The sequence below is a fragment of the Camellia sinensis genome, chromosome 11 (assembly GCF_055761805.1).
Source record: "Camellia sinensis isolate YWXY chromosome 11, ASM5576180v1, whole genome shotgun sequence".
NCBI lineage: Eukaryota > Viridiplantae > Streptophyta > Magnoliopsida > Ericales > Theaceae > Camellia > Camellia sinensis.
The window spans coordinates 97,063,067-97,135,155 of record NC_138971.1 but is presented as its reverse complement, the minus strand read 5'-3'; the positions used below and the strand labels follow the sequence as shown (position 1 = coordinate 97,135,155).

The window sequence follows — 72,089 nt, the reverse complement described above, 5'->3', positions numbered from 1 at the left end:
CTTGAAGTGTTTTCTTATGACCACATCTCAAAGATGCAAAAATGGTCAAAGGGCAGCCTTGTCTACAAATTGCTCTAACTTTGCAGCCCTTATTCTTTTTAAATCTATTGTCTTTACCATTCAATATGGCATGATGTCTAACAACCCCAAAAAAACTGTGCTCTACTCTTAAAAATCATTCCCAACTCAAAAATAGGATTTTGTTTACCAGACACAGGTTTGAACTCTTTTACTTAGGCATTTTCCATCCATCATCCTCATCTGATTCTTCAAGGCTAGCAAAGCCATCTGAGGAGTCCCCATCCTCACTTTCTATTTCAGACAAATTTCCTGGTTGAGTGATTTGTGATGGCTTACTAGTGTGTTGGTTCATCCCTAGCACTGGTTCCTCATTCAAACTATAATCACTATCAACAAACACCTCATATTGAGCCTCAGAATCAGAACTACTACCCCTTTGCTCACCAACATTACCTTCATAAGTGATACCCCCTTGCCCATCCATATTGACTTCATGACTAGTACCTCCCTGTCCCTCAGCACCGCCTTCATAAGTTCTACTACCTTGCCCATCAACATTAACTTCAAAAGTATTGCCTTTTTTATTAGTGTTGCAGTCCCATTCCCAAGCATGAACATTTAGGCCATGTTTGTTTGGGCGGATTGGATTAGCATTCCCATGACTAATAGTCCTAGGACTACGAATTCGTTGGATTATGTATCCTATCTTAATTAATAGTTAAGTTTAAAATAATTAGTCCGTACTTCAATTGTTTAACCAAACATCGGATTAATAATTTTATTGGATTATTAGTCCAATCCCAAACTCATGTCCACCCAAACAAACATGGCCTTACATTATGGAAATAGTTTTCAAACCTATGTTCCACAAAGTCAACAACCTCAACATTAGTGTCCGCATGAGACCAAGAAACAGAAACAATTTACACATGTATGGGACCACTTAGACCATCTCCAACGGTGAACCAAACTTGGCATCAAATTTAAAATTTGGTGAAAAAGTCACTTTTTTAAGCTCCAACGGTTTCATCAGATCGATATCAAATCCAGAATTCAGCAAAAATGGTACCAAACTGAGTGCAGGCGAAGCGTTTAACCAAATCACTGTTCCTAACCGTTGGGATGAGACGAACAGGTCGACCATCCGGTTGACCAACCGGTTAACCAACCGGTCGCCCCGGAAAAAGTTCAGACCGTTCACAAAAAGGTTCAAACGACTCAAAAAAAAAAAAAATTTGCCTAGGTGGTCGACCACCCGGTCGACCGGCCGGTTGACCACCCGGTCGACCACCAAAAGTTGAAAAAGTTCAAAAAAAAAGGTTCAAACCGGTAAAAAAAAAAAAAAAAAAAAAAATTTTTTTGCCATTACCGGTTGACCGGCCGGTCGACCGGCCGGTCAACCAACCGGTTGCCCAGTGCAAATTTGATTAAACGGATTTGATGTTGAACTGTTGGAGCGCGAAGTATCAAATTAAGGAAATGACTCATTTTTCACTCAGATTTGGTGAAAAATTTGGTACACCGTTGGAGATGCTCTAAGCATCAAAATTACTACCCACAATCTATAAATGCATGGGACAAAAAATCATCAAATTCACAGAGACATTACATAAATGCATGGGGACCACAATGGAATAAAAAAAGAAAAATGCTTGGGAGCACTAATTAGTGCTCCCACTAATTAGGTGGCAGTGGGTCCCGCCATTAATGATGTGATATTTTGATCTTGGAGTTGTATTTTTTTTTATTTTTTTTTTTACTTTTTTAATACATTAGTGCTATTAGTGGTGATGTTTTTAGTGGGATGAATCATTGCTGATAAAAAAATACAATGTCTTTTAACAATTCCACTGACAGAATAATCTGTTCCAAAGCAGAACTTTCATGACTTCTATTCCAAAAACAAACAAGAAAAAATACATAAAAAGTCATGTGGCGTCAAAATACACTTTCTTTTATTATTATTATTATTATTATTATATAAAACTACAACACTTTTCTGTTAAGTATTTGACAGAAACAAACAAAAAAACAAACAGCAAAAAAATTCTTAAAAGCATCACTTTGAAGACTTTGATACAATAGAATACTATTTTATATAAAACATACAACACTTTCTTAATTGTTGTTTCAAAAACAAACAGAAAATAATGCTTAAAAAAACATAGAATGCTTAAACAATGATTTACTTGTAGTTACAGAAACATCGAATACGCAAGCTGAAAAGAGAGAGAGAGAGAGAGAGAGAGAGAGAAGTATACTTGTAGGTTTGGAGTTCACCATGTTCGTGCTCATCTTCATTATATTGATCCATCTGAAATCAAACTCAATAGATACATGGTGCAGAACCCTTCCAATGTTGTTGATTCACACAAATCCAAACCTAAATCGAATTAATTTGGGTGAAATTTTGAAACTCTAGATAAATTCCAATTGTTATCTCCTAATTGTATCAGATACGTATGACGTATAAGTTTCCTCATATTTTTTTTTTTTATAGGGTAAATTACACTAACAATCCTGAGATTTATGTTTATTATAGTTCTCCCTCACCTTTTGGAAATTACATCTCCCTGAGGTTTAAAGTTTCATTACAGATTTTTCTTAGCAATTTAATTTTTTTAAATACCAATTTTACCTTCATTGGGTAAATTACATTGACACCTCTCACATTTTAAAAATTACAATCCCCTCCATAAGGTTTAAAGTAGCATTACCAATTGTCCCATCGATTAGTATTAGTTGGAAAAAAAATTAATTGAAAAAAAATTTTGTTAGTAAAATTTTTTAATTTTTTGTTTAAAAACCAACGTAAACTCATTTTTTGAATTTACGTTTTTTCCTCAAATTTACAAACTCATTTATAAATAAAAAAAAATTATCAAATAAATTTTTATGATAGTTTTTAAAATTTTTATAAATATAAATTGAAAACTGAAAACGAAATGGTTATCAAATAAGCCTCAGATGGTAAAAATGTCGTAAAATTAACAAATAATTAAATAATTTATCAACGTAATAAATAACTTATCAAAAGATTCTTAGTCTATGAATGGTTTGGTTTCTAGAAATGTTTTTAAAAATTAAAAATTAATTTGGTTAAGAAATAAAAAATAAAAAATAATTATCATTTAAGGTAAAAAATAATTATCATTTTAACTTTTGTAAAAAATTAAGAATCTTAACCAGATTAATAACTGTAGGTTATATACAGTTTCAATTTAGTTTGTAAAAAATTATTTCTAACTACTCGAAAGATAAAAATTATATAAAAATGATAATTATTTTTTATTTTTTATTTCTTAACCAGATTAATTTTTAATTTTTAAATTTTTTTTCTAAAAATCAAATCATACATAGCTTAAGAATCTTTTGATAAGTCATTTCTTATGTTGGTAACTTATTCAATTGTTTGTTAATTTTATGACATTTTTACCATCTGAAGCCTATTTGATAACCATTTCGTTTTCAGTTTTCAATTTATATTTATAAAAATTTTAAAAACTGTCATAAACACTTGTTTGATAATTTTTTTGATTTATAAATGGTTGTCTCAGTTTGTAAATTTGAGAAAAAAATGTAAATTCAAAAAATGAGTTTACGTTGATTTTTAACCAGAAATTTAAAAATTTTACTAACAATTTTTTTTTTCAATTTATATTTTTTTCAAATAATTTTTTTTCCAATTAATTTTTTTTTCAGTGAATTTTTTTTTCAACTAATACTAACTGAAGGGACAATTGGTAATGCTACTTTAAACCTTAGGAAGGGGATTATAATTTCTAAAATGTGAGGGGTGTCAATATAATTTACCCAGTGAGGGGCAAAATTGGTATTCAAAAAATTAAATTGCTGATGGGAGAATCTGTAATGAAACTTTAAACCTCGGGAGAGATGTAATTTTCAAAAGATGAGGGGAAAACTGTAATAAATATAAATCTCAGGGGCGTCAGTATAATTTATCCTTTTTTTTTAATTAATGAAGATGGAGGTGAAAAGCCTGTTTTACCCCCGGCCACGTTTTCACCTTTGCGTTAACAATTTGGATACCATCTACCATTTGGACTAAACAGAACCAAAACGTGACAGTTTGGACTAAACAAAGCCAAAACATGACAGTTTAGAGACTAAAAAGATAAAATTAATATAATTTAAGAATTACATCAACAAAATGGTGGTAGTTTAAGAGGTAAAGGTATAATTAACCTTACAAAATATTATTTAAAAAGAAAAAAATTAACCCCGTACATCGCAGGTCAATTACTATTATATATCTATATATTAAGGGGCATTTCCCTAAATAAGCCAAAATAATAAGGGAATTCCCAAACTAAGCCTAGTTTTGAAAGAATTCCCAAAATGAGCTAACTCGCGGTTCACAATCGCAAGTTCAACACTTTTCCACCCCTGTCGCCTGAAACTTGCCAAAATTGAAACTCGTTGTTACCAAAAGCGAGTTTAATTAAGAACTTGCTGTTAGAAAACGCGAGTTTAATTAATTTTTTTTTCTTTGTTTGATTAATTTTTTTTTCTTTTGAACTCGCTTTTCACAAGAACGATTTTATCCCAGGCTGAACTCGCTTTTTGAAAGCACGAGTTTAGCAGAAAGGATTTTTGTTCTGAACTCGCTGTTTGTAAGCACGAGTTTATCAAAAAAAAATTTCTAATGAACTCGCTCTTTGTAACCACGAGTTCACCAAAACCCACGTTTTATGAAAAAAAAATTTAACCTCACTCTTTAGAACCACGGTTTTTTGCCAAATTTTTTTATGAACCGCGCTTTTAGCGTAATTTTTTTTTTAATTTCAATTTTACTGAACTTTAAAGAAAAAAATTTCGTTCTTTTGTTTATGTTGTCATTGTTTTAGTGATAATATATTTCAGAATAATTTTTTTGGTTAAAATTCTTTTACTAAAACCGTTCTCATATTAATTTTTTTTTCTTTCCTTTTGTCTTTATTTTGGGTTAGAATGTGTAATTCAGCATTTTTTTATTTTGTTTGACTAAAGTAAATTTAATTTGTTTTTTCTTGTGTTTGTTTTGGGTTAGAAGGTAATAATGTAATTCATAAATTTTTTGAGCTTTAGTAAAGCCGTTTTGATGTCAATTTTTTTTTAATTATTATTTCTTTGTTTTGTGTTAGAAGGTGTTATTCAGTAATTTGTTTGGGCTTTAATAAATCTGTTTTCATTTAAATATATATATTTTTTCTTTTGTCTTTATTTTGGGTTAGGAGGTGATAATGTATTAATTCATAAATTTCTTTTCACTTTACTAAAGTCATTTTCATGTAAAGTTTTTTATTTTTTTCTCTTGTCTTTGTTTTGGGTTAGAATGTGTTATTCAGAATTTTGTTTTGGCTTTACTAAAGCCGTTTTCATGTAAATAATATATATTTTTTTCTGTTGTCTTTGTTTTGGGTTAGAAGCTGATAATGTAATTCATAAATTTCTTCTCGCTTCACCAAAGCCGTTTTCATGTAAACTTTGTTATTTTTTATTTTTTTCTCTTGTCTTTGTTTTGGGTTAGAATGTGTTATTCAGAATTTTGTTTTGGCTTTACTAAAGTCGTTTTCATGTAAATAATATATTTTTTTTTCTGTTGTCTTTGTTTTGGGTTAGAAGCTGATAATGTAATTCATAAATTTCTTCTCGCTTTACCAAAGCCGTTTTCATGTAAACTTTGATATTTTTTATTTTTTTCTCTTCTCTTTGTTTTGGGTTAGAATGTGTTATTCAGAAATTGGTTTTGGCTTTACTAAAGCCGTTTTCATTTAAATAATATTTTTTTTTCTGTTGTCTTTGTTTTGGGTTAGAAGCTGATAATGTAATTCATAAATTTCTTCTCGCTTTACTAAAGCCGTTTTCATGTAAACTTTGATATTTTTTTATTTTTTTCTCTTCTCTTTGTTTTGGGTTAGAATGTGTTATTTAGAAATTGGTTTTGGCTTTACTAAAGCCGTTTTCATTTAAATAATATTTTTTTTTTCTGTTGTCTTTGTTTTGGGTTAGAAGCTGATAATGTAATTCATAAAACCTTGAGGAAAAAACACATAAGTCTCCCACAAAAATACATAAGTAGTACAAACATAAGTCTCGAACAACAATACATTGTGGACACCATGAACTGAACACACAATACATAGATAAACATAACAGTTAGACAGACAAATATTAGCCAAACAATCTGACCAACTCATTACGGAAACACTTACTCTAACACAGACATTACATATTAATGCATGACCTAATATTGCCGAAGTGTAGACATTAACACCTAATTCGCGCTTAAATCGGTAGGTGGCTCAGAGTCTGAACAATCCGAAAGCTCAGCATCAGAGACAAGCTGAGGATCCTCCATGATACCCTTGATAGCCGCATCATTTGGTTCTGTTTTGTTCTTCTGGGCATCCTTCTTAACTATGTAGCTGCATATCGCGGGCTAACCTACGGTTCATTTGAAAAATCTCACGTTGTAGTCTTTCACATAGTCGATCAACATTATCAGGATCTTCCTTTTGGATCTCAACAGAACGTGCTTTTGGCACCTTCAATCGATTTTCTCGACATAATCTTTCCATTTGGACTCGCTCTATAAATAGTGCGGGCCACTTCAAAAGTCTAGCGTTTGCTAAACCATATCTTGTTTGATTATCTGATGGTTCCTCCACCAAACCACATGGATCTCGATAGTACTTGGGCATGACAAAATGTCGCTTCCCAAACCTATCATGATAAGCACAAGAGGCATCTAACGAAGCAAATGGTGTTTCATCTTCAGCATCGCCACTTCCCCTTCCCCCTCCTCGTCGTGAACTGTCACCCCTTTGCAAGTTCCTACCACCTCTGCGATTCCCACTCCCTCCCATGAACCATGTAGCCATGCTAATTTTTTAAAACAAATGAATGATAATTTCGTAGGGCGAAATGAGTTGTAAGGTTATGTCTTCACCTTTAGTCGTTTATATAGTTGGTTATGAACAGCTTTAGAAATATGGCCCTGCATGACAATCCCACATAAACGAACAAGGTATGAGTTGTCAGTAGAATGAAAAACCAAAAAAAAGGAAATATTGTGCACCAAGTCACATGACTTGACAATCCATCTGCATATACCGACAAAATAAGGGCATGCTCACTGTAAGGTAAATCAGTGAATTCATTGTTGCCATGTGACTTTCTGAATTGAGAATCGCACATATATTAATAAGAAATGAGTTGTCATTGTAATAAAAAAGTCGAGCAAAAAATTGAGAAAACCAAAGTTTGTGCACCAAGTCACATGACTTAACAATCCATCTGCATATACTGACAAAATAATGGCATGCTTACTGTAAGGTAAATCAGTGAATTCACTGTTGCCATGTGACTTTCTGAATTGAGAATCGCACATAAATTAATAAGAAATGAGTTGTCATTGTAATAAAAAAGTCGAGCAAAAAATTGAGAAAACCAAAGTCTGTGCACCAAGTCACATGACTTGACAATCTATCTGCATATACCCACAAAATAAGGGCATGCTCACTGTAAGGTAAAGCAGTGAATTCACTGTTGCCATGTGACTTTCTGAATTGAGAATCCCACATATATCAAGTAGAGATGAGTTATCACTGTAATAAAAAAATCGAGCAAAAAATCAAGAAAATCAAAGCCTGTGCACCAATTCACATGACTTGACAATCCATCTGCATATATCCACAAAATAAGGGCATGCTGACTGTAAGGTAAATCAGTGAATTCATTGTTTCCATGTGACTTTCTGAATTGAGAATCCCACATATATCAATAAGAGATGAGTTATCATTGTGCCTGTTTGGCAGAAATTATTTACAGCTTATTTCAGCTTTCAGCTTAATTTAAGCTATTTTGATGTGTTTGGTTTAGCTTATAGCTTATAACTTATAACTTTGTGGAAGTCAGAAATCATCTTATTCTTTGAGTGGGGCAGGAGATGCTTTAAGAATAAGCTGGAAATCAGCTTAAGCTGAAAGTTATAAGCTATAAGCTGTTTAGGCATAAGCTATAAGCACTTTCCCACAGCTCTACCAAACAGGGCTATTGTGTATCAAATAATCGAGCAAAATATCGAGAAAACCAAAGCCTGTGCACCAGGTCACATGACTTCATAATCCATCTGCATATACTGACAAGTCTCTCCACGATTTGACTACTCAATGTTTGAAAAAATGAAGCTTATGTAGGCAATGTTGTGTTTCACTTAGCTATGCATCATTCGTTGTTATGACCTACTATTTCTATCAACGGGAAAAGTATGACTATTTGAATTTTTGTTGTCATTTGGAATTATTTTAAAATCAACTTTTGATTATTCGATTTGTAATATTTTGGGAAACATTTACAATCTCAACTTTTGAAATCAACTTTAAAATAATGGTGGACCTTGTGAGTGAAACGTGGGTTAGGTAGGAGTACTTGGCCACCAATGTTTGTGAATGTCATGGTGCATTCAAATCTGTCTAGAAAACTGGTGCATTAAAATCTGTCTGGAAAACTAGTTTTACACAGTAATTTCAGAAGTGTTGTTCTCTTTGGGTATAAATCCGAAAAATAACAAATCAGCGTCATTAGAACTGGTTACAATTCTAGTTTCTATACTAAGAGAATTGTCAATTTATAGTTTCTACACAATTCTAATTGGGTTTTAAACTTAGTCCCCCAACTGGACCAACCACTTGGGTTTGAGCTTGTTTGTCCAGGCCCCGAAGTTTAGTTTTCTGTCAACCCCTCATTCCTTACCAGAGTCATCATTTGTACTGGACTTACAAGAATTGGAAGGCGACTCTTTCTTCTTTCCTGATGGAGATTGAAATTCTTTACGTAGAGGATCCCTATTTGACGAGGCGCAGTTAAGGGAAGCTTTTCACCGAGCTACATGTTCTATTTTATGTGTTATTGAAGGCGGTAGTTCGTTTGTCTGAACTTTATTAGTCCCCCAACTGGACCAACCGCTTGGCTTTGAGCTTGTTTGTCCAGCCCCCGAAATTTAATTTTCTGTGAACCCCCCATTCCTTACCAGAGTCATCATTTTTACTGGACTTCCAGGAATTGGAATGCGACTCTTTCTTCTTTCCTGATGGAGATTGAAATTCTTTACGTAGAGGATTCCTATTTGACGAGGCCCAGTTACGGGAAGCTTTTCACCGACTTACCTGTTCTATTTTATGTGTTATTGAAGGCGGTAGCTCGTTTCACCGAGTTTAGTTTTCTGTCAACCCCTTATTCATTACCAGAGTCATCATTTTTACTGGACTTTCAGGAATTGGAAGGTGACTCTTTCTTCTTTCCTGATGGAGATTGAAATTCTTTGTAAATTGATCCCTATTTCACCAGCCCCAGTTAAGGGAAGCTTTTCACCGAGCTACCTATTCTGTTTTAGGTGTTTTAAGTATTCACATAATTCAACATACATTAATCCATTCATTAATCCAGAATTGAGAATCGCACATATATTAATAAGAAATGAGTTGTCAGTGTAATAAAAAAGTTGAGCAAAAAATTGAGAAAACCAAAGTGTGTGCACCAAGTCACATGACCTGACAGTCCATCTGCATATACCCACAAAATAAGGGCATGCTCACTGTAGGGTAAATCAGTGAATTCACTGTTGCCATGTGACTTTCTGAATTGAGAATCACACATATATCAAATTGGTGTTGAGGTAAACTAATTGGGTTTTAAATTGCTTACTAGAGTCATCATTTTGACTGGACTTCCAGGAATTGGAAGGCGACTCTTTCTTCTTTCCCCATGGAGATTGAAATTCTTTACGTACAGGATCTCTATTTCACGAGTCCAGTTAAGGGAAGCTTTTCACCGAGCTACCTGTTCTGTTTTATGTGTTTTAAGTATTCACATAATTCAACATACATTAATCCATTTGTTAATCCAGAACATTCATTAACTCATTGCAATTCAATAAAGAAAGTCATGAACTAATAAATGTGATGTTATAAATGTAGTTATTTCATAAACTTCAGGTTCATTAAACAAATACTTCAAATACATCCGTACGTTAGATGAACAACAACATTGTCTTACACTCCAGACAACATACAAATATATATGAAAGATAAAGGTGTTTGATTTCTCATTCCTCATCTGACATGTAGTAGTCAGAGAGATATTTTTCATTGTTTAAGACATTATTTCGCTCAATCACTTTCAAATCTCTGTTGCTTGCTTCTGCCATTTCGGTGGCTAGCTGAAGCATGAAATGTCGACATCTTCGCATCAACATTCTGTTGTTCTCCTTCTTAATTCTACTAACTGCTTTTTCATAGTCACTGACATTTCGTCTAGCCATGGTTTATGAACGACGATGAGGTACCGGTGCCCCAAAGTTACGTAGATCATTAAACAATCCTTCTTGCTCCGTTACCCTGAACGCCCATTCTACTCGGATACCAGCATAATAATCCTTCGGACTCGAGTACTTTTCGCTCTTGTAGTCATAACTAAATGGGGGTAGCAGCCACACTTTCGGATTTCTTTGTTGGCGTGAACTTCCTGCACCTCTTGAAGACATTGTTCCTAAAATAAACAAACAAATAATAATAGTAATTGTAGATATATTACTATTGTTATGACTTGAACAAACATCATACTGGGGTTGTCGCTATTTATAGACATCATACTGAGGGTTAACTAGAGATGATCTAGTGATGATAATGCATGCTGGGGCACTATGGAAGAAGTGATACCCGTGATATTATTTTTTAGCTTTTTATTTCATACAATCCTGAGTACCCGTGACTTTATGTACCTGTGATGTAGTCACGGACGTAGTTGTCAGATAAAGTCATCATTGTAGGACAGAGGATGACACTGCAATCCCTTCATATTGGAGCAGTGAGTTGTCAAATAAAACAATATGCAGTGAGTTGTCACATCGCCCCATGAAACTATTTTTTCATGCTTACTTTTTTAATACAGTAAGTAGTGACTTGGAATTGACGATTTCAGTACAAATTGGTATTTTCAAAAAATTATAAATGAAATTAAATCCTTAAATTTTCTTTGTTTTAAACTAATATTCTTCATAAACAACCTATATTTTATTTTATTTTCACTTAATGAACTTCACAGTCATCCTATTTTCTCCTGTTTGCATTTATTGTTTCTTTTTGTATATTCTGCAATGTGATAAAAAAAAATAAAGCATTTACTTGCGCTGCAAAAAGTCACATGCATCACGTAATGTGAGGAAAAAAGTGACAAACTATATAAGCATAGCAAAGCCAGAAAGTCACATGCATTACTGCATCACTGCATAAAGCGACATGCATCACTGCATCACTGCACAAAGTCACATGCATCGCTGCACAAAGTCACATACCATCTGAGGAAAAAACAAAGCATACAAATTATTACACCGGTTCAAGTAATTGGTGAGCATCACTGACAAATGTTGGACGTATCACCGCGCCGAGCTACAATTTATTATCGTACCATACCTACTGTGCCCTTGTGAATTATGCAATCTATTAAAATTTTGAGGGGGTGTCATAACAAAATAACAATAAATTAATAAATATGTCAATACACCTAAAAAGTAAAACAAATTTCTGAATAAATATTTCAAAGAATTTAAAAATATTTTAAAGATTTTGAAATTGTAATTTCACATTTATTTTTTTAAAAAAATTTCAGGCAGAGAAATTTGACTACTTCAGACGTTTAGTCGGTTGATCAGCTTGGTTTTTATTTTATTATTTTTTTTATGTTTTTACTTTTTGTTTTGGAATAACAATAAATTATGCAATTCATAAAAGTCGAAGTGACAACTCCTATCAAGTTGATGCATAGTTGTTCAGGTCATAAAAGTTGACGTGACAACTCTGATGCATAGTTGATAACAATAATTTCATACATACAGCTACCATGTGTATATATGGTATAAATATTGCATCATACCATAACAAAAGTTTTACAGCTATTTCGAGCGATATCATCATGAGATATACGGTGGTTGATCTATATTCAGCAATGGGTCGCTATTGGGTTGCAGATGGAGATGAATTTGAATACTCAATGAATCCAAATCTGCGTTACTCACGTGCCACCGTCAATACCATGAGAGCTGAGTGGGAATTTCGCAAAACTCGAGCAAACGTTCTCGTTGAGCTATGTTGTGAAGTTAATCTTAAATTTCCTCGCCGGTTAGCCATGCGTATGCCAACTGACACTCCACAGTTGTTGCAAAGGGCATTGCATCGTATCCGCGACGAGGTTAATCACATGACCCAACGTTTGCAAAGGTCCGGACTAATGAAGACCGCAAATAAGCGTGCCGAAGATGGGTTAATGGATGATGCACACCAGTACTACGCCTGGAGCATGGATGTTATGTATGAATCTGATATTAAGATGTCAGATGATGATGATAATGAATGAAATTGTTTGGATGAACGCCCAAACCATTTCTGTAATGCATGCAATTTTTAATGCTTATCCACGACTTATCTTATCAATGAAGGGAGATATTTCAATTGTTTTCGAATATTTATTGTAATTCTACCTTTACTTTCTCTCCGTTATTGTTATTTTGAAGAACGCTACTTGAACTAGACTTTCATGATTTCATGCATTATTGATGTGGAATATAATAATGATACTTAATGAACAAGGTATGAGTTCATATCGATTGATAGTTGAAATACTTGTGTTTGTTTAGATATTTATTTTGTTTCCTTTTTGTTCATATTGCTCCCCACAACTATCCATTATGCAATGTTCACATTTTTTTCCCAGATTTTTGTTGTATAAAATTTTTACAAACCTGTAGCAACACAAGTGGTCCTCCAATCTCATTTAATCATAAAATCCTATCAATTCTTATCATTTTTTCCTGTTTTCGTTTTCATTTTTATGGAAATCATCAAAACAAGTAAGAATAAAAAATTGTGAAATTATATTTTTCGAAGAAATAAGTATGACACATTTACATCATCTGTACAAGTTTGATATACAAAAACTATAACAAAAACTATAAATAAAATAAACTATACACTCCACATCACACCCGCTAATGCCCTAACCTGCCCCCAGTCCCACAACCCCGACCGTGGACCTCTCTCCTCGGTCTTCTGCAGTAGACTCTCTGAATATCTGGCTCCTGTGGAGCCTGTGACTGTGACTTCTCCTCTACTGCATGTGCTGCCCCTGATCCTGGCTGTGGCGGAAGATCGGATACTGCTGTGAGCTGTGAAACTCCATCATTTGGTGCAACTGTATCAGGATTTGTAGCTGGAGCTCGACCTCTGCCTCTGCCCGCACCCCGACCTCTGCCGCGACGTCCGCCACGACCAAAACCTCGGCCTCTCCCGCGCGCTCTGGGGGGGGCTCAATATGGCCCTCAGCGTCAACGTGAGAGATGTCAGTGAGAACTGCATCATGTGCACTCATGGTCGCGGTCGAACTGTCTGGTGGTGGTAATTGGGTGGGTGGGGTAACAACGTCATGCATGTATCAGGGCGGTGTCCAATCAGGGTCAAGCACATAAGGTATGCCAGTATGCTGCGTAAGAAGTACGTCGAGGGAATCTGTAGATATGTATGGGGTAGTATGTGGTGGGGTCGAAGGAGCTGATGTGGCAGGCGCTGAGGTGGAAGGCGCTGACGTGGACGGCGCTGATGTGTCTGGAACAGCTGCTGAAGTGTGTACACCGTAGTGGCCGAAATGCAAACAATCTCCCCGGTGGGCAAGCTGGAATGCCTGGTACAATAACTCCCGGATCTCTGCAATGGCCTCCAAGGCATGTTGTGCATCACGTCTCAAATGGGCGTCCTCAGCCAAGTGAAACGACCTCCCAGCTCCAGCCACCTGAACAAACATTCAGACGTATTATTAGGCTACAGTTCACTGAAAGTAAATCAAGTATGATTTTAATAATTATCTGACACATAATATGATACTCACCAATGCCTCAAGATAAGGGCCAACTCCCTAATATCCAGACTCAGACACGTGGCTCGGATTCCCGACTAGTAGGTGTGTATGTCGCCGATACCACAACATGTAAGGGTCGGAAGAGGGGATCACGTCATCGCTGTAGTCAGCCTGTACAATACTGTCCCGGCGGGCATCCCACAACTGTATATATCGCATATAAAACAGACGCCAGTCAGTGCCAGCTCGGCCACGCCTATCAGTGACGTGCAACTGCCACTCAGTGTCGAACCGATCCGGCACGAACTGCACCCGACCAAACTGTCGGAGGACACGATGGGGGAGATGCCACTCAACCACGTCAAAACAAATAAGTGGCACTCTCGCCATCCATATCTCCTGACCCAGTCGGCAGTAGTCGGGGAGCGTATCGAGGACCCTAGCGTAAGGTTGCCAGATAAACTACAATGACGACAAATAATTTAAATTTTGCTCGTGAACTCAAAACATATACAATGAAGAAGACAACTAAAGCGCAATAAAAAAAGTTCATACCTCGCCCTCGATCATCCGGTCCAGCTGGTCTCTATAAACTACCATTACGTGGGTCAAGACGACCTCGTGGCCCATGTCAACCCTCCACCGGCTACCTCGCGGTCCGGTGGGTAACTGCATGTCCCCCTCAACCATAGGAAGCTCACCAGGACCAACCGGTTGCCGCCTAGACGGGGCAATGCGAATCAATCTCTCCCATGCCCAAATCTGTAATAGTTTGAATACAATTACAATACTGATATATGGCTATAAATATGAATTGACATGTAATAAAATTGTTACTAACCTGTAGCAACACAAGTGGTCCTCCAATCTCCCTCGTACCCACCTGAGCTGCTCGACATAGCATCCTATACAACCATGCCAGAGCCGCGCTACCCCAGTTGTATTGCCCAATCTCCTCAATGTCTCTCAGCAATGGCAAGTACATCAGCTTGACCAGGTTCTGTGACTTATTAGGGAGAAGTACCCCCCCAATAAGCCACAGAATATATGCTCGGGAATGCTGCTGTACCAACTCATCTGGAGCATGATCTGGAAGATGAGCAAAGTGCTCGGCCAGCCACCTCACCCTCACTCTACCTGCTTGTAAATCTGCTGGTGTAGGTGCTACTCTCAATAGCTCAGCACATAGGGCTATCCACTGCTCCGTCGCGAGAGAAGAGTCAACTCCAGTAACTGCTCGGCCATCAATCCGAAGACCATATAGGACGGATACGTTCTACAACGTGACGGTGCCCTCCCCGATCGGGAAATGGAATGTATGAGTCTCTGTGCGTCACCTCTCCACGAGAGCAGTGATGAGTGTGTGGTCCAGTCGAATGTGCCCGATACGCTACACACCATAGAATCCCGCGCGTAATAAATACTGCAAGACTCTATGGTCCAACGGATGCTCCTACAATCCAGAATCTGCCCGACGACATGTCAACACGGTGCGTGCCACATCCTACACAACAGAATTACCAGTTCAAATAATAACATTATCCCGAAATATACAACAAAATGCAATGTATTTTAATTGTAGCCGTAAAGTGCAATAAACGTTATTGCATACCGGACGGTCCCACATACTGTCAGCCCGATGTGCCTGTCTGAACAGTGGAACCTCCTCAGGTACATGTGCCATGAAGCCTGTACAACTGAAATTATTGATCCATAACAAAAGCTCATTTAATCATAACATAATAACAGAGAAAACTGTAATTATTGATTTTGTACTGAACGATGTAAAATACAATGAAGTAAATGTTATGGGTTCGAGAAAAAGACAAATTTATGTGCCACTTACACGGAAGCAATTCGAAATTAATGATTACATTTATGGCATATTTGACAAAACTGAAATATTTATTTTGTAATGCAAAAAGTTTGAATAAATTATAAATTTTGCAAAATACATATAAAATTTTGTAATTGTGAACAATGACCGCAGCATTCCAATTTTTAAAATTTTAATTTATAATAGGTTAATTTTTTTAAAATTTGTAAATTTTTTAAATTATAAAATGTGAACAATGATTGCAGCATTCGATATTTAATTTATTCAAAAATATGAAATTTTGAAATGATAGAAGAACTACGTGATTAAGTATAGAATATTGTAATACACATTTCGAATCAAGTACTCCGTGAAAAACTAGTACACATTTTCAATAAATTATAAAAGTTTGAATAAATTGTACACATTTTCAATTTTGCATTACACATTTTTGACTCAAGTACACATTTTGTAATACACACTTCAAATGTACGACCCCGTTTACAAATAAAGAATTTAAAAATACATAATTAAATGATCTATTACAAATGAAGAATTTCAAAATGATATATTACATGTAAGTATTACATAGTCTTCATCGACCAAGTCGCGCCGAACATGTTCGCCTGTCATGACCTGTCTGGTGGCACTCACTGCAACGAGCTGTCAAACGCCTGTCTAATATATCCATCTCATTCGGAATACGAGCCATAGATGTACGACCCCGTTTTACTTCTCGCAGACGAAGGTCATTAGGCATTAAGGTCCACTGCGGATCATCCCAATAATCTTCATGCGGTATTGGGTTGAATTTAGTTTCCCAAACCCTCATGTATACAGGAAGCTTGTATACTGGATCAACGTACTGGAATGGATTGTCACCGCATTCAGACATTACAGCGAGCATATGAGAACATGGATAGTGTCTTATCTCATATTTCCCACAACTGCACGTGGGTTGATTCATCCGCACAATTTGTCTATTGCGACCTCGTCCACGGCGAAAAGATGTTTGCACCTCAAATACACGGCGGGGCCTATAAGATAATATTGAAACAAACTAATCAAGTTCATGTTTTTAGATGTAATTAAGTTAACAACATAATAATAACAATTTTTTCACATTACAAACTAACCTGTCATACGATATCAACTTGAAAGTATTTCCCCTTGCGATACCCTCCTCCATAGTTCTTTGCATCTCTCTAGGGTATTGGAAGTCATTGCGTACATCTATTTCAGCTTGGGCTCCCATCTCGTCAAAATATTTGACGAGTCGTTGAAATGTGAATTCAACCATAGCTGAAATAGGTAAGTTTCTTGCACCTTTCAAGACGCTGTTGAAGCACTCTGCATCATTACTGGTCAATACCCCCCAGCGATATCCACCGTCATATGCCAGGGCCCAGTCCTCAGGATTCATCTTGTGGACCCAATCGATGGCTTCTTGGTTAATAGCCTGTATCTGATCTAAGTAACCATTACTCTTTCGTCGTTGATCAGCACTCCCTGCTTTCCACAGAAGTTGTTTGAGCTCCTTATTTCTGAAATGTGTGTTAAAGTTACTGCAAACATGTCGAAGGCAGTGCCGATGATATCCAACAAATTGGAGCGAGGGATTCAGCCAATGCCGCCTCACAGCAGCTAAAATACTCTCAGCTCGATCAGATATCAAAGTCACTCCCTGTCGGTCCATGACAATATGTTCCTTGATATTTTGAATGAAGAACGACCAAGACTCCAAACTCTCCCTGTCGACAACAGCGAATGCAAGCGGTAATATTTTGCCATTGGCAGTGACAATCGTTGCTACAAGTAACACACCAGTGTATTTACCGTATAAGAATGTACCATCTATAGTTATAACAGGCCTACAATATCTAAAGCCATCGATGACGGGTTTGAAAGACCAGAAAACAAAGTGAAAGACGGGTATAATGGTTGCATGCCCGGTATATCTATGCTTCCATGTCACGATGGTGCCAGGATTAGATGTCTGTAATGCATGCATGAATTTAGGCAATTGCATGTATGATTCATCCCAATCATCGAATACCATTTTAATTGCGTTTGCCCTTGCATGCCACGCCTTCTTGTATGATATACTATAGTTCATGGTTTTTTTTATATCTTCGATGACATTCTTAATTGGCATATCAGGTTCATTCTGCATACGACAAATCAAATATGAGTTGGATTATGTAGATGTGAACACTATAAACAAACAAATATGTATGTATATGTAAACATTTATTTTTTATACTAACCGCAACTTGTCCCAAAATATGAGAAGCAATGTAACTGGAGCTAATATTAGTGTGGTCCCTGTTCATTCGTGGGTATAAACAATAGTGAGGACCCCTGTACTGCTTTATTTCAAAAAGACCATGTTTCCTACTAAGAGATGCACGCAACCACCAACTGCAGTCGTGCTTGCAAGCAGACACCCAAAGGTCTCGCTTGGAGGTTACGACCTTATACTCTCGATTATTTGTTGCATGGTACAATTTCACAGCATATAGAAGTTGCTTCTTATCAACAAAAACCATTCCTCTGTCCAACTCTGGATTTTCAGCACTCCAGATCCGGTTACGGGGAACGACATCACGGGTACTAATGTCAAAATCACCACCCATGTGAATGTTGTCATAGAAAGGAATTTCAACTCTAGGTGGAATGAGGGCATTTTCAGGTTGAACGGGAGCCTGGGCATCATATTCTTCATCATCATCATCATCTGATCCGCCTAATACATTTTCTTCCTCACACATTTCATTGTCATCATCGTTTAGGGCGACATCAGGACCGTACATGTCACTGTCAGCAAACTGCACCTCGTTCACTGTTTTAGCCATATTACCAGTAACTTCAACCGGAGTGGTATGATGGCTGCATGTCGGCACATCTTGTGTGTTACTGTCAAATTCATAACCATATCCACCACGTGAACTTGATTCTACACCATGGCCCTGAAATGACTGTTGTGTGTAGCCCAATGGATAACATTGATCTGATTCATACATAGGAGACTGAAACGCTGTTGTGTCAATCCCATGCATCAGCAATGTAGTGAACAGACGAGAATCCATATGTGTCATGTTCGGGATATTGTGTACAATCTCTTTATCAATGTAGACTTCCAAACAATTTGGTGCTTGAAAACTTGCACTGATACTTAATACGGTGTTCAACGCCTCATCGTCATTGATCGGTAATATCTTGTATTTGCTGTGTGCTTGCCACTGGCGATAAGGATATCTACATTTGAAAGTCAATCGAACACTTTCCCCGTAACTTGCCACCTTTGACGTAAACATCTCCTCCAAATTGCTAAGCGTGGTGCCAATTTGCACCGCATATATCCCTTTCGGCTCAGCATCATATGCTACGCCTTCATCAGGATCCCGAATTGTGTTTCCCCCCAGTAGAAAATAATTAGAACAGTCTCCATATACTTGCTTCAATTAAGACAAAAAACATTAAAAATAAGTGATGCTTTGTTCAGCTACCAACAACATAAGTGATGTTCTGATCACTTCAGCTACCAACAACATAAGTGATGCTTTGTTCACATTTTAATATATATGTTTTGAGTACACAAGTCTTTTTTTTTTTTTTTTGGATAAAGTCATGGTTTATAACAGCGAGTTCAGAAGAAAAATAATTTTGGCTAAAATCGTGGTTTATAACAGCAAGTTCAGAACAAAATTTTTTTGGACTAAAATCGTGGTTTATAACAGCGAGTTCAGAAGAAAATTTTTTTTGGCTAAAATCGTGGTTCAGAATAGCGAGTTCATAATAAATTTTTTTTAATTAAAAGTGCGTTTTGTAACCACGATTTCTTAATCAAAATCGCGTTTTGTAACCACGATTTTAAGATTTTCCAAATTTCACGCGGGACAGGCCCAGAAATGTTGAAATCGTGGTTGTGAACCGCGAGTTAGCTTATTTTGGGAATTCTTTCAAAACTAGGCTTAGTTTGGGAATTGAATTAGTATTTTGACTTATTTTGGGAAATGGCCCTAGGTTGTGACCTTATATAAATTATAAAGTGTTGGTAAACTTGATTTATACATAAAGAAATTTGATTTATACATATTCGTGACCACGCTTGTAAGTAAAATATGTAAAAACGTGTTTTCAAAACACATTTTGAACAAAAATTCAAAACCAGCACTCCCTCTTATTTGTCACAGACACAGACACTGACACTCACTCTCTCTATCTCTCTGTCTGACACAGACACCAACAACACTTGCACTCACATGAAACATATATAATTTTTAATATATATAAATTTTATTTTATACAATTCAGAACAATTAATTTTTTTTAATTTAATTTATCTTTTTAAATAATTTATTTTTCAAATTATTTTTATTTTTTTCCAATGAATTTTTTTTTTCAAATAAACCTCAGGGGTGTCAGTGTAATTTATCTAAAAAAAAATTTACATTTTAAGAATTAAAGTAAAAAAATAATCATTTTATATAGTTGATTATTATTTGCTATTATCAATTATTATTATATATATATAATAATAATAAAATATTGGTATGAATTTTACAAAATAAAATTTATATATATTAAAAAGCCTATATGTTTGATGTAAGTGTGAGTGTTGTGGGTGTGTGTGTCAGAGAGAGGGATAGAGAGAGTGTTTGTGAGTGTCTGTGACAAACAAGAATGAGTGCTGATTTTGAATTCTTTGTTGAATTTTTACATTTTGCTTAGAAGTGATTATTATCCACGGGTCAACAGTAAAATCGTGGTTTGCAACCACGTTTTCTGAAGATAGAAAGAATTACTTAACCACACCATGGTTATGTATAAATCAAATTTTCTTAATCAGATTTACTTTAAAAAATAATTACTTCAAAATTTTTGTATAAATAAAATTTCCTTAAAAGCATGATTTGAAACCTAGACAGATATATTAATAATTTTGAATATGAAGACATTACGAAGATTCTTCTTTTATTTTTCTGTTCATATAATTTTATACTATAATTTGTATGAAGTATTGTGTTTATTCAGTGCGATTGGACAAAACTGGACAAGTCATACAAAAATCTTAAATCATAGTGTAACTTTTTCTATGAAATTATTATTTTTTTCATTGAGTTTAAATAACTCGACTGATTTTGTATGACTTATACTTAATTTTAATTTCAAACATTGTTCACGTCATTTTTTGTAACTGGTGGTCAAATTAGTGAGATTTGTGGACAATTAAAGAGAAGTTACTTTTATTGACATTATTCCCTCTGCCAATAGGGACCTTAATGACAAAGTTATTTGATAGATTATTTCCTATGACATTATTCCCTAACTTAGGGAAATAACCTCATCCGAAATAACGTAGGAAATAACTTAGAGAAATAACATAACAAAAAAATTATCGACCTGAAGAGAGTCAAACTTGAGTTTCATTAATATTAAAGAGCTCTCATTATGTGTTAGAAATTAGGTATGCTCCTTTCAGATCTCAAGTTGAAATCTCAGTATGTTTCATTAATTGAGATTTGTCGGATCTACGTGGAATGGACGTTTGGTGTGGATTGTAAGATTAGTTGATAAATACGTAAACTGATTCAGACATCCGACTATCATAAAAAGTTATAACTTAATTGAATAAACATAATACAGGCGCATAGAGAATAAGTCAATTGGATAATTCAAGTGGGTAAAAATTATCGAGAATGACTCATTTTATAAATCAAATATTTTAATTTTTTCAAACATAATTCCTAAACAAATTTATTTTATTTTATTTTTTTTATATCAAATGTTTTCATAATAGCATTTTCCATGACGACTTGGAAGGCCTCTTTTGGCAAAGAGGTAAAAAGTAATGTTTTGACTTCTAATTTTTTGTGGATCAAATTATTCGACCTCTAATGTTTATATCAATTTTTTGTAGATCACTTCTAAAAAGTCATTTATTTATATCAAATTTATAAAAGGGAATGTCATGAATTTTAAGGAGGAAAAACTCGAAAATGAAATTCAACCGTAAATGGGGCAAGAAATTCAAGTAAACTATACTTTTTATATTTAACCACGATTACATTTGAATTTAGTGCATAAATTTAGTCAAACCAATTTTTCTTATCGTAGGGGCATGTGGCATCAATGGCATATTTTAAAGTTTTCTTTTATTTTTTATTTTTGGGTCAACATTCTAAGTAGTTAGATTTTTAATTTGTTAATAAAATTTTAGTGTACTACTTAAAGGGTCACCCATAGAAAATATTAGGCAGGCCTACACCGACATAAAATTCAATTATCTGACTTTTCTATTTTGCCATATCCCTATCTCCAAAATATATATATATATATATATATATATATTTTTGTTCCTGGCCAAAATGATGAGAAAACTTCCATAGCAATTTCTTATCACAAATTTTGTTCCTTACTTTTCAATTTCTTATTCTTACTTAAAAAATTGAAAGTTAGAACAAAATTATTTTTGTTACTTTATTAATTTTAAGTTATTACTACTCCACATCACCTAATTAATAATAATTTTTACAGCCAAATTAACGTTTCTCTTTCTTATGTAATTATTATTATTATAGATAATTATCTATTCATTACGTAAAAATTATTTGTTCCTAAAAAAAATTATATAACATTATTTAAAAATTTTAACTTATCATAAATTTCTTAACCTCTAATTTCTGAAACCATAACCCTCATTTCTGATTTCACAATTTAAAACCGTTAATTGAAAAATGATTTCACATTCATCAATTCAAAACCCTAATTCAAAACGAAAACCCTCATTTCTGATTTCACATTCAATAGAAAACCATAACCCTCATTTTTTTATTTCAAACATAATATTTAAATTTTGCTAAACAGATGCAACATTCAACAGATTTCACATTGAACAGAAATCTGATTTCACATTCAATACAAATCTGATTTCACATTCAACAGATTTCACAATTATCAACAGATTTCACAATTATAAACAGATTTAAGATAAATATAAACCATTCAACATTCACATTCAACAGATTTCTAAACAGATCTCACAAATATAAACCCTAACCCTAACCCTAACCCTAACCCTAACCCTAATTTAAAATTTAAGATTTCACATTGAACAGATTATCTATAATTAAAATTCAACAAATTATCTATAATTAAACACATTCAACAAATTCAACAACAAATTATCTATAGCAAAAGATTTCACATTCAACAGATTATCTATAATTAAAATTCAACAAATTATCTATAATTAAACAAATTCAACAAATTATCTATAATTAAAATTCAACACATTCAACAAATTATCTATACTTAAAATTTCACAAATATAAACCGTAACCCTAATTTATTATTTCTGATTTCACAACATTTTATTCACGAATATAAACCTTAACCCTAACCCCACATTCATGAACCCTAACCCTAATTTATTCACAAATATAAACCCTAACCCTAACCCCACATTCATGAACCCTAACCCTAATTTATTCACATTTTCACAAACACAAATATATTCACAAATATAAACTCTAATCCTAATTTATTCACAGTAAAGTAAATGATAGAAGCCATACCAACGAGAGAGAGAGACAATACTGAATCAATCAGAGGGAGCTCCAGAGAGAGAGAGAGAGCAGCGAGCTCCAGAGAGAGAGAGAACAGAGAGTAAAGAGCGAGAGAGAGACAGCAGTGGGGAGAGGAGAAAGCGTGAATGCAAAACACGGGGCTGGGGGGGTTTAAATAGAAGTTCTAAAATCGTGGTTGTGAACCACGATTTCACTTAAAGAAAAAAAATTTGCTCTAAACTCGTGGTTATGAACAGCGAGTTCAGAAGAAATCTATTTTTTGATGAACTCGTGTTTTGAAAAAGCGAGTTCAGTATGAAATCGTGCTTGTAAAAAGCGAGTTCAAAGGAAAAAAATTTAATTAAACTCTCGTTTCGTAACCGCGAGTTCTTAATCAAACTCGCTTTTGGTAACAGCGAGTTTTAATTTTGGCAGGTTTCAGGCGATAGGGGTGGAAAAGTGTTGAACTCGCGATTGTGAACTGCAAGTTAGCTCATTTTGGAAATTCTTTCAAAACTAGGTTTAGTTTGGGAATTCCTTTATTATTTTGGCTTATTTAGGGAAATACCCCATCTATTAATGTTTCCGGATAAATTTTGAGTATATTAGTAGAATTAATGATATGAGTAGTCAATTAATAAAGTATTTAGGCCTCATTTGGGAATAAGTTATTTTAGTAATTTTTTGATTTTTTTGTTAAAATATATAAGGTAAAAAAAATTAGTATATTTGAAATTATTTTTTAATTTTTTACGAAAAAATGTATAAAAAGTAAAAAAAAAAAGAAGTTTTAACTTTTTAAAATAAATTATAATTTGTTTATTTTTTTTAATAATTTTTTAACTTTCAAATTAAAACTATTAGATGCCAAACGATGCCCTATTCACCAAAATAAAGTAAAATAATATTACGCCAAACGATGCCTTATTCACCAAAATAAAGTAAAATAATATTAATAAAGTATTTAAGTAGTTTGGAAATTTGTATAACTCACCGATTCTCTCGCTCTGGTTAGATGACCGATTTTTTCGTTCATTCTTTCCTGCAATTCGGAGCCATACGTATGCCTACGCACTTCTCTCTCTCTCTCTGTCTCTCTCTCTCCCTTTTAATGGTGTCTGTTATTCGCAAAGAGATCTATCCGTCCCATTCTCAGAGGGTTCGATTGCGCACATTCTAACTTTTCTCTCTGTTTCCACATCTAGGGTAATTCTTCTATAACCCCCCCTCTATCCCTCATTTCAATTTCTTCTTTTTCTTATCCTAAATTAGTTTATATTTTTTTAGTACAAATTTAGTTAAAAACTTGATCTGTTATGGAACACTCCAACCTCTACTCTATATATATTTTTCTGATCGAATATTTTTGGAAAATTTGAAACTTATACTAAAACCTGTTTTAACCATTTTTATGAAAGAAAATGATCTCCAATCTTACTCTTTCTAAAATTTAATCAAATGTGATTAAAAATAAGACTGCTGGAAATTTGGTGTAGGATTTTAGTTCAACCTTGATTTGGTGAAAATTTGCCTCTCCCTTGATTTTGGTTAAAAGCTTATCTGTTAGAATACTCTAAATCTAATTCCCACCATTTTTTTTTTCCCATCAAATCTTCTGGAAAAATTTGAAACTTATCCTAAAAAATTGCTTTAAAATTTTTGATGAAAGAAATTCTCTCTTTTTAAAATTTCAACAAATTTAAGTAAAAATATGACGGTTAAAAATTCGAAGTAGGGTTTGGTTCAACCTTAATTTAGTGAAACTTTTGCCTGAAACTTGATTTGATATAAGTTTGATGAAATAATTAGAGTTCACTTTTAGCCCTTTATTCTTCAAATTTGAATTTTATGAAGTAATAGGTAAAGGATTGGAGATGCTCTTAGTTATACTTGATTTCTTACTTTTCGGTGACTTTAATTTCCAATAACCCACCCTGCTTAATTTCTCATGTACATACTTCATTTTGTTGCACAATGTGAACGTTTGGGAACAAATTTCAACAATCCTTTATGGGTTGATGACAAAACATTGGCGAATACAAGACAATTTTTTGAAATGGGGATTGCAGGGTGTCTGAAACTAAGGTTTTCCGGTGAAAATGCAGATGGGGCGGGTCAAGTTGAAGATAAAAAGGTTGGAGAGTAGTACCAACCGCCTTACGACCTATTCAAAAAGGAAGAATGGGCTCATCAAGAAAGCTAATGAATTATCAGTGTTGTGTGACATTGACATTGTCCTTCTCATGTTCTCACCCTCTGGCAGGCCTGTGATGTGGAAAGGAAGGAATAGGTGTGCTCATATTTTCATTTCCTCTACTTACTATGGTACTTTGAACTTGTGTTAGCAAACTCTAGCATTTACTCATAATTATCAATGTTAAGGCTTTGGTCATAGAGAAAGCATTAATCCTTTTTTGATTAACTGACACATTATGCTAGCGTGCAAATTGTTCAATTTTTTTCTTTTCCTCATGTCATGTGGCTGTTTTGAAATTCACAAAGGGTTGGTTTATCTTTTCTTTAAAAATTTATGCGAGATTTATTTTGTAAAATCCATGAATTTGAGAGACTAAATATAGGCATGGATTCATGACAAACTCTTAAGTTTCCACCATTAGCACTCATTTGTGGGATTGGCTACTTGATTTAAAATGATGGTGACCTATATAAAAACGTGGCACAAATTGATGCTTGATGATCAAGTAAAATATAGAAGGTGCTAGCTAGTGTGGCTAGTCTTGATATATGATAGACCTAGGGTCTAAACCCGCCTTCATCCAAGTTGGGTGTCATTGGGTGGAGATGAAAGTGTCATATTTAGTTCACTTAGGCAATAAAATACCAATTTTATCCCTAACATAAAATTCCAAAGCCTAACCCACCCTAACATTAGCTACCAATTTTATCCCCATCCTTAACCTACCAAAACCTAACCCACCCACCACCCTCACTTGCTCCAACTATTGTCTCCAGCCTCTCGCTACCACCCTTCAACCTCCCCGTCTCCACCCAAACCTGTGCCACCTCTCGGGCCATCTTTACCACCCCCGCTACCTTTTATTGCCCCAATTCCTATAAATCCAATTAATATTAATTAAATCCATAATTTTCCTTTAATTAGAAATTTGTTTAATTTACATATGCGGAAGCAGTAGGAATATCCAATAATCAAAGATATTTATAATCAAAAGAAATCTCCTTTTCTCCTATTTCATTCCAGTGAAGTTAAGATTTTACAAAACTAAGATCACATGAACCACACATTCACAACTCTCTAGCTTGAATCTATAGCATGTCAGGAACTATTGAAACAATGTTAATCTATGAAGCATGGACACGTGACATGACATTGACACGTGGGCATGCAGATTTTCAAAAAATAGGGGACATGATATGCCGGGGACACGCTCAATATATATAATTAAATTTATTTATTATATGTCATAAAATTATAAAAAAATCATTGAAAGGTAATAAAAAAATACAAACTAACTCGATTAAAATTTTAAAAAAAAACATTTAATTGATTTAACAAAACTAATAAAAAAAAGAAAAGAAAGAATATAATCAAATAACAGAGGCAGGGAGAGAGAAAAGAAAAAATAAAATAAAATTGGAAAAAAATAGAAGAGAGAGAGAGAGAGATGTTACCATTAGCCTATAAAAGGGGAAAAAAAAGAAAAAAGAAAATAAGAGTTCAAGAGCAAAGCAGGAGAGGGAGAGAGAGAGAGAGAGAAGATTGGAGAAGAAGAAGAAGATCAGAGCAGAAGAAGAAGAAGAAGATCAAAGAAGAAGAATGAAGAAGAAGAAGAAGATCGAAGAAGAAGAATGAAGAAGAAGATCGAAGTTGTACCTTGGATAACAGCAAGAGTAGCGAGCAGTGACCACCGACGAGTGATAAGCGACAAGCGGCGAGCGACGATTGACCAACGAAAAGCGACCAGGTGTCCCCGACGAGCCTTTCTCTCACTCTCTTTTGTTCTCTCTGTTCGATTCTAGGTTACGAATTAATCTGTTTTTGTTTTTTACAAATTGACCCCCACAAAAGTTTCATAAATTATGAATTTCACCCCGCGGTGTCCCGAATGTGTCCATTACGTGTCCATCTGCAAAAAATAAAAAAGAAAAAGCCGGACACTTTCTACTGTGTGTTGGACACATGTCCACCATGTGTTCGACTGACAGGTGTCCGACGTGTGTCCGTGTCCGACACTGATACGCAGCCCTCGGAGAGGTCTCCGTGCTTCATAGATGTTAACAAACAACTAAAATGCCCTATAGGCTTACATATTGCAAGGTTGAAACCTTGCTACAAAAAGAGGGGTTTCGACCCATACAATTTAGCTCAAAAGTTTTACAAAAATATAACAACAAAAGTAAAGAGCCTTCTTGCTCTAAAATACAAATCACAAGCCTTCAACAAGGCGGAGGGATCTCACCAGTACCTGAAAAATATTTTCCACGAAGGGATGAGCACTAATGCCCAGTAGAAACAATATTACTAATGTATATGAGATTGACATGTGTATGATCATGAATGCAAATGATGTTATTTCATGCTCAAAAAGTTTTACAATCCATGAATACAACAATGCAAGTCTCTCAATGAATTCCAAGTTTCATCAATTTCAAATAAGCCAATTATTAAACAATAAATAATACATGGGAAATCCCTAGGTATGTGTACAAATAGTTTAATCAGAACTACCAAAAATCCATGTTCTCTGGCTATTAACCAGAAGGGCAATTGGACTCTTGACTCTGCGCTAGATTCCGGACTTTCGCCAAGGACCTCAAGCCAACTTAATTTAATTTTCAAACTTTTCTACACATCCTAGATTTAACCACATTGTTTACTTTAATAATTCAACAAGATTTCAAAGGGTATTCAAACGGTCTCAACGTCAATTTTCTCAAAACATTCCATGATATTCATAAATGAAAGAATGATTATGACTATGCAATGCATGGATTGAAAACGGCTTCAATTTTCCCTAATTCCAATTCATTTGTACAACACAACAATGCAATCCATGTTATAGTTACTAGGTGATAGAGGGGCCTTGTCTCTTCCTTTTTTATGAAATAATATGATACCTGAATTTCGAGTTTCTTTTCGGTTTGTGTGTTCTGGCACTTTAAGACTTCTGGATTTTTCAATTTCTTCTGTACTTTCCATGTTTTACATAAAATATTTCAAAGGTTTATGCATAATCTGTGAGACATTTAACTCAGTTTTGAATATTCAATTAGGAAGTAGAAGTATTCTAATTGCGGAACATGCTTAATGGCAACACTGTCATTTGTAGAGTCAACATTTCAAGTTTCATCAAGGAAAAGAGATTTAAGCCACAACAAATTGATTGTAATGAAGCATATATAAGTATATATATAGATGTATGTCTTTTCATTGTAGTGCTGTTCAATGATGGGGTAAATAGGAATAAGAACGCGTATTGCAGCCTGATCTAATTATGCTTATGATTGTCATGTTGTGGGTAGCCCAAGTGATAGTAATGTTTACATAGGAAGGTCTTACAAACTAGAGCACGTGAATGTTCTACATCTTCTAAAAAATAAAGATTGACTTGATTGTCATACTCTTGTATGTAGTGATTACATGTTAAGTCATTTATAGATGACATTATAGTCATTGACCTTTGTAACAAGGGTACAAAGCTGTCACATCTCCCAAAACATTTTATACTTTACTATTTTTTTTCTTAAATTTCTAGATAAGTTTCAAAATGAAGGGAGGAGGGCAAAATGAGAAATCTGCAATGTCGTTATTGTAAGACATCTTTATACTATTATTATCGTTATTATTGCTACTACTGCTGCTGGCAGAGCTAATACGATTTTCTATAATATTAAGCCTTTTTCCCCTCCTTTTGTTCAGTATCATTGAAGGAATTATTGAAAGATTTGCCGAATTAACTCCACAGGAAAGGGCAAAAAGGTAATACCAATATTTTTTCTCATGGAAAACCGGTTATTTTCATCTAGTTCTGGGTTTAATATGATCGGAGTTGGAATTGAATTGTTCTTTACTGGATTGGAACAGGAAGTTGGAGAGCTTTGATGTAAGCTTCTTTTGACAATCCCATTCTTCTCCAATAATCATTTAATTGATCTATTTTATGTGTTATTATTACCATTAGTCCTTTACAATTATTATTATTATTATTATTATTATTATTATTATTTTTGTTTTTTTTGTCTTTTTTAAATTTCCTCTGAGACTCTAGGCTTTGAAAAGATCCTATAGGAAGTCAGATCATAATGTAAATGTACAAGATTTCTTCGGTTCAAGGTATGTGGCTTAGTAGTTTTAGTTGGTAGATTGTTGTCTCCTTACTAACCCATGTGACATTGACTATATTTTCCTGATATAAACTATTCTTGCTTTTTTTGTTGTTGTTGTTGCAGTTATGAAAATATTGGGGTATGTGTCCAAAACCAGTTAATTGAATCGTTTTTTTAGAAACTAATTATATTATGAGTTGTTCATATTAACACTAGTGACATGTTTTGAATTTTCTAATTTGCTTATGGTAGGATTTGACTATTCAAGCAAATTTATTGCGAACTCAACTTTCAGAAATTCAGAAGAGACTGAGGTGAGCTTTTCAAATCTTTGGTTAGAGATGCATTTTTGGTTTTTATGGACCCTTGAAAATGCATTTTGTATGCTGGCCATTGTGTTATTGAGTGAGAGTCCTTTGTTATATTTATATCAAGTTGTTGTATTTAGCTTCTTTTGTTTTTTCTTCTTATATTTTTCTACTCTGTTACTTGTTAAGTTAGGATTTGAACACGATTTATAGATATTTCTCAGTAGAATTAAAGTTGAAGAGGAAAAAATTTATTTGAAATTAGTTGCTTTAGTCATTTTTGTACAATTTACGGCTTCTAAAATCAAGCCATGGATTTGTACTGGATTTACTTAAATCTGGCCCTTTCGTGATAAGCCTAATCACTGACCAAATGTATATATTTTTACCCCCAAAGTTTTTGAAATGCTATCAATTTGCCTGTCGTCTATTTCCGTCAAGTAATTGGACGGAATGGGTGACGTGGCCAGTTGACTGTGGATGACCAGGTGGTCGACTGGTTGGGAGTTTTGCCTAGTATTGCAGAAACAGAGAGCTTGTGTTTTGTTCACTCAACACAAAATGCTTGACACAAAACAATAGTTCACCAAATGCAAATGTTCATGTCCAAATCAAATTTTTCATTAATAATAGTTCACACATTACATATCATTCATAAACAGGTTACATATTCCATTCATTCTTACATTGCCATACATTACATTAGAAACCACATTCCTACAACCAACCAAACATGACAGAACCAAGCAAATCCATAACTTTCTCTCTTCCAGTTCTCATCAGTTGTGCTTCTATCTTATTCAACTTCTTCAACAGACCAGGAATGATCTGCCCTGCCCGATCGCACAGGAGTGGGTCTACCCAGGTGAAGTGATTGCAAGTATTGTTAGGGCAACTAAGAAATCTCCTTCCAGGATTTGCAGCTGTCCATGATGTGTGTATCAGACCACCCATGTGTGATTGTGTAGTGCAGATCATTCCTGGCATGTTGAAGAAGTTGACTAAGTTGGAAGCACAGTTGAAGAGAAGGATTGGAAGAGAGGGAAGGTAATGTATTTGCTTGGTTTTGTCATGGTTGATTGTAAGAATGTTGTTTCAGATGTAACCAAAAAAAAAAAAAAAAAGAAAGATTGTAGGAATGTGGTTTCTAATGTAAAGTTACGGAGTATTTACTGATGTATGGTAATGTAAGAATGAATGGACTGTGTAACCTATTTATGAATGATATGTAATGGGTGAACTATTATTAATGAAAAAAATTTGATTTGGAGATGAACGTTGTGTTTGGTGAACTATTATTTTGTGCTAAGCATTTTGTGTTGGGTGAACAAAACACAAGCTCTCTGTTTCTGCCAAACAACTCCCAACCGGTCGACCACCCGATGATCCTCCCGGTCGACCGGCCACGTCACCCATTCCGTCCACTTCATGGAAATAGATGTTAGGGGGCAAATTGATAGGATTTCAAAGACTTTGGGGGTAAAATTGAAATTATTCAAAGTGGGGGGTGTAATTGATCATTGAGGCAAAGTTTGGGGGGTAAAATGAAATTTTCTCAAGATCTTTTGGGTTTAATAGTTTCATGCATAGTGAAAACTTGTACAAACATGGATTGAAGTTTTGAGTAAAGAGATCTTGTTTTGGATCCAAGGATGTGGCTCTACACTGAATGGACTATAAAAGATGATTTGTGTAGCCATTCTCAAGTAGTAGGGAACTTTGGGTTTGTAGAGTTGTTTGAGAACCCCATTAGGTGGTTTGAGTAAGAAAATTTTTAAGTGGATTTTTTATTGAGTGCATTTGATAACACAGGATCAATATCAATTAAGATCCTACTATCCCTTTATTTGTATTTTGGGTTTTACTGAAGTTACATTTTATATATTGCATTTTTGTCGTACTTTTCTTATGTCCTCTTGATTCCAGAGCTTCTCTTTATACCTCTAATTTACTATTTAATTTTGTTTACAAAGCATCAATTAAAACAGCATAATCAACAACTAGCATATACATCATGGTATACCACATTCTGCATGTGTCTAATCAGTTCATCCATAACTAACATAAAAATATGAGGGCTTAACATTAATCCTAATGCAAACCAATCACTTAGAAGTCACTAATTTCTCCTACAATTACTTCCTAAAAATATTCGATACTTGATGTTAATTTTGAGAAGCATCAGATACTTTTTGGACACTATAGGTCACGCATCTAAACTATAATGAAATTGAAATTATAATAATTTTTACATAGTATTAGAGTATAGTTGTTAGAATAAATACAAAAATAAATTTTTCAATATTTTCTTTTTTAGTGAGATTAAAGTAGTACCTTACCTTTTCAGATTTTATCCATTAGTGTCAGATTTTTGCTGCAGCACAAAACTTTCTTCCAAAAAGAGCTCCAGTGGAGTTGTTAAAAAAGGTGTCGGTGTAAGTTCTTAAGTCAGATGCTAACTGTGAAGAGTGAGTTAGAAAAAAGAAAGAAGAGAAAGAAAGAGATGGAGACAGGATGGGTTGGCTCTGCCACTGGCAGGAAGAGAGGGAGAGAGAGAGAGAGAGAGAGAGAGAGGGGGGGGGGGGGCGAGGTGCTGACACATCATTTTGTTTATTTATTTATTTACTTACTTTTGGAAGGCTGCATTTTAGCCAAAAGGCCACTACAAAAAAATCAACTCTACTCTATTTTTTTGCATGTCTTTTGTAAAAAGTCAAAAAGATCCTAAAAAGCCAATTCCCAAAACAATCCTAAGTCCCACTTCTATCACTTTTTATCACATAGCACACTAACACAATTTTAACATCTGCATTGGAGATCATTTAATTCCTAAATAATGGTTTGTCAATATTCTTGAAGGTCATGTAATATAACACAATTATTTAAAAACAAAAGTTCAAAATATCCTAGCCGTTCTTGTATCTTATTTTTGAAGATTTTTCTGTATTGCCATATTTGTATCATATCGTATTTGTATCCATATCCGTGCTTCACAGCCTACAATTGTTTTATTGTATTTGTTGCTCCATCATGCATGTCATATTGTTATGTACCATTTCAATATATCCATTGTGATTTCTTTCTTTTTTAAAGCACAACATATTGTAACACCCTAAAAATATAAACACCCGAACTAATCAACATGCTCTTCAATTGACATTCATTCCTCAACTACACATGCAGAAGCTATAATTAGTCTCATTCGTTCAATATATATATATAGATATAGCATGCTAAACTCGAAATCATTTCCATACACCTTAAATCATAAATCCCAGCATGCAAATATTTCATTGAGAACTAAGCTATTACAAGTTTATGCCTAATGGCTACAAGTTTTCGGGTCTTAACCAATCACATCAAAAGTGGGTCCTACGCCTAATCCATCCAAGCCTTTGGCTATACACAAAAGCAAAATAAAGAGAACGAACCTTAAGCTCCAAGATCCTCCCAAGTCAATCACTTTGGCAGAGACACGTTGTCAACACCTGAAAGTTGTTTCCAGTAAGGGATGAGCAAAAAGCCCAGTAGAGATATACTTAATGACATGTATGATGTTTAACGGTATCATGCGGTGAATGCATGTGAAATGTCATGATAAAATATGGGTTTTCTTTTGAGAGATCATGCCATGCAACGGTTCCAAAATCAAAGTTGAAAAGCTTTTTAAAAGTAGAAACCATGGCAGTAAATACGACATTGGTAATCCCTAGGCTAGTGTTTGCAAGTAGTCTCAAGGAGCACTACCAATCCACTTTACCGGCACCTAACCGGAAGGAACTTGGATCCTACATTGCGCATGTTTTCGGACTTTCACCATGGATCTAAAGCCAAATTAACTGTTACAAGACCCCTCAACCGGATTCACCACGGTATTTACCCATTTTTTTCAAAATAATGCAAAGTGTTCTCAACACAACATTTCAAGATACAAAATCATGATAATTACAAATCCGTGATATGTACAATGAGACGCATGATTTGTAAACATTTCAAAAGCCCAACCTACATGCAATTTCTATCACACGACAATGCTAGCCTCCACCGATAGCCAAAATAGTTATCTTTAATACGGTACTTAAAGAATAACAACAATAGAATAAATCCATGTGCCAACAACAATCTAAAATCTCCATGATTTCCTAGTATCTCAACAATTCATAATATTCAATATTCACTTCTCAAGAGTTTCATAATTCTCAACATTTCCAATTCAATTTCCAAAAATTCCAACACATCCTAGTTTTATGAAAAATTGAGGTTTCTTTCTCAAAATACAATTTCTTTCCAAAAACCAAGTCATATAGTAACTGTTGAATATAGAAATTAGAATACATAAAATCTCTTTATTTGTAGTATTATGTATATAATATGTGATTGTGTCAATCACTGATTTAGTATTGTTTCCTTATTTATATCGTTTCCTAAATTGTATTATGAATCTATTATATATACATGGCCTCTACCTCATTCATGGGTAAGCCACATTATTCTTTTCATCTTTTTTGGCCAACCACTGTCTCATCTTCTTCCTTCCTTTTTGAGTGCCGATAGTCCCCTTCCAGCCCTTTATTTCACCTGACAACCCCACCCAACCAGCCTAGAGCCCCCAAAACCACCTACCCAACCCTCTACGCCCCTCGGCAGGCTGCCCCAGTGTTGCCAAGGGTCTTGTTGGCTATCGACCAGGGTGTTTCCTGGCCATAGATACTTCGGCAGCTCTTCTAAGGCAGTTCAGTCCCAATTTTTTCCCTTTCTAGGGTGGTGTTGATTTATTAAGCACTTTTTAGCTTTTATTTATTTATTTATTTTGTGGACTACCAGATTTGTCCGGTAGCATTTATTTGGACTAGCCGTTGAGTTTTTTTTGACTTCTTGTATTTTTTTGAATTGTGTTGTTGTAATTTTGTGTTTTCTAGCCCTTATTAATCCGCAATGACTGACCTATCCCATGTTGATTCCAATATGCCTACCAAATTTGTACCAGTGACTTCTCATTTTTCTCTTTCTCATCACACTCATGTTCATCGCATTACGAGTGTAGTATTGAATGGGAAAAATTTTGCTACTTGGGGCCGCTTCCTTATTTAAGGGGAAAGGGAAAGGCCCATTGGCTCTCATCTTCTATGCAGCCTATAGTGACTGATCCTACACGTGTCCAGTGAGATCTAGATAATTGCACTATTCTAGGATGGATGTTCAACTCCATGGAGCACCATATTTACCACATGTTTCTTTATTGCGACACTGTTTTGAGTCTTTGGCGTGCCTTGTCTCAGATGTATGCCCATGCTCATGATGAGGCTCGTATCTTTGAGCTCTATCAAGACATTGCTCGTGCTTACCAGTTTGCTTTGGGTCTCTCTGTATCAGAGTTCTTTGGATACCTTTAGGCTTGTTGGGAGGAATTGGCTCAATATAAGCCCCTTGACTGAGTTACTAGCAGACACTGCCGCTCTTGTGTCTAGTCGCCTTGCCTGCTAGCACACCTACCAGTTTCTGATTGGTTTAAACTCTGAATTTAAATATCTTCGAACTTAGATTTTAAACACATCGCCCATGCCATTCCTCTATGAGGCCTTTGCCACCATTGATAGTTGTCGTCGGCGTCTGGTTCCGCACACTACTCCAGTGACTCTTGTCTTATCTGACTGGATGGACCTTGTCGTAAACTCTAGTTCTTGGGATTCTACTGGTTCAGTTACCTGTTATCATTGTGGGGCTCCTGGTCATGTAAAGGCTCGCTGTTTCAAACTTCATCCTAAGTTGAGGCAACGATCTTCTCGCCCTCATGGTTCTGGCACACCTTGCACTGCTACTTTAGTGGGAGGCTCTCATCAAGGTTTTAAAAATCGGCCGCAACCATTACCTAACAGTTGTGGTGGTTACCACCACCCTTTACGGTTGTTATAGTAGTGTGACGGAAATTTACATGTGTAACAGCCGTTTCGGTGTCACGTAACGGCCATAACGGTCCGTTAGACACCGTTATATCCTTTCATAATATTCTGAATAGTTTCATTTTCCCATGAAAAAAAACAAAAGCTTACAAAAAAAGGATAAATACTCAAGTGATTCAAACCCAAAGAAAAAATCCTATATGAATTTTTTTTTAAAAATTTGTGGCGCAATTTTTATTTTATAATCTTTTCATTTAATAGTTGTGAATATTTTTTATTCAGTTGGTTCAAGTGTTGGTAACAAATAATTTGTAGATATTTAAAATTAATTATTCTTAAAATCATTAACTATTGAAATAAAATGTAAAAAGCTCATTTAATAGTGATTTGAAAATATGAAATATATTGGATCATACTTAAAAACTAACAAAAATTGTTCAAAATTTATTTTAAACCCCAATAAATATGATTCTGAAATAAAAAATATGCGTATCGGTAAATTTTCTTCAAATTGTGCGAAAAATAAAAAAATCACGGTTCCGATTACCGCAACTGTTACACTACAGCCTCTATGCACCGCAACCGCTACCGTGTCACCGCAACCGTTACGGAGACCACAACTGCTTTTCAAAACCTTGCCTCTCATGTTTCTGGGTCTCTCAGTATTCCTATTTTACAGCAGTTACAGACTCAGATTGGTCAACTTCAGACTCAACTTGGGACTTTGACTACTAGTTCTTCTAGCTCATCCTCCTTTACTACTGCTATTCTCGCTACAGGTATTTCTACTACTTTTCATGTTCGGTCTGCTAGTCCTTCATGGGTTTTGGATTTTGAGGCTAATGATCATATGACGGGTGAGTTTTCCCTTCTTTCATCTCCAGTTCCTACTCCATAGACCAATCTGTTTGTCTTGTTGATGGGTCTTTCTCCTGAGTTTTTCGTAAGGGTCAAGTGTCTTTATCTCCGGATATTACTCTCCTCTGTTTTGCATATTCCTAATTTTGCATATAATCTACTATCCGTTAGTCGGCTTGCCAAGTCCTTCAATTGTGCTGTTATTTTCTTATCTTCGTGTCTGTTACAGGACTTGATTCGAAAAGGATTTTTGGCAGGGCATATGAGCGCGATAGACTTTACTACTTTGGGAATCCACTAGACCAACCTCCTTCTACTTTAACTAGTTTCCAGGCGTCTGTTTTGCCTACTTCTATATCTTGTGTTTTTAATGTTCAAACTTTAGAATTGTGGCATGCACGTATGGGTTATGTCGGCTCTGTTTGGTTGTGAATTCAAAATGTAATTCCACATGTGTATTTCAGTATGATGTTTGGTTGTGTGTTTGGAATCAACTTTCCAAACTTCTGCAGAGAGCTCTGTATTACAGCCGCATTTTTTGTTCAAATTTTGGCCAGGGGAAGACCACCCGGACGTCCTTAGGGACTACCGCCCGGACGTCCATGGGGACATCCACCTGGATGTCCTCTGCTGTACAGGAATTTTTTTTTTTTTTTTTTTTTTTTTTTTTTTTTTTTTTTTTTTTTGCAATTGATTTATATAATTGGAAAAAAAATTTCTGAAATTTTTTTAATTTTTAATGTGCTTTAAAATAATTTTGAGTTGTATATTTAGTTATGAGTTGTAAATTTTTGTATCACATATCAAATATCACATCAACAATTCCCCACTCAAATCAAACATCTTTTCCAAAACTATTTTCAAAACTCTTTACCAAACAAATTTTCTACACTCAAATCATAATTTTACAACACACAAATTCAAAATACAATTCATACTCTCAAATCACATTTACAAAACACAACCAAACGCAACCGTCAATTTTCAATACTTATGCCAACTTTTTTCTTTATTGAATAAAGCTTGCAAAGATTTTAAGTTTCATTGTGTGGTTTACGAATTATCTAAACATACTCATACCAATTACATACCTCATATGACTCGTGCTCCTAGTGCTTTTGACCTTATACATTTCGATGTTTGGGGTGCGTCTCTTGTTCCTGCTTTTTCTAGCCATTGATATTATGTCACCTTTATGGATGACCACACTAGATGCACTTGGGTATATTTGCTCCATCGTAAGTTTGACATGTTTCCCATTTTGTTTAATTTTTACAAATGGTTAAGACTCAGTTTTGTTCAGCTGTTAGGAATATCCGTTCTGATAATGGTGGGGAATATATTTCCAATGCTTTTGCCCCCATCTAATCAGACTGGTATTCTTTAACAACTTACATGTCCATGGATTCCTAAGCAAAATGGTGTAGTTAAACATAAAAATCGTCATATTATGTCTGGTGCGGTGTCTCCTTCATGGTATGAGTGTCCCTAAGTCCTATTGGCATATGGCTGTCCTTACCGCTGTCTATCTTATTAATAGGACCCCTAGTCGTGTGTTGCAGAATCTTACTCCCTTTCATATTCTTCTGTCCCACACTACTTTATTTCCTCTCCTACCTCGTGTCTTTGGGTGTACCTATTTTGTTCAGGATTGGAGTCCCGCTCGTACCAAGTTAGATTAGATGACACGTCTATTTGTTGTGTCTTTTTGGGGTATTCTTCCATGTTAAAAGGGTATAGGCGTTTTGATTCTGTGTCTCGTCACTTTCACCACACTTTCGATGTTACTTTTTGTGAAGATTTCCATTTTTTGGTACTAACCCTCCTTTCCAGGCTTCCACGCTCATTCGCCCTATTCCTATTTTGGACGAGGTTACGGATGACGTTGTCCTCTCTCCTCATTCTCCACCTTTGCCTCCCTCGCCCTCCTTTCCATTGCAGGTATACTATTGTCGCCCTCGCTCTTAGCTCCTCCCTGTCGCCTCTCCGGTCTTTGGGTCAGGTACTTCTTCTCCTTTACATACATCCCCTCTACCTCCTCGTCATAATCTCCCTCGGGATTGACATCCTCCAAACTGTTGGGGTTATTTGAGTAGTACTAATCATCTCATTTCCTAGTATCTTTCTTATGATAGGGTCTCCCTTACCTATCGCTCTTTTCTTGGCAAGCTTGAATCTGAGGCCACTCCTCGTTTTGTGTTCGAGGCCTTTCAAAATCCAAAATGGGTGGAGGCTATGCAGGTTGAGATGACAGTTTTAGAGTAGAATCATACTTGGAATTTGGTTCCTTTACCTTCTGGCGGGAGTACTGTGGGTTACAAATGGGTATTCACTATTAAGTATTTAGCTGATGGCTCTGTTGACCGTTGCAAAGCCCGCTTGGTGGCCAAGGGCTTCACCCAGGTTCCTGGCAAGGATTTTGGAGCCAGTTTTGCACCCGTTGCCAAGCGTACATTGGTTCATCTTCTCATCTCTCTTGCAGCATCCCATTCTTGGCCCCTTCATCAACTTGATGTCAAAAATGCCTTTCTTCATAGGGATCTTCTTGAGGCAATTTATATGGCACCTCCTTCTGGTTTTCGGACTGAGGGGGAGTATTTGGGAACAGTGTGTTGATTGCGCAAGTCTTTGTATGGCTTGAAACAGTCTCTACGAGTTTGATTTGGTCGTTTTAGTTCTGTCATCATCTCCATGGATTTGTTTAGTGCCACCCTGACCATACTTGCTTCATTCGTCTTAATTCAATCAATTAGTGTATAGTCTTGTTGGTTCATGTGGATGATATTATTCTCGCAGGTGATGATTCCGTAGGCATTGATCAAGTAAAAAGGGATTTGGGACACACCTTTGACATTAAGGATTTGGGGAGTCTCAAGTATTTTCTTGGGATTGAGGTGGCTCACTCATGGTAGGGAATTCTCTTATCTTAGAGAAAGTACACTCTTGACTTACTTTAGGATATTGGTATGTTAGGGTGTAAACCTGCTTCTATTCCTATGGATCCCAATATCAAGCTCACATCAGAGTCTGGCGAGTTGTTAGAGGAGCCAGGCATGTATCAGTGTCTTGTTGGACGTCTAATTTATTTGACCAACACTAGACCTGACTTGACATTTAAAGTTAGTGTTGTTAGTCAATTCATGCGTGCACCTCGTACAGAACATCTTGATGCAGTTCAAAACAGCTTGATGCGGTTCAGAACATTTTGAGATATTGAAGACCTCTTCTGGATTGGGATTATTCTTTACAGTCGCTCCTCAATTTGGGCTCTCTTGTTTCACTGATGCTGACTATACAGGATGTAAAAAATATATGTATTATTGATATTGATTGATTGATGTAATTACAAGATTGATTAATTACAATTCCTATACAATCTATATATAGAAGAAAATGTGGTAGTAGGTGTAGTGGAGGTGATAGTGGGTTAGGTGAAGTGGAGTGTGTGGTGAAGTGGAGGTAGGTGAAGTGGAGTGTGTAGTGGAGTAGGTGAAGGTAAAGATGGGAAATTCTAACAGCCCCCCGCAAACTCAAGGAGGAGAGAAACTAACTAACTTGAGTTTGGAGAGAGTAACAAAACAAGAAAATACATAAAAATAAAAAAGGATAGGAGACACTGTATGGTCGTGTCAGACCGTTGGTGAAGACACTGTATGGGGTGTCATAGCGTTGTAGAGGACACTGTATGGTGGTGTCAGACCGATGTAGAAGACAGTTTATGGGGTCATGTCGGACCGTTGTAGAAGACAGTTTATGGGGTCATGTCGGACCGTTGTCGAAGACAGTTTATGGGGTCATGTCGGACCGTTGTAGAAGACAGTTTACGGAGTCTTGTCGGACCCTTGTAGAAACTAACCGGAATCTATGTCGGGACAGTTTACAGAGTCTTGTCGGACCCTTGTAGAAACTAACCGGAATCTATGTCGGGACAGTTTACAGAGTCTTGTCGGACCCTTGTAGAAACTAACCGGAATCTATGTCGGGACAGTTTACAGAGTCTTGTCGGACCCATAAAGGAGCTAACCGGAATCAATGTCGGGACAGTTTACAGAGTCTTGTCGGACCCTTAAAAAAGTTGCACCCTCAAAAGGTGTGCCCAATTCATAAAAAGGCGGGCCATCAAAAAGCGTGCCATCAAAAAACGTGCCATCAAAAGGTGTGTCCACTTTATCAAAAGATGTGCCATGAAAAGGCGTGCCAGTTTGTCGGGCGTCAAGAGGCGCGCGATGCGCGTGGCAGCATCGGCTATTTAACCAAGACGAAGGCAGAGGCTGAGGCAGAGAAAAAACTGAGAGAAACCTCTGAAAAATCCTTCGTGTTGCTGAGAAAGATAGTTCCGTTTGCGGAGAGAGATAGTCTGTAATACTCTGTTGCCCAGAAAATAGTCTGTAACACTTTGTTGCCCAGAAAATGGCCTCGTCTTCCCGGAGTCTGCTCACCCTCTTTCCCGACCTCAACGAGTCAACAAGAGAGAGAACTGGAGCGGTAGCACTGGAACCTCAACCGAGTGCCCCGGAGTTTACTCCGCTGAACTTTCCGATGCGGTCTGTGGAGCAAAGAATGGCAGTGCAGTCGGATGTGGAAGCAAATCAGTATACTCTGAAGGCATGTGTGGAAAGCATGACGGCGGTCACAAATTTGTCGAACCGGCTGCAGAGTAGGACAAATGAGGTGCAACATTTAAACTCCCAGCTGGCTCTGCTCCAACGCATGTATAAGGATGCGCGAGCAGAGATAAGTGTGCTAAAGGCGGAAAATAAGGAACTGAAGCGGAAGGCCACCGTGATGTTCCGTGTTGGAGGTCCGCCATATGCTGCAGTGGAGGAGTATGGGGGAGTGAACGTGCTCGGTGGACAAGGAAACACGGAGACCGGACTGGCACGGGACACCCAAGATAAAAGTAAGAAGAAGAGACCTGCAGTAGAGTAGAGAAGGGAAAAGAAAAAAAACACACTGTGTGGGTGGATGTTTTGTGTGTTTGTTGTTTTTTTTTTTTTTTTTTTTTTTTTTTTGCTGTAAAATGGGGATCGGGGTTGATCCTAGTGTAAAATTGTGATCGGGTTGAAAACCGAGGTGGTGAATGGATTGTGGATTTGTTTTTGTTTGTTTGTTTGTTTGTTTGTTTGTTTGTTTGTTTGTTTGTTTGTTTGTTTTTTTTTTTTTTTTTTTTTTTTTTTGGAATAATAAAAATAAAATAAAATAAAATAAAAATAGATAAAACAATATATATATATATATGTTAAATTGTTTTTAAAATAGAAATATATTTTATATACTCTAGTGGGATGAAACATGGTGGGAACAAAGAGAATAAAAAAAAAATAGAGATAAGAAAAATAAGCACCCGGATGAGACATGCCCAGGTGGGGTGATGAATAAAAAAATAAAAAAAAACAACAAAAACGAAAAAGTAGAAATATTAAAAAAATGTGATGGGTATGTGGTTTAGTGGAAAACATGTGTGAAAGGGGCTCACCAACTAAGTGTTGTTGTTAAAGAATAAAAGAAAAAGAAGCACAGGGGGCAGACCCAGTCATGGCGATGATGATGTTTGGTGGGTGGTGGAAAAAGTAAAGTGAGAGAGAAAATGTGTTTCCCGGATTTGAGAGAGGTGTCTGAGGAGTGGAAGAAGGACCTCCAGAAGCTGATCATCATGTGGTTGTCTTGCAGAAAAGGGGATGCATGGAATTCCAGTCACTGGTGGCAATAAGAAACTGAATGGGTTGTTATTAACAATAACTGTTCGGCAGAGATCCTGTGAGAGGCAAGACAGATCCTTCACATCATATACACATATATACCAAGCTGGTACAATCTTCATTCACTTTTGTCACCAAGAACAACAGCAGGTTGGATTGATTCACTTCAGGTCGCGAGTTGATTGCAAAGGTTCGCAAATTCGACTCAGGACTGTGAAGAAGAATCGCGAGTCGCGAAGGAAGCCCCAAGGTCAGATCACGACGGAGTCTAGATTCGAATTTCAGAGTTGATGAAAGGTCAGCGATGTCTGATTCAGCGACGAACTGAGTTGCAGGACCAAACTCTGATCAAATCTTGATCTGCAAAGTCAGATCGCAAACTCAGTTTGTGATTAGATTCACATGCCGACAAGAACAGCTTCGCGAAGAACTCCAGTCAGTTCGCAAAGAGCAATACTTTGATCGAAGGTGTCAATCAACTCGCATGTGGGCTGCAAAACTGATTTGCAAAGAAGGCCCATGAACTGGAACCAAGTTACAACACTGAATATAGGTCGAATCAGAGTGGAACATCAGCGAACCATATGCTCAATTGCTGCGGATGATGAAACCATGTACAGCCAAATTAGGCACAGAATCTCAAGCTCCGAAACCAAATAATAAAGATCAAATTGAGAGAGAGAAGACAAATGCCCCAATTAGGGGTAAAACCCCCAAGGTCTAGAGAGAGAAAAAAATTGGTTGGAGAAGAGATGGCCTTCTGTTTGGTAATGAAGGGTGTCCCCCCTGCATGGTGTGTGTGTGTGTTTTGCCCATCATTGTTGCAGACATGGTGTTCGATGAAATGTCTCAGAGAGATCTGATTGTTTGCAGACATTGGTGAAGAAGAGTGACGGTATGTGTAGAAAATTTTAGCGGATTAGGTTGAGGTCCGGCGGGCGGCTAAGGTGAGGTTGCCGCCCGCCGGGGAAGCGAAAATATTAGGTTCTAAACCTGCTCTGATACCATGTAAAAAATATATGTATTATTGATATTGATTGATTGATGTAATTACAAGATTGATTAATTACAATTCCTATACAATCTATATATAGAAGAAAATGTGGTAGTAGGTGTAGTGGAGGTGATAGTGGGTTAGGTGAAGTGGAGTGTGTGGTGAAGTGGAGGTAGGTGAAGTGGAGTGTGTAGTGGAGTAGGTGAAGGTAAAGATGGGAAATTCTAACACAGGATCTAGAATTGATCAGCGTTCTACTTCTGACTTCTGTACTTTCTATGGTGATCATCTTATATCATGGAAGAGTAAGAAGCAGGCAATTGTTTCTAGATCTTTTGCAGAAGTTGAGTATCGAGCTATGGCACAGGGAATATGTGAGATTCTATGGCTTCGTTTTATCCTAGTAGAGTTGAGTTTTGAGGAGACTGGTCCTGCCTTTTTATTTTGTGACAACGAGTCTGCTAGTATGTTGTCCTCTGATTCTGTTCTTCATGAACGTATTAAGCATATAGAGGTTGATATTCATTTTATTTGAGAAAATGTTCGGACTGGTATTGTGAGTCCATCATTTGTCTCTTCCTCTCAGCAATTAGTAGATATGTTCTCAAAGTCTGTAGGACCAACATTACTCCAGTCATCCATTGGCAAGCTGCAATTGTTGAATATCTTCACACTAGCTTGAGGGGGAGTGTTGAATATAGAAATTAGAGTACATAGAATCTCTTTATTTTTAATATTATATATATAATCTGTTATTATGTCAATCACTGATTTAGTATTGTTTTCTTATTTATATCATTTTCTAAATTGTATTATGAATCTATTATATATGCATGGCCTCTACCTCATTCATGGATAAGCCAAATCATTATTTTCATCCTTTTGTAACCACATGAGATTTAATTGAAACGAAAGCAAAGTTAGAGAGAAACTCCAATTTTATGCACTAATACATACATATATCAAACCCTAGCTTTCTCAAATTTCATAACTACCAAGAATAGCACATAAAAACATTAAATAACATGCATATCGTTTAGGAAATTCTTACCTCAAGCAAAGAGAGAAAATAGAGAGAGAGAGAGAGAGAGAGAGACCTAATGCCCAAACTTCCACGGTGACGAAAAAATGAACTATTTCGATTAAAACAAAGCCCTTGATGTGCTCTAGCTTTTGGCCTTAAGAACTATGGGCAAAAGATGGCTAGGAGTTGATGAAACCAAGGGTTTTATAGCTTCAAAGTTCAAAAATGGCAAACAGAGGTGTGTGGGAGAAGAAAGGGCTGAAAACAGGTTTTTCGTGCACTGAAATTCTATTTATAGTTTTTAATCATTGCGGGTGCGAAGTCACATTCGCGGGTGTGAACCCCTTGTCACGGGCGTGACTATGCAAGTCGTGGGCCTTCGTTGCGGGCAACCCATTTTCCACATAGAAAAGTACTGCAAGGTGTTTTTGATTGCGGCCTGGTCATGACCCCTCGCAGGCGCGATTTACACACATTGCAGGCGCGATGGTAGTGATCGCGGGCGTGACCAAGCAAAAGTGTGTGCTGAGCCAAGTGTTCCAGGGACAAAACCAAGACAATTTGTGTACAACTCAGTCAAGTGAAATGGAGATTAAACCCAACAAGTGCAATAAACAAATGGATAAGATAGAAAGGGTCAGGTCTTGACCCGGGTCATTATACATATGATATTTCTGAAGATCTTATCACAAGTTTCCTCCAAGATTATGAAGTCCAAACGAAGATCTTCTTCTTTCAATAGATCACATTCATTGTTGAGGTCCCAAGTATAAAATCAAACTAATTTAGGGGTTGTTTGGAATGACCTAAATAAGTGCACTTTTTGCCTTTTTATAAAAAGATGTGCAGAAAAGTAGAGAGGTGATGTGATGAAAAAAAGATAAAAAGATAAAAAGATGAATTATTTAGGACTTCCCAAACTTAACCTTAGTGATACAATTGTTTCAAGTCCCAATTATGCTTGACCATTCTCTCTCAAGTTTTCATAGTGAGACTCATAAGCTTAATATGCCTATATTTGTACAATGTTGAGTATCTCCCTTATTGTCATATATACCTATGAAGCACTGACACTTCAAAATAATTGCCATAAGACACGAGGACGCAGTGGGAACACGTATGGATGACATGTCCCTTTATTTATTATTATTTTTTTAGGGGACAAGCTGGGGACACCTCAACTAGTTTTTTTCCTCCCTTTCCTTAATGCTTTTGATAGACGTTGGATGTTTATTCTTTTTTTCTTTGATTTAAATATTTAATAGATTATACATACAAAATATATAAACTAAGTGTTAACTTAAAAGTTATTTATTTATTTATTTTTTTAAAAAAATCAAATTTGTGTTAGTTTTTATTAGTTTTGATTATTTGCAGATGTAATATTAATTTTGTTGTCGTGTCCCCGCCGTGTCCGTGTCCGTGTCCTCTTTTTTTTGAAATCACCGTGTCCCTTTCCGTGCTTCTTAGATAGGCACTAAACTTCTATTGGCTACTCATCAAGAACTTTCCTTGTTACTAATATCTTATTTAATAATTTTGTAAACTAAGATAGCTACATCTCCTAAATACTTGCAAGTACTCAACTTCATTTTTGTTTCTAAATTCTGTTTGTATTACTGTTGCTTTCTTTCTTCTACAATCACAATGTATGAGCATAAACATCTTGCTTTATCTCTTGTCAAAATTTTGTATGTCCCTTTTTTTTTTTTGGGGGGGGGGGGGGGGGGGTGTATTCCTTTTCAATTGTGGATTTTGTAGTAAAATTCATGATTTCGTTTATGACCATACTGTACTGATTTTATATGTTCTCGATTCTGCAGTGATTGGAATAACCCAGATAAGATTGATAGTTTTGAGCTTTTGGAGCAAATGGAAGATTATATGAGGGAATTGTTTGATCAAATTCAAACACAAAAGGTATTCCTCTTTTTCCTTGTGGTAATTGCTACTAGACAAAGTTTAGGTACTGTGTAATCTATGTAACATGGACTCAACTCAACTATGAGTAAGGATAAGGGTGTGTTTAAGAACAGGACCTTCCTAAACTTCCAAGGGTAGGATATAGAGATAGGTATCTAAAAATTGAATGTGGTTATGTAAATACATCCCATACATCTAAAATATATTATATATTTTTTAATTATTTTATTTTATTTTATAATATTGTAATATAAGATATTATTATTGGGTGTATTTGAGAATAAATGGAACTCTATGAAAATGGGGTATCCATCTCCCTATCCATGTGAGAAGCAAGAAAACGTTCCTTATTATCAATTATGAACTTTTTCCTTCTTTCATCGTCAGTATTAGAGGATATGATTGTGCTATTTGGGTGGGATCTGACATATCCCAAACCTATCCTTGTGATATTGTGTCAAAATTGATGCCTTGGGGGGAAAGAATGGGCCCATGTATATTCTTCATATAAGAAAATTTAGCTATTGGGTTAAAAGGCCCCAACAAATTGGGGGACAACCATGTACACATGATGTAAAAGAGGTATATGTAATTAGAAGCATTGTTCCTTCTCTACTTTTTGCAAAAGATTGGGGTATAATGGCATCCAAGCATGTGATTAACGAAGTATTCCTCCCCAATTATGCAGGGTGTGGCTCCAAAGTTTTCAACTTGATTTGTAAAGAAAAGCATGTGTGTAGGATACATTAATTCAAATAACTCTATTTCTGATTATAGAGGATGGAGGGAGAAAATTTGAAAACTATATATATTGACTGTATTCGTCGTAGTCTAATCTGAGCTACTTAGTTGAAATAATATTCTCCACTTGAAATGCATCAACATTTTGAACTCAGTGATATCTCTTATCAATCTTTTGAAGTTTTTTCTTGTTGTAATGACATCTACTTTTGACCGGAAAATATTCGAAATCAGCAATTCTCGGCAGTGGGGTGCACTAATCAGGTAATGAACTTACTAAGAGAGCCAATAATACTCACCCAATTGTGCTCTTATTACGTTCATGTTAAATATGATTTCGAGCTAGTCATATCTTGCAGTTCCAGAATGGCATGCATGTGCCTTTCAGCTTGGGTGTTGAGCATCAGGTTCGACATTTGAAGGAGCCAAACTTGCTTCCCAAAAGGTGAGTGGTATGTCAATCAAACATCAGATCTTTTATGCATGCATCAAAACATGCTCTGTTAAAAGTCATTATACAACTTAATTTTGCTGGATCCATGTCTAGGTGTCTTTTTTCTAGGGAAACAGAACTCTCTGCAGGTAACTCCTTTGCGAACGTTTTGGGTTACTTTGGCACTGTTGAAAAAGAAGATATTGCTTGTACTGGGCAAGAAAGTGGTGTCCTGAATGAGTTACTTGGAACTGAATCTTCGAGGAATGAATTAATTGGTTTAAGAACTGGAACTTTGAGGAATGAGTTGACAAAAACTGAATGTTTGAATAATGAGTTGATGAAAACAGAATCCTTGAAGAATGAGTCAAGCAACAGGTCAGACAATTTTCATAGTTTGCAGTTGCAAAATGGGATGCATCTGCCTTTCAGTTTGGGTGTTGAGCAGGTTCAACAGTTTTCATGGATTCAGAATGATAATAATCAACATATGGCGTCACCAAAGGAATCAAATCTGTTTCCCAGAAGGTGAGTGGTATTGTCATCAAGCTTTAAATCTTTAATGCATGCATGAAAACATGCTCTTTTAGAAGTCATTATACAACTTTATTTTGCTGGATCCTTATCTAGAATGAAAACTATTGTTTTATGTAGCAGTAAAAGAACAAGAAGATGTCTTTGAATATTTTGTTCCCAACAAGTTGTAATATATTGTCTTTCCTCTAGGGGAACCGAGCTTTTGGCAGGTAACTCCTTTGGGAACTATTCTGGGTACTTTGGTGAAAAGCCAGACATTGCTAGCATTGGGCAAGCAAGTGGCGTCCTGAGCGAGTTACTGAGGACCGAATCTTTGATGAATGAGTTAATTGGTTTAAAAAGTGAAACTTCGAGGAATAATTTGACACAGAATGAATCTTTGATGAATGATTTGATAAAAACAGAATCCTCGAGTAACAAGCTAATAAAATCCGAGTTTTTGACCAATGAGTTGATAAAAACTGAACATTTGATGAATGAGTTGATAAAAACCGAATCCTTGAGGAAAGAGTTGATAAAAGCCGAACCCATGAGAAATGAATTGATGAACAGCAAATCCTTGAGGAATGAGTTGATCAATACCAAATCTTTGAGGCTACAGCTGTATGGGCAAGACTCTTACCCACCATTCAATTTCAGTATTCTACCTGATAATAAATTCCAACCAGCACAACAAACGAACTTGCAACAAAGTATTGACGATTATTGTGCTGAAGGAAACTTTGAACAGCCTCAGTCTGGGTATGATTCCCCGCATTGTAATTGGGCTTCTACGTCCGGGCCTTCCAGCATTGCTACTTTTGATGAGTATTTATACCCCCAGGCAAGTTTGTCTTCCATTTGCTTTGGATTTTTCTCTTTTTTTCCTTTATTTTTTTTATTTTTATTTTTTATCTTTGGCATTTCTATGCTTGCTCAATGGTTCATGGCTCGCTTGTAAATTGTAGTGCATTGTTCTTATTGGTTGGCATGTATGGAAACAGTTGCATATAGACTAAGGATGATAGAGAGGTTCACAACATATAGTGTTCCTTTGGGTCATTATGTGAGTTTTAGACTTAAGATTTGTAAACAAACTAAAGTAACTAAAGAGTATAAGATTAAGCGTTTGGGTATTATTTGCCTTCCATTTTATATTGTTTTGATTGATGTTGAAGCTCCTTATGAATTTCACATTTGATAGAAAGTTATTCATCAGTTGAAGAAATTAGAGAATTTATATTATACTCCTATTCATTTTCTTTCAGCTCTAAAATATATTATTGGGCAAACTTCACTTTAATGCCCCAGAACAGTTCAAAAATAGCCAAAGAAACCCCTATAGTTTTGGACTAAATTGCAGCCGTTACCTTTTCCATCGAAACTAATTGAAGGTGTAGTACACAATTTTGAGAGTGGGCCTTTTATTATAAAAAAAAGAAAAGAAAAGAAAAGAAAAGGTGAAATTAAAATGAACTAGACATTTATACCCTCATCTTCATCTTCTACTACAAACCCTAACAACCGTAACTACATAAACCCTAACCCTAACCCTAACCCGTCACGTCCTCTCTCCTCCCCAACACCTCCAGCAATTGTCATCAACTCTTGCTGATGTAAAAGACCACATCCACCCATTTTCGGCGTCACCACCGGCACCATATGTTAATGATATCACACGCCCTTTCAAACACTCATCATTGATCCCTTCTGAATTTCATGAACAAATGATTTTTTTTGTCTGTATAGGGTGTCAATACCTACCCCAAAACAAACCCTTAAGTTGCATCACTATTTTCAAGGCAAAAGGTTCAGTAGCAATTTTCAACTTGGGATTATAGGTTGTGGTTCTAATACACAAATGGAAACAATGGGTTTCATTGAGGTTGAGGTTAGGAAAGGAGATGAATGCATCGAGTGTGTGGAAATGGGGTTTAGGCGTTGATGATGGGTATTTGGTCGACTAGTGGCTGCTGCCAGTAATGTACGCATGAATTTGTTGCTGCATGGACACGCAAGTCAAAAATCGAAACCCAAATTTGAAACTATTGGTTGATCATTCTATTCCATATACTTAGAATTTACCATCAACTACCACCTCACCTACTCCACTAAACCTAACCCACTACACCACTACCACCTCACCTACTCCACTAAACCTAACCCACTACACCACTACCACCATCCATTACACCTACATCTATATAAGGAACCATTTGTAATAGACAGAAATGAATCAGATATCAATCAATAAATACATCAATTTTAACATGGTATCAGAGCAAGGTTAAGAACCTAGTATTTTCGCTTCACCGGCGGGCGGCAGCCTCGCCTTGGCCGTCCGCCGGACCTCTCATCTTCCAACTATTTCTGCATGCCGGATTTTTTCATCCATCAAAACCAACCCAGGTACCATCTTGCTTTGCACTCCCTTGAGGACCACTGCAGCTTCATCTCCACCGACGGACCACTGTTCATCCTCTCCGACTCCGGCGCCACCTGCTCCGTCTCCGACTGCATCCCCCTCTGCTCCGACTCCACCGTCTCCGCCGCCAACTGCTCTGGCAAGAACCTCATCTGACTTTACTTGCTGTTTATGAGGCTTGGAAGGTCAAGACTTTTTCGGGTCCATGGTGTTTTGAGAACTTTGTTCAGTCCCGATCTTTGAGGAGAGCACAGGATGTCCGGAAACAGCTTCTCACTATTATGGACAAGTATAAATTGGACGTTAGTGCTGGGAAAAATTTCACCAAGATTAGGAAAGCCATCACAGCTGGGTTTTTTCTTTCACGCAGCAAGAAAGGATCCACAAGAGGGTTACAGAACACTGGTCGAAAACCAGCCCGTTTACATACATCCGAGCAGTTCTCTTTTTCAGAGACAGCCAGACTGGGTCATCTACCACGAGCTGGTAATGACAACAAAGGCGTACATGCGAGAGGTCACAGTTGTTGACCCTAAATGGCTTGTGGAACTAGCACCGAGATTCTTCAACGTAGCAGACCCCACAAAAATGAGCCAGCGCAAGCGTCAAGAACGCGTTGAACCGCTTTATGATAGACACCATGATTTATTTATTACAACACTAATCCTCACCTGACACCCCCATTCCTTTTTTATTATTAGAGACCTGACTTGCACCTCCTCGGCCAACCCATTTCTCTTTTCTTCTTATTATTATATACACCTTTTCTATTCTCCTTTATGCTCCACTCACCACTATCATCACATTTTCCCACTTTTTCAAACCCATTTTAATGATTTCCCTCCTTTCCCTTACTTTCTTCCACCCACGATTTCACCATTTTCTTTTCTTTTAATATATATATATATATATATATTTTTTTTTTATTAAAAAAAAAAAAAAAAAAAAAAAAAAAACATACACCCTTGTTTTTCTTATCCCCCATCCACAAATATTTTTCTCTATTTTTTTATCCATTGTTTTATTTTATTTTATTTTTTCTTATTACACAAAACAACATTCACACAATCACACCAACAACATTCCACCACCTTGTCATTTTATTCATATCAGGGGCTCAACCCGGATCACACTTTTACACCACCAAAAAAAAAAAAAAAAAAAAAAAAAAAAAAAAAAAAACCACATCAACCCCATCCACAGGCAGGATTTTCTTCTCTATTCTGCCGCCGGTCTTTTCTTCTTGCCTCCGTCTTGGGCGGTCCTTGCCGGTGTTGCCTCCGTGTTTCCCACTCCACTGGGCACGATCACTACTCCCTGCTCCTCCACTGCAGCATATGGCGGCCCTCCAAATCGGAACATCACGGTGGCCTTCCGCTTCAGCTCCTTGTTTTCTGCCCTTAGCACGCTTATCTCTGCTCGCGCATCCTTATACATGCGTTGGAGCAAAGCCAGCTGGGAGTTTAAATGCTGCACCTCATTTGTTCTACTCTGCAGCCGGTTCGACAAATTTGTGACCGCCGTCATGCTTTCCACACATGCCTTCAAAGTATACTGATTGGCCTCTACATCCGACTGCACTGCCATTCTTTGCTCCACAGACCGCATCGGAAAGTTCAACGGGGCAAACTCCGGGGCGCTTGGTTGAGGTTCCAGTGCCACCGCACCAGTTCTCTCTCTTGTTGACTCGTTAAGGTCGGGAAAGAGGGTGAGCAGTCCACGGGAAGACGAGGACGAGGCCATTTTCTGGGCAACAGAGTGTTACAGAATATCTCTCGCAACAGAGTGTTACAGACTCTCTCTCTCAGCACAACGAAGAGTTTTTCAGACTCTCTCTCTCAGTACAACGAAGTTTTTTTCAGAGGTTTTTCGCAGCTTTTCTCTGCCTCAGCCTCAGCATCAACCTTGGTTAAATAGCCAAGGCAGCCACGCGCATCGCGCGCCTCTTGCCACCAGCCGACAAACGGGCACGCAAGCCAAGGCGCCCACGTGCCTCGCCATCATGTCCGGCACACCTTTTGATGGATTGGGCACGCCTTTTGATGGCACGCCTTTTGAAAAATTGGGCGCACCTTTTGAGGATGCGATTTTTTAAGGGGTCCGACAAGACTCTGTAAACTGTCCCGACATTGATTCCGGTTAGCTCCTTTATGGGTCCGACAAGACTCTGTAAACTGTCCCGACATTGATTCCGGTTAGCTCCTTTATGGGTCCGACAAGACTCTGTAAATTGTCCCGACATAGATTCCGGTTAGTTTCTACAAGGGTCCGACAAGACTCTGTAAACTGTCTCGACATTAATTCCGGTTAGTTTCTACAAGGGTCCAGCAAGACTTCGTAAACTGTCTTCTACAACGGTCCGACATGATCCCATAAACTGTCTTCTACAACGGTCCGACATGACCCCATAAACTGTCTTCTACAACGGTCCGACATGACCCCATAAACTGTCTTCTACATCGGTCTGACACCGCCATCCAGTGTCCTCTACAACGTTATGACACCCCCATACAGTGTCCTCTACAACGTTATGATACCACCATCCAGTGTCTTCACCAATGGTCTGACACGACCATACAGTGTCTCCTATCCTTTTTTATTTTTATGTATTTTCTTGTTTTGTTCCTCTCTTCAAACTCAAGTTGGTTAGTTTCTATCCTCCTTGAGTTTGCGGGGGCTGTTAGAATTTACCATCAACTACCACCTCACCTACTCCACTAAACCTAACCCACTACACCACTACCACCTCACCTACTCCACTAAACCTAACCCACTACACCACTACCACCATCCACTACACCTACATCTATATAAGGAACCATTTGTAATAGACAGAAATGAATCAGATATCAATCAATAAATACATCAATTTTAACAGTATGTATAAAATATGTGTTATATGGGCAAAATTCATGTTACCGTTGCAACCTCCTTCGCTTTTGCGACCAGCATGATGCCTTGTTCCCTCTACTGCCATTCCTGTCTCACCTAGCTCCCTCTTTCCCATTTGTTCTATATGTATATGTACACTTGTCTAAGTATATATATAATGTGTATATATATGTCTCTGTATATGATTTAAAATATAATTACATTAAAATTAGGTTAAAAAGTTAGGAATTAAAATAAATAATTAGGGATTTAAGGTTAATTTGTGATTTAATGGAATCAATGTTGATTAAGTTAGAAATTATGTGTGTAATAGAAGAGAGTTAAATAAAATAAGAGAAGCAGAAAGGCAGAGGATCAGAAGGGTTAGTCCAAAACCATATGGGGGTTCTATGGCTATTTTTGAATTATAGGAGGTAAATTGCTCCAGCCCCAAACTATAGGGGAGGAGGTAAAGTGAATTTTGACCTATATTATTTAATTGACATGAATAGCTGAAGGAAAATCTCCTTTATAAAGGATTCCTGTTAAGTACCATGAACTGTTGCTTTGGCATGACCAAATCGGAAACTATTTTTGTGGTTACATTGGAGGGGGAGGGGGAGGGGGAGTCAAACCCGTGAATTCCTGGTGAAGTACATGAGTGCTGAACCCAAAGCTAACTTTAGTGGTTTAATTGGGGCTTAGCTAATCAAAAGTTCTTTGTAGAATATACTTCTTTATTCATACTTCCGTCAGTTCTATTTTGTTGGTCCATTATTTCATTTTTTGTTGTCCTAAAATGAATGTCCACTTTAAAAAGTCAAAGTTTTAAATTTAATGCTTATAAAATTACCCCTTGAAAAGTAATTATAAATATATTTAAAAATGAGAATAGAAGGGCATTTTTGGATTAACCCTTTAAAATTTGAATTCAAAATGTAATGATTATGTTTCTTTAATAAGTTTGAAATTTTCAAAAAGGACTATTAATATAGGACAGAAGGAGTATAAATCTTAAAGCTGTGTTTAATTTTATGGATTTGGGAAGAAATTTAGAAAGAGAAATGAAAAAGGTGTGTGAAATGTAGGTGAAATATATTTATATTTCATTTACATTTTACTTATTCTTTCCCTTTCCCTTTCCCTTTCCCTTTCCATTTCCAAATGCCTATCCAAATCTATGAACCAAACACAACCTAATGGAATGAACATTTCTAATGGGAATGATTAGTTGTGTATTCTGAAAAAGTGTTGATAATAGCTCCTACATTTCTTTGGAGCCCCACCTCCTTCATTTTCTTTATTAAACTTTTACCCTAACATAAAATTTTAATTTTGTCCCCATCCTTAACCCTAATCCTAACCCCACCTCCACCCACCACTAACTCCATCCAGTATCTCTTTCCCCGCTATTCCTAGCTTTGGCAATCCTCCCTGCACTTGCTCGCCTCTCCCTAGCGCATCCACATGCCCACCCTTACCCGCCCCCCCCCACCGCCACCAACTTCAGTTGGTTCCTCCTTCCTGCTATTCCCAGCTCTAGAAACCCTTCTTGTATTTGCTCGCCTCCCTCCAGCCCATCATCACCACCCCTGTCCCTTTCATAACCTCCCATAGCCACTCCCCAACATCCTTCCAATTGCCAACCTCCCCTGCCCATCCTCCAACTCCGGTGAAACACTATTTTCCTCTCACTAAGATGAGGATGTTGCTAGAGTGTAAGGGGGCTTGGAGGGGAAGGGTGTGAGAATATATTGCATATACTGTAGGTATCTTCTATATTAGGAATTATGAATGATTGTGGTTGTGTAAATATTTCAATTGATTGTATTTCCATTTTCAGTTATAAGTGTAGGGTTATATAAACTGATGAACCCTTTGTAAAGATTACACAATTAAATATACAAAGTTATTCAAAAATTTATATGGTATCAAAGCCGTGTGCAAAACCCTAGCTCTGGTTTGAAGTTCTCTCTGATTCGCGAACTTTTCCTTCGTAGTCCTCCTAAGTCGCCATTGTACCAAACTCGGGATCAGCATCTGGTCTCGTCGAAATCACAATCTACCTAACGTTACGATCGCGACCCATCTCATTTGTTTCAGTCGCTATTCCTCACTTGAGGGATCTCTCTTTGGTTCTGCAGTCGCAGTTCTCTAGTCTGGGTTTGATTGCAAGGTTTCTCTATTGATTATGTTCGCAATAGCTTTCGCTCTCTCGCTCTAGTTCGAGATCATAAGGGATTCGAGATCGTGACCCTCTCTCTCTCTCGTGACCCATCTGACCCAATAGTTCTCTTTTCTTTTCTTGGTTCGTTACAATGTTAAGAGGATAAAATTCAGGATATCATGTGCAAACTCATGGGTGCTAATTATACTTAGTGGTCTAGTGTTATGAAAAAATTTCTTCTTGGCCGAAAAAAATGGAGTTATATTTCGGGTTCTGTTTCTCGTCCATAGGATTCGAAAACAGATGGATACCTAATTTCTTGTGACACTTGGTATTGTGATAATGCCCAAGTGCTGGCTTGGTTTCACAACTTGGTGGAAGACCGTATTAGGATGATGTTTTCCAATACAAGACTGCCAAGGTGGTATGGGATTATTTATTTGGTGTGTATCAGCGGGCTAACTTTGCCAAACGGTGTTAGTTGGAATCCGCTATCTAGGGTGCTTGTTAACAAGATTGGTCTATTAAGGATTTCTATATTGAGATGACAGGTCTTTAGGATCAGTTGACTCTCATGAAACCTTCTAGCCTCAAGGTACTTGATGATTATTTATAGTTCTGGGAGGCGGATCGTTTGGTACAGTTCTTAACGGCTCTTTCTCCTTAATTTGAGGCTATCCGTGGCGACATCCTTTATTCACCAGTCTCATCTTTCCTCTATGGATGCTATTGTTCGTGAGCTCCTCTCTGAGAAAACTCGTCTTAAGACGATCAGTGAGACTCTGTCTCCATTTATCTTTTGGCTCCTATTCAGCCTCCACTACTATCGACCTTAGCTCCTTATCAGCTTCAGGCCACTGTAAAGCCTAAGAAGGGGCCCCTGGCATTCGATGAGTGTGCCTTCTGCCATTAAAAGGGCCATTGGAAGTTCAATTGTCCTAAGAAGGGACGTTCCACTTCTCAACCGTCTCAGCCCCACTTCTGAGCTCTTACTTAGAGCACCTTTTGGCCTCCAGCTGCTTATATTGCATCTGCTCTGGCTCCTGATCTGGACTTGGCTTCCTTGAGTGCTCAGATTGCTCTGCTTTAGCATATATTAGCTATTTTCTGGTCATCCTTGTCTGCCACTGCTCTTACCTTCCTTCATTCAGGTTTGCTTGAGTCTTCTTTAGGTGTCTCTTATTTTGTCTGACTTCTTTAATCTGGTGATTTTCATTATATGACTCATCAACTCTCTTTACTTCAAAATTGCAATCCCCTTCCCTTTCCTATTACTTAAATGTTGCTACTTGGTTTGGTATATCTGTTTTATCTATTGGGTCTGTCCTACCATCTGACATGTTTGCGGTCACTATTCCATTTGTCCTTTATGTTGCTCAGTTATTTATCAGTTTACTATCTATCAGTTAGCTTGATACTTTTAGTTTTAATGTTATATTTTCTTTTTTTGTCTGTTATGTGTAGGATCGGACCTCCAAGTAGCAGATTGAGACTGGTCATAGAGTTGGAGACCTCTATGTGGTGGAAAGCATCTCCATCTGTCCACCTCTTCGACTGTTTTTTCTTCATTTTAGTTAGATTCTCAGCCAAGTCAGTTTTATTTGTGGCATTCTAGATTAGGTCATTTATCTGTTGACTACTTAAGGTCTTTAGCTTAGTCAGGATTGTTGGGTAAAGTTTTTCTTAATCAAATTACTGAATGTCGGGGTTGTAAACTTGTCAAAATGACAACATTACCTTTTAATAATAGTACTTCTATTTCTGATACCTCGTTTTCTTTAGTCTATACTAATGTTTGGGGCATTCTCTTATTCTCACCAAAAGGGGTTCTGCATACTATGTGTCATTTGTTGAAGATTGCACCCGTTACACTTAGGTTTATCTTATGATTCATAAGTCCGACTTTTACCAGATATATCGTACTTTTCAGTCTATGATCACTATCCAATTTGGGTCTACTATTAAAATGTTGTGGTCTGATTTAGGTGGAGAATACTTTAAAACTGAGTTTTGTGAGTATTTAGCTACTTTAGGGACCATCCACCAAACTTCCTGTTCTGATACACCTGCCCAGAATAGTAGGGCTGAGCGTAAACATTGTCATATGCTTGAGACTACTCGGTCTCTTCTTCTTTCTACCTTTGTTTCGACCCCATTCTAGGGTGAGGCAGTTCTTATTACTGTTTTTCTTCTCAACTGTATGCCTACTCTTCTTTCTAATCGTTCTCCTTATGAGGCTCTGCTTTCCCACATACCTAATTACTCTCTCCTTCGAGTCTTTGGATCTGCTTGTTTTGTCCCTATTCCTCTCCATATGATAGGACCAAAATTAGTGCTCAGTCTGTCTTGTGCGTCTTTTTGAGTTTTAGTCTTACTCAAAATGGCCATCGTTGTTATGATCTTGACTCTTGTCGCTTTTATGTCTCCCGCCATATTGCCTTTCTCGAATGTTTGTCTTACTTTCAATTTCTTCCTAATCACTGCCCCTGTTTCCAAAGAGAATTTGCTTCACATTGATTCATTTCTTTCTGAGGTCCCTCCTAATTAGTACATCTCTACTGTTTCCTTTTCTCCTCCTGCTCCCCCTCCTACTGAGTACATCTCTATTGTTCCCCATGAGCTTGTTTCCATTTCTCCTCATCCATTGTTAGTTTATTCTCGTCGCAAGGCTCTTCTCCCACCGATTGTTTCTGTCCATGCTGTTGCTCCTCTTGCTTCTGATGACACTGATCTTGATGATTGTCAGTATCCCTTTTGTCAAAGCAAGGCCATGGTAAAACTTGATTTTTTTAATACTTATTTTTCTCCTTCATATTGTACCTTTTTGTCTAATATTCATTCCTTTTCAAAACCCCAGTCTTACAAGGAGGCCTATCAGGATCCTAATTGGGTTCAAGCTATGGAGGATGAGTTGTTTACAATGCAAAAGACTTTCTTGAGAGCTGGTTCCTTTTCTTGCTGACAAGAATCTGATTGGTTGCAAAATGGTCTATAAAGTCAAGACTTATTCAGATGATTCTTTCAAGTGCTACAAAACTCGCCTGGTTTCAAAAGGTTTCTCACAGGAGTACTGTCTTGATTATGAGACTTTTGCCCTTGTCACTAAAATGACTATTGTTCGTACGTTGATTTCTGTAGTTGTCCGTCAATGACCTCTCTATCAAATGGATGCTAAGAATGCTTTTCTTAATGGTCATCTCACTAAGGAGGTTTACTGTGTCCTCTCCCTTTTCTTCCTCATTCCTCTGGACATGTTTTGTCGCCTTTGACATACTCTTTATGGTTTGAAGCAATCTCTCCATGCTTGGTATGATCGCTTTTTAGACTGTTGTTACTCAACTTGGGCTTCATTTTTGTGCCCAAGATTTTGCTTTGTTTTTTCTCCACACTTCTGTTGGTTTTGTTGCCTTGTTACTTTATGTGGATGATATGATCATTACTGGTTCTTACTCCTCTGCGCAGTGGGGGAGGGTCGATGGTGGGGAAGGGGGCTTGCATTGTAGAGGGGGGCATTGGAGGAGGTGACAGTGCAGGCAGAGGTGAAGGTAGGGGTTAGGGTTAGGATTAGGGTTAGGGTTAGGTTGCATTGCGGAGGGGGGCATCAGAGGAGGTGGGAGCAGCAGCCAGAGGTGAAGGTGGGTTAGGGTTAGGCTTTAGGAAATGAGGCTGAAATTGGAAATAAGGTAGGGGTCCAAAGAAAAAACTATTAAGTTTAAAAATTTAGAGATGGTGTCCATAAAGGGGTCCGAAAAAAATTGGTGGGGACAATAATAACACTAATTTTCAAATATATAGTTTACTCGTTATTTATTTGGTAATGCATCTCATAATAGATTTCTTTGTTGAATAAGTTTAAGAGTTTTTTTCTCTCCAATGCTGAGTTCCATGGAATGGTTTTATACATAAAACTCAGCACCGCTGCAGTTCAACATATATATTTAACCTAATGATTTTGCTAGCCCTTGGATCATTGTTTTTGATGATTGTTGAATTAGCATATCTGAATTCAGTTGTGAAATTTTGTATTTTGATCTTCCATTAAATGTGTGATCTGCATTTTTCCTGTTTCTTTAATGCATCTAATCAGCGCAATTCACTTGTTTCTCTCAGCAACACTATTCACCTGATGGCCATGTTAGCTGAGGAGCTTGATCATCATCATTCCAGCAGCTTGACAAACTGAGTTGCAATTGTTTCTTCACATTGCAATTACAGGTCACCTGCAAGTTATGTACAGCGTAAATGTGGGACATGAATACCTCAACATTGATCATTCAAGAACAGAAAATGGTGCTGATCCGACAAATGAGGCACCACATTTTGTGACACCGCGTGTCTTCATATTTTTCAGTGACACTGTCAGTGTTCACTCCCTTTTTTGTATGATCTTTTTTTGGTTGAGACCCTCTTCTTTCTTGATTTTTGTTTGCTAATGGCAGCAAATATGTACGCTTCCAATCCACTCTGAATATTGCTGTTTATTGAATGCAGACACGGTAATGACTTCAAATGATCAGTGTGTTGTAGGACATTTCTGAGGATTGAGAAGATGCAGAGTTGAATTCTTCATTTTGCAGCGGTTGTCGTGTTTGCTCTACCGGTGTTTCACTTTATTTTTTTTTTATTACATTTAGGTGTCGTTTGGCTAGGGGGTTCTCGATTAAAAAAAAGTCAGAAAGTCAACAAATTCAATCCCATTAACAAAATGTCACATCATATTATCAGTTAACCATTTTTTTTCCGTAACTATCTATTCAATTAAAAAAAATGATATTTCACACATCATTTTTTTTTTCACCCCATAAAAAGGTTAAAAAGTAAAAAAAAAAAAAAAAAAAAAAGAAGCTAAATTCTCAATAGCACTTAGATTTAGGTTTTGGTTTTGGTTTTTGTTTTTGTTTTTGTTAAGAAAAGTTTTAGGGATACTTTTTCATAAATTCTTTTTCACCTACTTATGTTTCATTTAGTCTATATTATTTTTTTATATTTTAAAAAGTCCTATGAGTGACATATTACTAAAATATCACTAATAATATTCACATTTGTAGTGTGAATGTTTTGTGATGTGAATGGGAAATTCTATTTCCACACACCTGGTTACCTCAATGCACATCTTTTCTCAGTGCATACATTTAGTAATTTGATTATTAATTTTTGTTCTCATTCCATACGCCAATTATTTCAATCATACCCTTAACTCATATTTTGTACACACCACCTCAACTCTTTTTCCACACACTTATTCAAAGTTGAAGAGTAATAATCTGCCCTATTTCGGTTCATAGTGAAGACATGAAGAAAACTCCATTGAAGAACCTACATTGACACTATCTCTGTTTTTTAATTCGACACTTGATTTTCAAAATAGATTGATTTGCTTAACACTGTTGTTCCGAAATATATTGATTTGTATATGACCCAAAGCAAAGTGATCATCCGTGGAGATATACTTGGATGAGTCAGTGCATGCGACAATTAAAGGACAATCGTTCCTGTAGGGGAGTTTTTTTTTTTTTCTAGTAGTTTTGCTTTGCAATGAAAGTTCCAAGTATCAGCCTCTGATTGACTACGGGATTAGCCTTTAGAGTTATGTGGCTATACTAATAGTAGCTTATACAAACTGTAATTTTGAATAAAATAGAATATTTCGACATTGATTTTTCAAATTAATCGTGAAAAAAAAACTTCCACACGAAAAAATTAACTTTTTCATTACTGTTTTTGCTGTTATCAGGAATATTTTTACTTGATTTTGAACCTTCATTGGTTTGAGAGTATTGCTTTGTAAATAATAGAGGAGTATAGAGTGTGTAGCAAGCAAAGTGAGAAACAATGAAAAAAGTAACCAATAATGAAGAAATTAGGATTTAGTTTTTTTTACTCAAAAAATATATATAGAGATTTTTTTGTTTTTGTTTTTAAAATATGTGTACAGAGAATATTTTGATATAATATTATGAGTGTAGGTGAATGTCCATTATAGTCATTTTAATTTAAGATATAATTATCATTAAAATAATATTTCATTAAGCATGTAGAGTAAGGTAACTAGGTGTGTGCAAATAGAATTTCCCGATGTGAATGTTCATAGCATCAATGTAAATGTTAACATATTAATGTGAATATTCACATTGTAAAATATAAATGTTCACATCACCAAATTGCTAACCGTTCAAAAAATATTTGTAAGGGTAGAAATGTCTATAAAATACTTTAAATATGAGAATTAGGATTTAGTAGATTAAATGTTCAAATAATAAGACTTATTGAAATATAAGAATATTTTATGAACTAATTGGGATACAAACACTTGAAAAAGAATTTTTTAATAAATCTCCCAAAGTTTTATTGCAGTTATATTAAATGGCGTATTTTACGGTAAGTATATGTGTGTGCAAGAATGAGAAACTAAGATCATGAGTTTGGTAGAAAAGATTTTTACCATCTGAATCGCACAAAATATATAATAAATACCTTATTTTGATTTTACTTATGGTGTGTGCGCCATTTAAATTCAAATCCCACTCGCTTCTCTATCTTACTTATTTATTTTTTTTAATAGAGATTTGAACCTAGGCACAAACAGTAATGAAAAAGAGTTAGTTATTAAGGAAAACTACACTGCTCTTGAGATTTGAAAAAATTATAGTTTAATTCATTAGTTTGGCATAGTTATATTGAACTCTTTTGAAAAAAAAATAATAATAAAAAAAATTAAAAAATTAAAAATTACATAACACTAAGTTTTCTTTTCATTAAAAATTCATAGGTGAATTACAGTAATGATACTTGTAATTTGAGACCTGTATCATTTTAGTCTCTGACCTTTTAATTGTGATACATTCGACCTGAATTTTGAATCACGTTCCAAATAAAGATAATTGAAGACACCATTACTCCATTTTAAAGGCAAAGTTGTCAATTTGATAAAATATAAATTAGTTTGACAAAAATAATTTCCATCAAGCAAAAATAAAATTATATAAAAATGATAAATCTTTTACATTTTTATTTTTTTTCTTACCAAATTAATTTTTAATATGTGTTTAGATAATAATCATGTAATGGGTGGTTATTTTTGTTGATGTTTTCGGATGGTTATCATTTAATAGATGATTGTATTTATTGTTAAGATATATTTTTGGGTGGTTATTCTATGATGAATGGTTATTAGGGCTTTAAAGTGTAATCAATCTATTTAATATATGAAGTATTTTTAATTTTATATTTTTTTATTTAATAGATTGGTTTAATACTGACATCAAAATTATCGTTATGTTTGACTTTTGAAAAAATAGAAATTAATTTAACGAAAAAAAAATATTTAAAAAAATTATTTCTACCTTCCTAAAAGATAAAATTATATAAAAATGATGTGTTTTCTTTTATTTTTTTCACTAATTTAATTTTTAATTTCCTAGAAAAACTTTTTGAAAATAGATTCTGAAAATTAAACTAAATAGAATTTTATAATCAAGAAAGTTCCGACATTATTCATTAAAAAAAGACTTACATTTCAAACAATATACAAGTTAACCAACACAAACAAGTTTTATGACGATTTTGCCCTTGAAATAGACCATTTGTAAAAGAAATATCTTTGATTGTTCTTGTTTAGAACAAGATTCAAAATTCAGGATAAAATGTATCACAATTGAAAAGTTAGGGACTAAAGTGACACAAGTCCCAAATTACAAGGTCTGGTAGTGTAATTCGCCCAAAATTCATTAATCGCATGGATGAAAAAATTATATTATCATTTTTTTTAAAAAATTTGAAACCGTACATTATGTTTTCTTTATATTTATATCTTTATACCATCATAAATTAATTCCGATCTTTTTTACCTTACTAACAGAGAGGTTAGTGGACCACTTTTTTTGTAGTATTTTTTTTCTAAGTCCCTAGTCAACAATTTTTTCTAGTTTAAGGACAGCTGAAAAAAAAACTTTACTAATTTAATAACACTAAATATGTTGTCTAAACTACCCTTAGTTCACTACACTAGTCGTCCCGATCTCTAACTGCCACCAATAACCTCTGTGCACTACCTCTAGCCGTTGGTATCCATTTTTTGACGACTCCCGCCAATCGCATGCGATGTTTTTTAGCAACCTCAATCGATCGTAGTTGATTTTTCCAACATCTCTCAGACAAATTTTTGACGAATTGAAATTTCATTGTCCTTACTATTAACAGTTAGTGAAATTTCACTTACTGAAAACACCAAAATTATTTATCTAATAACATTATTATATATTTTTGTAATATAAATACATTTATTTTATTTAATTAATGGGTTAAATGGACGAGCTCTGGATTATGTGATTTGTTCTTAGACAAGTTTGGAATTTAGTATAGGCCTGATCACGGGGTCAGGTTGGGCTCAGGTTGGCATATATTATATTATTATATAGAGCCAACTCAGATCGAATTCAGCCCGGCCCGACATATTTTCATCCTCTACGAAAATGAGATAATGGTGTAGATTTAAAATTAGTGGGATACGAATCACATTTAAAATGATTTTGGTCCATAGATACACTATTAGAATCATTTTCCGAGTATTTTTTTATGTGTTTGCGACCTTGTTTATTTATAAAAGATGTGCCTATCACTTCTTTTTTTCTTTTTTTTTATCTGTTATTTTTTAAAAATAAAAAATGTATGTTTACTTTCTGTTTGTTAAATATTATCAATCAACAAAATGACTTCATTAATTGTTCCAAACTTTAAAATTATTTTTTTTATTCTCATAAATTACTTTTTCACAATTCTTATGTAAACAATATCTTCTTATTAACAAAACTGAAAAACTTTTACGGACACACCAAATACCTTACTGTCGACCCCCAACAACAAATCTTGACTCCACCTCTATATATGTTGGTTGACATGTTATTTGTTGTGTGAATGCACAGTGACAATATAAAATTGATCAGTCACAAAATTTCTGTGGAGTTTCCTTGAAACACATTAATGGTTGTTTTGGACCATTTCAATATGTATTAAATTTTCCTGTCCTTTACTTGGATTCAAATTCTACCAGACATTACTGATTTTAGTTGTCTGCTTTGTTATTTTGCAGTGTGTGTGTGTGGATATTTGAATTTGAACCATTTTCACACACAACATATACCAAGGACTAAACATAAGAGATAGATACAGCCCTCCTTTGTCAGTGTCACATTGCATTGCAGGATCAACCCATGAGTGATAAAGACAAAACTTTACATACAACTAATAATGCTGAGAATACACCAATTTCCTTCACAAAATGACTAAAAACTTTCCTCCCTCTACAATTCCTTAACTAAAAGTTAAAGTTGTTGGGAAAATAGTTTTGAAACCTTTTTGTATTTTTTATTTATTTTTTTGAACTTTGAACTAATTTTTAGATAGAACTTTAATATATTTTTCGATGAGTCTACAATGATGTGTTCACCTCCATGTAGTGATTAACTACATGTATTAACTTACTCAAAACCAGTATATAAACGAGAAATTGACTCTAAAATACACCAATTAAACATATAAGTTACAAGGTAAGAAAGTATAGAAAGTTTGTCTTCACATTTGTAAAATATCATATCAATGTGATGTGGATATACTCTTACTTTGCACTTGGATTTGGGTACGAAGGAGACACCCAAGTTTTGTACAGAGAAAAGATCTAATCCAAAGTAGATTCATCACACATGTGCACGGCTATCGCCCCTACACTGAACCAAATCAATTCATTTAGAGTATATTAATTTTTGATTAAATTGATTTAATTTAAAATTAATTTTTTACTTAAATAAATTTCAAACAAAATTATTATTATTTTAATTGAGTCCAAACCAATCGTTGACCATATCCATTGAACCAATGTTTATAATCATAAGTTCTAATTCACATAAAAAATATATATAATAATAATAATAATAATAATAATAATAATAATAATAGAACTTGAATGATTGAGATTGCTGTGAGTCTTGGAGCCATCAAAAGAAAAATACAAAAGCTTTTGGGAGAGCAAATGAAACATTGACATATATATATATATATATTATAGTGCCTAAACCCTAAATTAAACATTGACATGAAAATCTTCTTTTGCTTTTGATTCCATGATTCCAGCCATAAAAAATAGGGGATATTAGCTACCAGTGGTACCATAGAAAATATATTATAAAATCATGAAAAAGTTCGTGTTTTTTTTTTTTTTAATTTTATTTTCACACGTCATTTGCACTTTGTATACATCATTCTCAGTTTACACATTTAAAAAATAATAAATATGTAACATGTATTTACTCCACACTCTCTTATTCAAAATATACCCTAATAAGTAAAACTGTATACACACTATACAAAACATATCCAAATTTATGTACACACAACTAAACTAGAAGATCCATTGAACCTCCATTGAATTTTAAGTACAATAACTTTACTATTACTCATATATTTGAATAGACATGCAAACGTTTATGTGTTTCCTATTTTCCGAACATTTTTTCATCGATTTCAAACCATTTTTGAACATGTTTTCCTTGATTTCAAATAACTTGTAAGCATGTTTTCCGTAATTTTCTGTTTAACATATTCAATATTGGTTTTTCAAAACTACGACACATATTTGGTTGTTAAGTTCCGAATCAAGTAAATACTTTCGGTGATTAATGTCTGAACAGTTTAGCGTATTTCAGATTGGAATTTCTGAACAATTTAGTGCATTTCGGATTACAACTTCCGAGCAGTTTAGTGTACTTCATATTGCAACTTCTGAACAGTTGTATTTATTTCGGATTGCAACTTTCAAATAATTTTGGTTATTTTAGATTTCTACTTTTGAACAGTGTAGATTTTTCGATTTTCTATTTCCAAATAGTGTAGTTTTTTTTGGTTTTTTAAAATTTCAAACATGTTGCTATTATGCAAGAGATTTTGTAAATTATATGCTATCCTTTCGTCATTCAATTTGTCACGTTTGCAGATAATATGGATGTTGAATAACGTTTGCCACCTAACAATACAAATATTTTCATTTGAAACTTGGTAGTTGGAAAAACTCAGTTCGAAATTTAGTAATCAAAAATTATATTTTCGTTTGAAACTTGGTAGTTGGAAAAAAAAAAAAAATGCTTGGAAGTCCAATTTCGACAAAACACTAAATGTTTTGGTAATAGAGCATCTAACAATACAAATAGTTTTGACCTTGGTTTACCAAATGTTGCTGGGAAAAAAAAAAAGATGATGATTTTAAATTTAAACCCACTTTTTCATTGATATTTTTGTCATAAAATGACAATATTCTTCTCAAAATCTGAATTTTTATCATACAAATCTTTCATAACACTAAATAATGATGGTGAGATTTGAATGAGGAAGAAGAACTAATAAGAGGATTTGATAATGAATTGGGAATATGAGGATCTTCAAAAGGTAATAATGTAAACTAAAGTACAGTATAATAGAATGAGAAAGATGAAACCTTTGAAAGGTAACAATGGAGTGAGTAAGGAAAAATGAAATATAGAAGTAGGGTTTAGTGCAATGGATGTGTTCTGAGATTTTTTTCTTAAGATGTGTATCGAGAAAACATAACTTTCAAGTGAAGGGTGTGCACTTGTATCTATATTAGTAATTTTGTTTAAGGTTAAAATTGTAATAAAAATATTTTTCATTAAATGTGCGTACAAAGTAGAACTGGTGTATGGAAATAGAAGCTCCCGAAAAGTGTGTACCGAAAAATCTTATGAATTTTCTTGTAGACTATTGAGCCTTATTGAATTTAAAAAAGTGTATTGTGAGGTCCTTTCACTATATTTTCAAATGTAAATATACTTTATTTGTGCACTACTGCCTAAATAAACTTTTGTCAAATATGTCATTCTTCTTAAAATGTTACAATGGAATATTTGTGAAATATTACATTATTAAACTTTTGTCAAATTTTTCATTCGTATAATGTGACAATAGGATACCATTCTAATGTATGTACTATTATCTTATTAAATTTTTGTCAAATGCGTATACTGTTGTATTAAACTTTTGTCAAATGTGTCATTCTTCTTAAAATATGACAACAGGACATTTGTGCACTATTGTCTTATTAAATTTTTATTCAATGTGTCATTCTTAAAATGTGATAATAGGACATCGTTATAATGTGTGCACTATTGTCTTATTACTTTTCTAAATGTAGATATGATTCATTTGAAAGATTTTAATGTGAGATAAGACTTATGGGTTCATAAGTATATTTATGGGACCAAATGGTCCATAAGTAAAAAATATATGATTTATTCGTAAATGCCCCTAGAATTTATGATAATACCAAAATATATTATGAACTAATTGAGATTCAAATATATGAAAGATAATTTTTCCACTAAATCCTCTTGAAATTTTTACTAAGTCAATGCTATTTTGAACATATTTTTGAAATAGGAGTTGTTTAGAATTTGTTCTTAAACTGATATTGTTTTCTGAAGTTTTTATTAACATGGAAACTCCCTAAACTATTGAAAAGTATCACTTTGATCTCTTAAATAATAAAAGTGTACAAATAAACCCTTAAACTGTTGAAAAGTATCGTGTTGCCCCCTAAAATATAAAAGGGAACAAATGGAGCTTAAACATGCAAAAACAGTGGCTAGATCATGCTGGAATTGAAGCACAAAAAGCTATAAAAACATGCCCATGTGTTGGCTTGCAAGCTAGGCTCAATGCACAACTCTCAAAAGTAATGAAAGAATGAAATATGTGAGAGTGTGACAGAGATATGAGCACTGAAATCACATGTAAAATGATGCTACAACATGCAACCAACAAATGCACAACATGTTAGAGGCCTTAAAACACAAAGCTAGTGAAGGCATTTGCACTATAGCTATGCAATACAAAGCTCACATGGGACAAACACTTCAAAACAGTTCTAAAACAACTTAAATGAAGTTCTAAAACATGCTTGAAGAAGGCTAGAAATAGCTAGAATGAAAGGCTAATTCATAGCACAAACTAAACTAGCAAGCACAATTGCACTACAAGCATACAAAGCAAGCCCCAAGTGGCTTAACTAGCTCAAAACAAATCTAAAGCAGGTCAAAAAAATAGCAAAAAGATGCTGACATCAAGCCTTAAGATGGTAGAAAAACATGCTTTCATGTTGGGCCATCTACACTTGCAAAGAAGACACAAGGAGGGGAGGCCACCCCCTCCTATTTTGGACCTTAAAACCAAGTTTTTGCTACTGAAATTTCCCTAGAATTCAATGGTTAAAAGGCCAAAAAAGAGTTGTTTGAAAAGCTTTAAAAGATGGCTCAACACTTAGCAAACAACCTATAAAAGAGGGTGAACCACTCCTAACTCCAAAAAGGCCTTAAACCACCATTTTTAAACCTTAAAAACAAAGGTTTTTGTAGTTGAAAACTAGGCCAAAAACAGCATGCAAAGGTAGCCAAACAAGTGTGCAAAAATAAGCTTAAAAGGGGTTAAGCCTATACCTTTGAAGCACAGCAACAAACAGCTACTTTTTGAGTTAAAACCAGCCTTCAATAGCCCAAAATAAGGCCCACAATGCCTCAGCTCCACGGTGGTCTAATTTGGTTAAGGGGTTGTATGCAAGAGTGTACAGAATTCTCACTTTCAAGTGCAATATAGGGAGAAAGAGATGATTCTAGAGTGAGAGAGAGGAAATTTTGCTCACGAAATTTTGTAGAGAGAGAGAGAGATTTTAGAGAGAGAAGCTCCCAAACTTTTCTAACCTCTTAAAATGAGAGATATGGCCTCTATATATAGCAAAAATACAAGCCTTGGTCAAAATATCTAAATTGGGACAGCTAAAGGTTGTGTAAAACAGCTAGAGGGAAAAGATCTGCAAAATATCTGAGTTTGGGACATTAGTGGCCGACTGGCCACTTTTCTGGCCGATTGGCCACCCCTGGTGGCCGACAACCCACATTCGTGTCCGGCAGCAAAAATCTGCTTTCCAGGTCCAACTTCAAATGGGCATATCTCCTTTATATGGACTCCTTTTCAGGTCATTCTTGTGCCTAAATTGAAGCATCGGAAGTAAGCTTTCCAATGGTGATAGCCTTACATCAAAATTCCAAGTATGCAAAAAAGATATGCCTCTTTTAGTGAAGACTGCTCATTTCTAGCTCAACCAGATTGATGCCTAACTTCCAACAACCATATCTCCCTCATTCGGACTCGGCTTTAGGAGATTCTTGAGTGAAAAATGAAGCCCCGGAAGTCCACTTTCCAACGGTTGTGGCCTCATAGCTGAAATCCAAGTGTACAAAAGGATAGGCCTGATTTAGCAAGGGTTACTTGACTCTCTTTTAACGGTTCATGCCCATCTTCTTCCCCAACTTGGTTTCTTCCCTCTTCTCCTCTCTTTTTCAACTACAAACCTTTAAACAAGATGTTTTGAAAGATTTTTCAAAGAGTTCACCTCTCTTTCATTTATTTCCACTTTGTCCTTGCTCGGATTACCGAAAAGCGTAACATTTAACGAAATGCGAGTCTCGAAATATCGTAGAATCATTTTCAAAAATACTTTGAAAGATAGGGTTTTAAGGTCTCAAAATCATTTTGGTCAAAATAGTTTTGGTCTAAAAAGGGGTTATGGGTTGGGATTTAACGCTCTCCATGCCAAAGAAATCGAACCCTTTGCACAAGATGGCTTGCACCATCAAGTAAGCCATCAGTGGTGCCCAAGTCTTAAGGACGGTCAAAAATGGGGTGTCTACACTCACATTGGCCTACCTTGCATGATCACTTGCTCCTTAGTCTACCTTGCATGCACACCTAGGTTGCCCATTGCACACCTTTACCGACACCTTGTAACATCTCAAGCAGACAGCCCACATCTCGGTCAAGGAGACCACAACTCGGCCAAGAGGTGTGGAACTTTGGCTAAGACTTCCTGAGTTCACCCAGCTAGGCCATTTTGGCCCAACACATCTTTGTGCATCCATTCCGAGACTTGGTTTATACCCAATATGCTTTTCCAAGAGAAAAAATAGTGATTTGACTCCCAGCACATGTTTTCCTTTGTTTTGGAAAGAAATATTAGGATCTATTTCAATCATTTGAAGCTTGCTTGAGAGTGCATTTCATAACCATCTTTGAGCATCTCTTCTTACCTTCTTGAAGTGCATTAAATGGAATTACTATGTACTTGTTGGTCTTGGATCTATGCCTTAATCCCCTCGACCAAAAAGTTATTGTGAGTGGTATTTTTAATAAAGTTATGTTATAAGATTTTGATAAAATTTTTGCTTTGTTCTGGAAAAGTATTTGATCAAACATGAATGATTATCCCTTAGTTTTTGTATCAAGTATTATGTTTGTTTTGATGACATTCTTGAAAGGTCATTATGTGCTGGGAGACTTTAATGCAACTAGTACCTTTGTTTGAGATATTTCCTTTGCCGCTGACGGGTGGGCTTGTCTAATTGATTCTGTGTCAGTTATTCCTTTGTTTTGTCAATGAATGTCATCCTTTGTATTATATAGATGTTAGTAAACATCCTTTGAAGCTTTGAAAGCCTTTGATTGATGAACTCGGTTCATCCTTTGAATTTGTTACAAGCTATGATATGTATTGTTTTGTTAGAATCTTAGGCACCATTCATTCAAACCTTTATTACTTATATTATTTACTGAGTTTTCAGCTCACCTTTCTCCCATATATATATATATATATATAGGAGATAAACAAGAAGGCGATGTCACCTAAGCTTTATTTGGAAGATGTTTTGGTTTACGTTTTGTAGCATATTGAAAATTATGCTTCTTAGCTTTGTAGATCATTTGCCTTGAATGTTTGGGCTTGAGAAGCCTTTTGATCAAGATGTAATATTAAGTTTATTTTATTTTGTATTCAATTTGTAAAACCATGTTAATATGTATGTCATTTCATTTAATCTATGCACAACTCTTATAGACTAATTAGATTTAAATTTATTGCTTCCGCACATGTATGCGCCATATGTATACTATGTCTGTATGAATCTTTGTAAGTTGGCCGTTTGTAATCTTGGATTACTGGCGATCATGGCATCATTCTATTAGGGGCGGAATGGGGTCTAGCATCTATCATCTCAAACCCAGTCAAAAAGATGGTTTTTATGGAATCTAAAATATCATTATCTAGACGATTGCTTTAGGCCATAAATGGAACGTTTGAGCCGGCATGCTTTGCGTTCTTGTCCATTAACATTAAGGCATTTTGGTTGATCCCTATAAATCTTCTCATCCAATTCTCCATTGAGAAATACAATCATAACATCTATTTGGAAAAGTTCGAAATCCAAATATGCGACAATAGATAGAATTTAGGCAACAGTAGTATCCTTTCCTTTTTGCTTTGTCTATTGAACAATCTTTGTTTCCTCTGGCTGATGTGACATTCTTATGTAATGAAACAAGCTTTATCTTTCAATGCAATTCCTTTTCTGTTTAAGTGTTTGAATACTTCTTTTTGTATGCTTACTGCATTACCTTTATGCCTTGCATGTTTTCATACTTCAAATCTTTTGAAGTTCTTCTAAGTCAAACTTTCTTCAATAATCACTTTGGATTAGAACATGTCGGTATCAAACTTCT

At 35.7% G+C, this 72,089-nt stretch overlaps 2 protein-coding genes and 1 pseudogene across 8 annotated transcripts; 2 read left to right on the top strand and 1 right to left on the bottom strand.

Annotated features, from left to right (window-relative positions):
* Positions 1 to 16,140: 16,140 nt before the first annotated feature.
* Positions 16,141 to 17,804, bottom strand: LOC145802491 (uncharacterized). The gene is made up of 2 exons (XM_082895217.1): positions 16,882 to 17,804; positions 16,141 to 16,782 (listed from the first exon to the last, which is right to left on the bottom strand). Exons 1-2 carry the CDS (start codon positions 17,802 to 17,804, stop codon positions 16,341 to 16,343), a joined length of 1,365 nt encoding a protein of 454 aa, XP_082751343.1. The 3' UTR covers positions 16,141 to 16,340.
* Positions 17,805 to 24,288: 6,484 nt separating this feature from the next.
* On the top strand, positions 24,289 to 59,991 carry LOC114318832 (uncharacterized). 6 transcript variants are annotated; one of them, XM_082894361.1, is made up of 14 exons: positions 24,300 to 24,522; positions 25,422 to 25,606; positions 29,052 to 29,107; positions 29,216 to 29,275; positions 29,381 to 29,399; positions 29,565 to 29,629; positions 29,746 to 29,761; positions 29,875 to 29,936; positions 46,229 to 46,325; positions 47,304 to 47,333; positions 47,429 to 47,514; positions 47,617 to 48,030; positions 48,229 to 48,862; positions 59,592 to 59,991. In XM_082894361.1, exons 3-14 carry the CDS (start codon positions 29,064 to 29,066, stop codon positions 59,622 to 59,624), a joined length of 1,560 nt encoding a protein of 519 aa, XP_082750487.1. In that variant the 5' UTR covers positions 24,300 to 24,522; positions 25,422 to 25,606; positions 29,052 to 29,063; the 3' UTR covers positions 59,625 to 59,991. The 6 variants fall into 6 exon arrangements, with proteins under 6 accessions (XP_028121592.2, XP_082750487.1, XP_082750488.1 ...); XM_028265791.2 differs by lacking the exon at positions 29,052 to 29,107 and having other exon boundaries at positions 24,289 to 24,522; XM_028265794.2 differs by lacking the exon at positions 29,052 to 29,107 and having other exon boundaries at positions 24,309 to 24,522; positions 25,386 to 25,606.
* On the top strand, positions 49,966 to 51,399 carry LOC145803260 (putative pre-mRNA-splicing factor ATP-dependent RNA helicase DEAH5 pseudogene; annotated as a pseudogene). The gene is made up of 2 exons (XR_014345378.1): positions 49,966 to 49,969; positions 50,456 to 51,399. The product of XR_014345378.1 is annotated as a putative pre-mRNA-splicing factor ATP-dependent RNA helicase DEAH5 pseudogene (transcript).
* Positions 59,992 to 72,089: the final 12,098 nt, after the last annotated feature.

What these genes read in the sequence shown, in the direction of transcription:
- LOC145802491 (XM_082895217.1), bottom strand. Translation starts at nt 17,804, where the DNA reads ATGGTATTCGATGATTGGGATGAATCATACATGCAATTGCCTAAATTC. An exon ending in AAGTTGATATCGTATGACAG is followed by an intron (nt 16,783 to 16,881) that starts GTTAGTTTGTAA and finishes ATTATCTTATAG; the next exon opens with GCCCCGCCGTGTATTTGAGG.
- LOC114318832 (XM_028265794.2), top strand. Translation starts at nt 25,416, where the DNA reads ATGCAGATGGGGCGGGTCAAGTTGAAGATAAAAAGGTTGGAGAGTAGT. An exon ending in GAAATTCAGAAGAGACTGAG is followed by an intron (nt 29,937 to 46,228) that starts GTGAGCTTTTCA and finishes TCGATTCTGCAG; the next exon opens with TGATTGGAATAACCCAGATA. An exon ending in ATCAAATTCAAACACAAAAG is followed by an intron (nt 46,326 to 47,303) that starts GTATTCCTCTTT and finishes ATTCGAAATCAG; the next exon opens with CAATTCTCGGCAGTGGGGTG.